Source organism: Peromyscus californicus, unplaced genomic scaffold (genome assembly GCF_007827085.1).
Source record: "Peromyscus californicus insignis strain IS unplaced genomic scaffold, ASM782708v3 Scaffold_20__1_contigs__length_68692818, whole genome shotgun sequence".
NCBI lineage: Eukaryota > Metazoa > Chordata > Mammalia > Rodentia > Cricetidae > Peromyscus > Peromyscus californicus.
The window spans coordinates 20,627,122-20,699,210 of record NW_026294503.1 but is presented as its reverse complement, the minus strand read 5'-3'; positions in this window follow the sequence as shown (position 1 = coordinate 20,699,210).

Sequence of the window (72,089 nt, the reverse complement as noted above, 5' to 3'; positions counted from 1 at the left end):
ATAAGGCTTGAGTCCCATATTTTTTTTTTTTTTTCGAGACAGGGTTTCTCTTTGTAGCTTTGCGCCTTTCCTGGATCTCACTCTGTAGACTAGGCTGGCCTCGAACTCACAGAGATCCGCCTGCCTCTGCCTCCCGAGTGCTGGGATTAAAGGCGTGCGCCACCACCGCCCGGCGAGTCCCATATTTTTATGTGGATGGTACAGACCTAAGCTCTGGTCTTTATGCTAATATGGAAAACATTTTTTCATCTGAGTTTATAAGATATCTGAGCCATTCCCTTAAGGTATCTTAAATTTAAGGAGTATTTTACATTATAATTGCTTAAATCAAACCATGACAATAGTATATTACAAGATTTATGGTAGATATTAGGAATACAGTGGACCTGTATGATATCACAAAAGTCTTGAGATGGAAATACCACTAATAGTGTCCAAAAGTCCTTCTGTTTCACTTAGACTGATTGACTAGTACATGCAGTTAGATTATGAAAAGTTAAAGGTATCATCTTTAACTGAACTTTGAAGGAATAACAGAAAAGAAAGAAATTATAGCTGATAAGCAAAGGAACCATACAGAATTCACAAAAGATGCTTGATTAGTCCAAAAGAAGTCACACAAAGACAAAAAGAAATCAACAAACTCACTGTCTACAAATATCTTATTTTAAACACAAAGATAAAAAGATATTAAAAAGCTGGGTAGTGGTGGTGCAGATCTTTAATCTCAGCACCCAGGCAGAAGCAGGTGGATCTCTGAGTTTGAAGCCAGTCTGGTCTACAGAGTGAGTTCCAGGACAGCAGGTCTACAAAGAAAAGCCTTATTTTGAAAAACCAAACCAATCTTATATATATTGTGTGTATGTGTATGTATATGTGTGTATATATATGTATATATATATATATACATATATATATATAGTGTGTACAACACACACACATGCACACGCATATATATATGGTATAAAGTAGTATGCCATGAGAAGATAGTGTTAAAAACTCAGGTGATGCCTTTATTGGACTAAATATTTTTCTTCTTTCTTTCAGTTTTTTCTTTTTTTATTATTAAGAAAATTTCTATTCATTTTACATACCAACCACAGATCCCCTCTCCTCCCTCCTCCTGTTCCCCCACCTTTCCCCCCAAACACACCCCTCATTCCCACCTCCTTCAAGGCAAGGATCCTGATCCCACTGCCAGGAGCCTCTTAAGCAGATCAAGCTAAACAACTGTCTCGCCTATCCGGAGGTCCTAGTCAAGTCCCATGGAGGCTCCACAACTATTGGTCCCCAGTTCATAAGTTTCCACTAATTTGATTTGGTTGTCTCTGTATGTTTCTTCATCATGATCCTGATGCCCCTTGCTCATAGAATCCATCTTCCCTCTCTTTGACTGGACTCCTGGAGCTCAGCCTGGTGCTTGGTTGTGGATCTTTGCATCTGCTTCCATCAGTTACTGGATGAAGGCTCTATGATGAGAATTAGGATGTTCATCAATCTAATTACCAGAGTAGGCTAGTTCAAGCACCTCTCCACTATTGCTAGTAGTCTAAGGTGGGATCATCCTTGTGGACTTCTGGGAACTTCCCTAGCACCCTGTTTCTCCCTATTCCCATGATGTCTCCCTCTATCATGGTATCTCTTTCCTTGTTCTTGCACTCTGTCCTTGTTCCAGCTCAACCATCCCATTCCCTTATGTTCTCATCTTCCATCCCCTACCCTCCATTACTCCCCTAACCCCGGTTTGCTCATGGAGATCTCACCTATTTCTCCTTCCTAGGATGATCTATGTGTCCCTCTTAGGGTTCTCCTTGTTAGCTAGCTTCTCTGGAGTTGTGGGTTGTAGTCTGGTTATCCTTTGCTTTACATCTAGTATCCACTTCTGAGTGAGTACATACCATGTTTGTCCTTCTGAGTCTGGGTTACCTCACTCAGAATCACATTTTCTAGTTCCATCCATTTGCCTGCAAATTACATGATATCATTTTTTTTTTTACTGCTCAGTAGTACTCCATTGTGTATATGTGCCACATATTCTTTTTCCATATATATATTAAAAGAATATAAAGTAGTATACCATGAGAAGATAATTTTAAAAAGCTCAGGTGATGCATTTATTGGACTAAATATTTTTCAATGCCATTGAAAGCTATCAATATTAAAATGGGTCAGTGAATAACGATAAAAGTTAAATTTATCCAGGACTTAAATTTTCCAAATTCTTATTTGCTTTATAATAATTTATAAAATACATGATGTAGAAATAGTATTTATGAATGTAGACAGAAGTACAGAAATCCACAACTGGAGTGAAGGTCCTCATTGCCCTCTTAATAATTGGTAAAACTGAAAGATCAACAAACAGTATGGAAGACTTATTACCACCACCCAACAACATGTCTGGCTCTGCAGAAGTATATTTTTGTGCAAATAATTCACACATGACTGGCACTGGGGAAGCCTGGAATAGAAGTGAGTAAAGGGCAGTCAGGGAAACTGAGGAGGCCAAGAAAGGGTGTGTGACCTTAAGCCAAAGTCAGGCAGATGCTGCTGAAAAGCTGGAGTGGAATTCTAAAGAGACCCCTGTGGCTCTCTATCTGAGTATCAGACTGTGGAAACAATGGACCCCAAAGAAATGGGAATTTCCCTAGGAATCCCATCCTAGGAGAAGGAAAAGGCACCAGCCAGAGGGGTAGTTTGTCTTCCAGGGAGGGATTTCACACAGCTCCAACACTTTCCAGGATAAGACTGAAGTCCAGACAAGAATAGGCTGATGGTTGTCCAAACCACACCTTGACGGGGCTGCTTAGAAGTACCTATCCCCGACCCCCCATTTAAACTCTAATTTCACTTCAGGACCCAAACAAAAGACTTGAGGGGTTCAGTGGGTCTTTCCCTCACTTTGCAATATGGTCAAATTGGATAAATCTCCTTTTTCTACCTTTCATATCAATTTGACTTTTTTTTTAATTGAACTTTTGAGAAAAGGTGGCTAGACTTGACTTGGAGCATAGGTTATGCTCCCCGAATTGGTTAACACCTCTTTACCTGACAGCCATTGAAAAGGTGAACTTCCCTGTTTGACGGCCCCTTGGCAGTGGGATCAGGATCTATCCTTGGTGCATGAGCTGGCTTTTAGGAGCCCGTTACCTATGGGGGGACACCTTGCATAGCCTTGATGCAGGGGAGGAGGGGCTTGGTCTGGCCTCAACTGAATGTACCAGGCTTTACTGACTCCCCATGGGAGGACTTACCCTTTTGGAGGAGGGGATGGGGATTGAGTCAAGGGGTAGCTGTGGGGGAGCGGGAAGAGGGATGAGAGAGGGATCTGTGGTTGGTATATAAAAGGAATAAAATTTTTTTTTTTTTTTTGGTTTTTCGAGACAGGGTTTCTCTGTGTAGCTTTGCGCCTTTCCTGGATCTCGCGCCGTAGACCAGGCTGGCCTCGAACTCACAGAGATCCGCCTGCCTCTGCCTCCCGAGTGCTGGGATTAAAGGCGTGCGCCACCACGGCCCGGCGGAATAATTTTTTTTTTTTTAAATCCAAAAAAAGAAAAAAGAAAGAAAGAAAAGGTGAACTGCCACTTCTCACAGCCCTCTGCACATGAAACCGTTTGCTGTCTACCTGGTACTTAGCCTAGGGTACTGCTGAGAAAGTGACAGAAAAGTGGTGTATGAAGGGATTGACCTGGGGTGCAACGACATCAGTTCCTTCATTCCCTCATTATGCCTCAAACTCCGCCGTCTCTCTCAAATGTAGGCTTCTGTCTTTGGAATGACCTTGTGCCCGAAGCCCAGCATGTTCTGTAGTAAACTTCCTTCTAACTCTTCACCTTTCCTTTGGTTTCTTCTGCCGCTCTTGCTATTACTATATTCCAGTTATTCGGTTTCAAATTTCTCTTAAAAAAAAAAAAAAAAAAAACACTTCGTTCTATTGAACTTCCTACTTCTAGGCAGTTTTCAAGTTCCTGCAACCCTTCCCCTTTGGGATTTCATATAGAACCCATTCATTCATTTCCATTATTTAGAACAAAGCTCTATTGCCTCTCCTCTGAACTATGTATACTAAAAGTTGTAGATATCAATGTTCGTCATCTACTCTTTCTATTCTCTGGTAAATTTTAGATAGTTCTGTGACTCTGGCTTCATCATAACTGGCCTTGACACCTCATTCTTCTCTTACTAGCTTCTGATGCCTGCCTATTACATTCTACGCAAACAGTGAATAGAAGACGTTGCACTGTCTCATCCCTCCTCCACATCCCAACGTCTGTATTAATCTCTCCATTTGTTCTCTCCCTTGAGTAGTTCCTCCTTCTGCTTTTGCATATACAAATTTGATCTCTTCTTTAGCTTCTGGCTTGACAACCACAATGCCTCCATTTAAACTTTTCCATCTTTCCAACACTTTCCACATTCTGTCTTATATAGCAGCCATCCAATGATCATTACTGCCCTTTGTGTGCTAGTGTTTTGCATGTTATTGGTTTCTTTTGGGTATTTATTTATTAATTGATTGGTAGTGTTTGGGTATTGAGCATAAGGCAGCATGTACACTAGGAAGCATTTTACAACTGAGCTAATTACCAGTGATTACAACAATGACGCCTTCTTCTTCTTCTTCTTCTTCTTCTTCTTCTTCTTCTTCTTCTTCTTCTTCTTCTTCTCCTCCTCCTCCTCCTCCTCCTCCTCCTCCTCCTCCTCCTCCTCCTCCTCCTCCTTCTCTTACATTTTGTTTTAAGACAGGATCTCATTAGCTTTCAAGATTGTGCTTGAACTCACTCTGTTGCTCACATTTGAAACTGAAATTCTCCTGACATGACCTCTCTAGTAGCTGAGATTATATGCCTGGACCATCATGTTTGGCTTAAGTTGTTCTTTTATTTCACAGATTCATTTTGTTTTGTGACCGATCTGCTCTAGGCACTGGGGATACTGGCACATACGATTGACAGAAGCCTACTCTTCATCAACCTTCTAGTTTAGCAGGAGAGCAGACATCAGTGAAACAAATATTTACTTTAAATTATGGAAGTGTTATAAAGGGCATTGGTCAGGGTTCTAAATTGGCAAGCAACAGAAGCTGAATGTAGGTGGTTTAACTAGAAATACATTTTATTAAGAAGGCTTGTAGGGATTCACAGGCTTGGCAGGCAAAGTGGAAAACCAAACTCAGAAAATTACAGAAAAAAGATCAGATACATAGCTAGCTGCGGTCACAAAGTCACACACAAAATGCAACTCCAGGGGTAGTCTAGTGCTGATGACATTTCCTTTCTTTTTTATTAGTCAGTCTGTGTAGCTCAAGTTGGCTTAGAACTCAGTGGATAGACCAGGCTGGCCTAGAACTTACTAGATAGACAAGGCTGGCCTAGAACTCAATGGATAGATCAGACTGGCCTAGAACTCACTAGATAGACCAGACTGGCCTCAAACTCAAGCTTATCCTCCTGCCTCAGCCTCTGCAGAGCTGGAATTGTGAGTGTGAACCAGCACACTAGCTAGGACACTATCTTCTACACTAATCACCCAAATCCGTGCCTTCCACTCTTGTCATACCTACGTTCTTGATCTACCATCCACACAGTCCCTTTGCCTCTCATGTCTCCTTAACTGGATGTTTGTGGAGCCCTTGCCCCCACCTGGCAATGTATCCTCTCACATCTGTGCTTCATTGAATTATGGGTTCTTATTCAAAGCCAGAAGTCAGTTTACCCAACTTGCTAAAGCTGGTTTATGCACCTCTTGTCCAGGTGTAAGCAAAATGAGGAACATGGTCTCTGCTTTCAGACTTACATAACGAGAAATGACTTCATGGCTCAGTGTAGCTTAAATGTTGGAAAACTGGCCAGATAAACAGTTTGTGTGCTGAGCTGCCAGGAAGACAAAGGCAGATGTTCTTTATATGGAGAGCAAACAAATGTTTAGCTGAGGATCTTCATTCAATGTGGGAAGTTGGGAAAAACTTTAATCAGTAAATGACTTAGACCCAAAGACAAATATAAGCTAATTTGAAGGATAGTGGGGGAGGGTTGCTACCAACACAGGAAAGGGTGAGTTCTAAAACCTGGTGGTGGAAGCTGAGGGAAATTCTCTGTCTCTGTGATGAAACCAAGGAGTTAAGTGGAGATCTGGTTGCCTAGAACCTTCCATTACACAATACGGATGATCATGAATTATATCTTAAGATATACAAGCATGAGTTTTAATCAGAGAGTGGACGTACAATGCATATGTAAAGAACAAATTGTCACTTGAATGCTGAAGTCATTATACTGAAAGCACCATAGAGAGTGGAAATTTGCAAAATTTGGAGGGAGCAGACTTACTCAGTCTAAATAAATCATTGAATTTCATGAGGCTCGTTTCTTATCCATGAAATAGGCCTCCCTCCCCATTTTATCCTGCTTTGAGGTGAAAGTAAGGCAAAAAGAAACAGAAGACAAGATTTTAATTATAGAAAGCTCACAAATAGGATGTAATAAGTATTTAGTGATTGCTCATCTTCTTGTTAATCATGACGGAAGATGAAAATAGTAAACTTAGGGGGAGGGTCTAGTCTCATATTTCAAAGAGCCCATGTCTTGACACGTGCTTCTGGTCTTTATATTCTGTGCCACATCTCTGTAGGGAGGCAGCACTGTTTTGCATGGGGTCTGATAGAGGTGTGCAGAAGGCTCAGTACACATGATGAGCATCTGTTGTGTGCTAAACATCATTAATATAACACATGCATCATAGAAATCATTCCTGAAAACATGTCACATTAGTCTTGTATCTTGGCACTTCCCCAATTTTATCCAATAGACAACAGTTTGTATTATGCATGAAATGAAGAAATGGATTGATGTTTATACAAAATATTTATACAAGAAGGAATGGGAGTTGCCAGGACTCTTACTGGAGAAAAACCATTTTAAATGGCCAGGTTTATACTGAGCACTCTGCCTCACCAAAAAAACAGAAAGAAATATTTCCCTAGGCATTTATACTATCAGTGTTCCTTAAGACTTAGGAACAACCAGATTCTACCTTGCTAGAAAATTATTCCATGATAGATATGGCCTATTAAGGCTAATTCTCTTCTAATTATATTGCATTTGTAAGCATAGCCTCTGGGCCATCTTAGCAGAGATCAGCAGCTTCTGAGGATGTAAGATTGTGATTTCATTAGAACAGTTTCAGGTTCACAGCAGAGCTGAGTGGAAGGTACAAAGATTTCTCACATATCCTGTGGCTCCCACACATCATTATCACTCCTAGCCCATGGTTCACTTCAGAACTCAACCCCACAGATATACATCCTGTGGATTTGGACAAGTTGTGTGATGATTAATACTCTCCACTATAGTATCCTACAGTGGAGTTTTGCTGCCTTGGAAACTGTCTGGGTGCCACCTGGGCATCCTTCCTTCTTCCAAGTCTTTAGCAACCATTCATCTTCTGTTGTTAAAATTTTGCCTTTGCTAGAATATCATGCAGTATACAAACTTTCCAGACTGACTTCCTTCTAAAAGGAATGTACATTTAGGTTTTCTTTACACCCTTTCATAGTTTAATAACATTTATTTCTAGTGCTAAATAATATTTTGTTGTCTAGCTTACAGCTTATGAAAAGAACATGTACTTAAAACCCTGTTTGCAAAGTAAGAAGAGTAATTTACTGAAAAGTTTGGCAAAATGATAAATACATAGCGTATGTCATACTACTTTAAAAATTTGGCTTAATAATTATGTGTATATGCATGTTTTGCTGCATAAATGCACAAATACCTTGTGCATGTGTGATTCCAGAAGAGTCAGAGAGGGTGTTAGAGCCCCTGGAACTGGAGTCACAAATGGTTATGAGCCATCTCTTTTGGAAGAACAGCCAGTACTCTTAGTGGTTGAACATTTTTCTAGCCCATCATACAATTAATTTTTAACCCCATCTTTCTTGAAGAACATGATACTTGGGGGGGCGAAATCAAATGTTTCTATAATGTTCCTATCTCACATGTGTAAGTGAACATCAGATTTTATATTATCAAAAACTGTTATCTTGGTAGTGACAGAAAAAAGGGTATCAAAAGACCTACTTGATAAAAAAAATTCTAGACTGGAGAAGGATTAACCTGGGTGGATTAATTCTTCTATTTCATTAGTCTCTTGGAAACTCTGGATATGTGTAATAGAGAAATAAGTATAAACTTGGCTAACAATGATCTTACACAAACTGGCTAATATTGTTAGGATGCTAACTTTAAATGCTTATAATAAGCAAATACGTTTCTTCTCCTCAAACTTCCCTGCAGCCTTTTGTGTTCATTGTCTTTAACAATCTTTGGGATGTTAGAAATTGGTTTACAGTGTGCATAGTCATTAGGAAGCAGACTTCTTTTTAATTAAACATTTTCTATTACAGTAATTAGTCTGCTTTGTACTCACTTTCCCCTAAACATCGCACTTGTTTCACAGCGTTGAACTGTCTCCGGGCTCCGCCCATGCTGAGTTTTCATTAACCTCTCTTTAAATTCATCCTCACTTGGACATTAACGAGCTGTCTCCTCTTTTCTGTTTTTCACAATGGAGCCAGTATTATCCAGAGATGCACTGCTACCTACTCTTTGTGTTCATGTGACAGTTGAGCTCCGGTATTTTATAGGAACTGGTTTTTCAACTGTTCTCACTAGTGGCTATTAAAATACCACTATTTTATGATTGAGATGCAAGTGTGTTCATACTCTCAATTTCACACAATTGTTATTTTACATCTACTAGCAAAAACTGTTGAAAAATGAGTTTCAGTGAAATTGTGCTGCTAAATTTCCATATAGAGTGAGCATTTAGATCAATATAACTAACCAGCTATATAGTTTATATATAATATATTTTACTAATAAAATATAAGGCACATATTATGTATGTATAAATACAAATACAGATCTATAATTGCTGCACATACATGACCATATATATGTGTGTGTGTATGTGTACACACATATGTGTGTATATATGGAGTGAGAACAAGAGAAGGGGTAGTTGTTGGGCAAAAATTGTGACAATTAAGTCATCTATTAAATTAGAATTCCCAAGTTCCGTCAGATGTGTGGCTTTAGGCAAATATATTTACCCTATATTGCCACAATGCCTCCTTCCTGTAAAATCCATAATTAACAAGTGTTAGCATTTAATCAGGAAGGCAGAAACCTCATGACTGTTGGGGAGGAAACAATAAAAGTGGGCGTAGGGTGAGATAAGAGAGGATAATAGGTATGGACATAATCACTGTAAATGTCTGGGTGAAACTGTGGAAAAATAAGCAAAAATTAAGAGGAAAACAAACAAACAAACTACAACTGACAACTAATTCTGCTTTTAGTAATGTGTTTAGGCATTCAAATTTGTATGACCATGGGAGGAACATGCAGAAGTAGAGTTTTGAAAGAAGGTTATTAAGAGTTGTTATGCAACCCTGCCTGGGGAAGCAAGTGGGCAAGGTCCAGCTCCTGTAGCAATGTATGGGAGGTGATGGGCTGCTGTGCCTGCTGCCCCTGTGAGATCTCAGTGGGGGCACTTTGAGGTATGTGTGAGGTAGTTGTATTACTAGATAAACTATGGATGAATCTGAATTTGAGTCAATTTCAGATAAAACATATATATGACTATATGAACCTATTGTAACATAGTTAATCAGGTAGATGCCTGAGAAATCAAAAATAAATAAATAAATAAATAAATAAATAAATAAATCAGAAATAAAACAAGTATACGCCAAATATTGCATTTGTACCTTGTCTTTTTAGGGTTTCTATTGCTGTGAAGAGACATCATGATCACGGCAACTCTTATAAAAGAAAAACATTTAATTGGGTGGCTTACAGTTCAGAGGTTCAGTAGTTCAGAGGTTTAGTTCATTAGAATCAAGGTGGGACATTGTGGCATGCAGGCAGACATGGTGCTGTAGAAGGAGCTGAGAGTTTTACATCTTGATATGCAAGCAACAGGAAGTGATCTGTCATACTTGGCATAGCTTGAGCAAAGGACAAAGCCCACCTCAACAGTGACACACTTCTTCCAACAAGGCCACATCTACTCCAACAAAGCCACACCTTCTAATAGTGTCACTCCTTTCAGAGGGCCATTTTCTTTCACACCACCACATCCTTTGAAGGTGATTTCTGTGTAACTGAAGTTCAAATTCAGTTCCACATTATTATATTTGTATTTGTTGAATCTAGCAACCCTACTCTGTGATCAGTTTTGGTCACCATGGCCAGTAGCTAGAACAAAGAACTAGGCATGGGTCATGGGAATTCTTAGGAGATAATGTATTCCTCACTAATATTTGCCTGGAGGAAATGTTTTATTTCTGATTTCTCAGGCATCAACCTGATTAACAATGTTACAAGAGGTTCATATACTCATATATATCACAGAATACCTTAACTTGTTCTGCCAGCAAAGTCAGTTCCAGCAGATACTGGGTATTTCCACAAAGATGGTGTCTTCTATCTCTCCAGCCTCCCCTCTCTTTCCTCTGTCTACCCTCACCTCATCTCTTACCACATGTTTCATCCCTGTAATGTTCACTAAATCTCCCTTGTAACTGCACCTGAACATGATGTGATCTGCTAACAACTTCAGGGTTATCCTGAGGTGCATAGCAGTGGTTTGCCTGTTTACAAACCATTTCATCCTTTTGGAAACAGGACTTTACATCATCTAATGAGTCATAACTCCCTCATCTCAGTCTTTGCAGCTTACCTTTCTGCCTTCACTGTAAGAACACAGAGGAACCCAGCCAGTCTTCATATCCATTCATAAATCAGATTGATTCTGTGAGATGAAATCGCAAGGCTCCATTGGTCCTACCAATCTTCTACACTAGGGCATTATTTCTTTTTCATTCTTTCTTTTGTCCCTGCCTCCTATCTTGCCCTAAGAGAATAGCGATTACTGATGTGTACCACTGCAGCTAGCTTTCTGCATGGGTTACAGGGATTGAACTCAGGCCACCTGGCTTGTGTGGTAAGCACCTTTACCTGCTGATCTGTCTTCCCAGCACAAGACATTTCTTGCATCTGGATATTCCCAGGATCAGCTTATGGAATGAGCTAGCTATTCCAGAAAGAAAAATCAACACAGAGACAGACAGTATAGAAGGAAATGATATCATAAATGTATTTGAACTCTTAGATCTACTTTTCCATTCACAGCTTATTACATTTCCTTTGTTTGAATGGGTTTTGCTAGACTCACATGTGAACCCAGACAAGATGGGAACCAAGACAAGAACATGGCAGTGCTATACGGAGCTGGTAGGGACACAATGCCTGACAGATCCATGGAACCACATTAGAGTTTAGACAGTAAATTCCTCATAAAGAAAGAAAAAGGGGAGTCAAAGGTGTTGGTTTTCTGGCACACAACAGATGTTTTTGGAGGTATATATTTACTTACAAACTCATCAGGTTTGTATATTAGACATGTAATCTGCTGTACAGCAAAAAGTTTAATAACAAAAGAAGCATACCATGATTAAAGGTTTAAGAGATAATCCCCCAAGGAAAAGAAAAACAAGTAAGGGGCATATTCCCTTCCAAGAGAGAGATGAGCGAAAGCAGGTACCTCGTCGCTGAGAAACTAATCCTACATGTCAGCTAAGATGTGTTATATTTTGTATCTCTGTTGTGAAGCAGGTGGGATAAAATACCCGACTCCATAAGAAATGAAAAGAGGCAAGAAGGGACAATGGATGGGCAAGGAGAAGATGGCCTCAGAGCTGATTCACACAGACTTTCCATCTCATGTTACTGGAGAATTGTATGTTCTGTCAAAACTCTGAAAGGCTGAATTCCAAGGCTTTCTTCATATGGATTCATGCCTGGCATCCAGAATACCATGCTGTGTCTCCATAAGACCTTAGTGATGTATCTCTTGCAGTGGACATTTGTCTGCTCTTACTATTAGTGCAAGAATATCCTTCTCAAAATTAGAAAATTGCCCCACCTTGAGATACAGCCTACTACCCAGTTACGAAGCCACATAATCTAGCCACTTATTTTCTGTTCACTTTGTAGTCTTCTTCGCAACTGTGGTTAAATGTGCCGCACAGGATCCACTTATTAGATGTGTCTGCTTGAGAATTTGGCACAGACTTTTGTAAATGAACCTGAGAATACACAGGATCATTCTGATTGGGTGGTCATTTGTGGCTGGCTGTGCACATATCCAACCTGACTGGCTTCAGTGGTCCCTGTTCCAGAGGCAGCTTCATTATCTGTAAAGCCAAATGCCTGGGCAGAGCCCAGCGGAGGCTTCAGTGTCTCCACTAGAGGTTCAGAATGACTCACAGATTTCTTGGTACGTGACGTTACATTAGATTCACTGAGCTATAGCGTGTGCTTTAATAAAACGGTTTTATATTTATAGTAGAGAGTGCTTCTCTCAGAGGAAAAGTAGCATCCTATTGATACATGTCCCAAGACAAAATTTCCTTGACTGTCCTCCCATCTACCTCTCACCTCTTAACATCTGTGTTTACCCCAGGTAACCATGTTTATATGGTTCTTGATGATCAAATCCTCTAAGAACTGAAGAAACTCATTTCTAAAATATGGCAGCATGGCCAGGAATGATGGTGCACGCCTTTAATCCCACCACTTGGGAGGCAAAGGCAGGAGGATTTCTGTGAGTTCGAGGCTATCCTAGTTTACAAAGTGAGTTCTGGGACAGCCAAGGCATATTACACAGAAAAACCCTGTCTTGAACCCACCTCCCCCCAAAAAGGCAGCTTCGGTAATATGTATAAAAGGACATGCATTCATCCAAATGTATTAGTTACTTTTCTATTGCTGTGACAAAACACCATGGCAAAGACAACTTGTAGAAAGAAAGGGTTTATTTGGCTTATCATTGGTGGTGGTGGGGAATAGTCCATGATGGTGGAATAGAAGTAGCAGGCAGCATGAAGTTAGAGCAGCAACTTCAACTGCAAATCAGAGCCGTTGGGAGTTTGGAATGGAGAGTTAGTGAGGTAGGTGGTGGGGAGGATCACTGAAAACAACTTGTCTTTCAATGGCATGCATCCTTAACCTATCCAAATTACCAACTGGGAACCAAGCATTCAGTTGCCAGAGACTATGGGGGCCATCTCATCAAACGGAGCAAATACAGAGAACATACAAGTAAACCGTGGTTATCTCACATGGTCACAACAGCTGGCAGGTATTTTCAGCCCTGTTGTAAGCTTTCTTGTCATACTATCTTTTGATTGCCAACCTGTAAATAATGACCCAGAGACTTATTATTGACTATGAAAGCTTGGCCTTAGCTTAGGCTTTTCCCCAACTAGCTCTTACAACTTAATTAACCTGTATATTTTAATCTACATTCTGCCATGTGGCTCAGTTACCTCTTCTTAGTACAGCACATCTGACTCTCTCCAAGTCTGCTGGCGAAATCACATGCCTAGATTCCTCCTCCCAGTTTCTCTCTCTCTGCCAGGAAATCCCGTCTATTCTCACATGCCTAGCCATTGACCATTTAGCTCTTTATTAAACCAACCAGAAGGCACCTTAGGCAGAGACACATCTTTACAGTGTGAACAAATATTCCGCAACACAACCCACTCATTTTTATCCATATATTTATTTCTCTAAAAACACCCCAAGAAACTCTATGCTGTCTAGTTTTATGTCAACTTGACACAGAGTAGAGTCATCTGAGAGGAGGGGACCTCAATTGAGAAAATGCTTCCATAAGATTGGGCTGCAGGGAAGCTTGTAAAGTATTTTCTTAATTAGTGATGGATGGGGTGGAGCTGGGGCAGCCAACTGTGGGCGGGGCCATCCTTGGGCTGATGGTTCTGGGTTCTACATGAGAGCAGGCTGAGCAAGCCAGGGAGGAGCAAGCCAGTAAACAGCACCCCTCCATGGACTCTGCATTAGCTTCTGCATTAGCTCCAGCCTCCCGGTTCTGTCTGAGTTCTTCCCTTACCCTTCCTGAGTTCCTGTCATGATTTCCTTTGATGATGAACTATGATGTGGAAGCATAAGCCTAACAAACCCTTTCCTCCCCAAATTGCTTTGGTCATGGTGTTTCATCACAGCAATAGGAACCCTGACTAAGACAACCTCTTTCCTTCTCCGTTGTGAGATATTATAAACATTTCTCATGTTGTTTTAACAAATTCAGATCATTTTGTTTTCCGATTGTGACTTTTAGGCTGTTTTAAGTCTTGCACTGTTATAAAATCTCTGAAGTTAAATATCTTTGTTGATAAGGTCTTTTTCAAAAGTCATGTTGTCAAGTAAAAGACATGGAACTGCCTTGACACACACATGGACTTGCTTCCCAAAGGGCCTTTCATGGGCTGTGTTTTGTCATATGAAGGGTCATTTCTGTTAGTTTTTGTTGCTGGGATGAATTACTTGAGAAATTCTGCTCATGGTTTCAGAGATGAGTCCATGGTTGTCTGGCTCCTTTGCTCTTCAGCCTGTGCTGGGGCAAAAATATCAGGGCAGAAGGTTGTGGCAGAGGGAAGTTGCTCATCTCAGGCAGCCAGGAAGCAGTAAAAAGAACTTCCAGATCCAATACATATCATTAATACGCATAGCTCCAGTGAGTCCCTGCTGTATTTTAAATGTGGTGTGAAGGAGTCACACCATACAACAGGGCCCATGTAGAAGGTTTATTGAGGGGAGGGGAGAGAAGGGGCAGAGAAGGGGACAGAGACCAGTTCCTGGGGATGAGAGTGAAGGAAGGCAAAGAGAAAGAGACAGGAGGTGTACAAGGCCCTCTTTTTATAAGGAAACAGCGAATGCACACAGGGGGTGCTCTTAGTAGCTGCAGCTGAGGTATATCCTGTCAGGACCCTAAGGGCAGGCCAGTACAGATGCCTGAATGCTAACATTTCTCCTTTTGTTGATTATAAAAAGATGAGGAGTTAGAAAGGGGTAGCGGGTGAGGTGGGGATGAGGGTGCTGTGTTCTTGAGACTGCTTCCTGCTGGCCTGGGGGGCGTTGATCATCTTTGGGGGAACCTGAGAAAACTAGAGTGCTGGCTGTGTCCTGGGGTAGCTGGCTGTTTCACTTCACTGTCCAGGCTCTGTGGAACCATCCAGCACCGCTTAGACCTGGCAAGATGTTGTTATTCAAGGTGGATCCAAGTCAACTCCCTGGAAATCAACTCACAAGAAATCACGATGAGGTCAGCAGCCAAGACGGAGGAGAGCCGCGTGGTTGCTGTTTAAAACATGTTTTTCTAAACAATATTTACGTGCACATACACACAAAATTAAACAGGAGTTGAGTACATAGAAAGGGAGAACCAGTGTGTGCTGAGCAAGACGAAGCTGGCGTCTCCATCTCTGATTCGCACACTGCAGCAAACAGACAGTACATTTAGAGAGGGAGAACAGACAGACACAAGCAGGTCTTGAAGCAAAGAAAAAGAAAGAAAGTGGAGAATTCTTTCTCGGGTCCCTGACTGCCTGGTCCAAGGAATACTGGCGCCAGTCTCACATCCAGCGGAATGGTCAGAGGCCGGTAGCCCCACCAGAGACCCAATTGTTGGTACTGAACGGAAGGCAAATCTATTGGTGAATGAGAAACCAGATTTGTTACAGGTGGAAGAGAGGAATCTGGTGCGGGTGGAGCAGGCAGGTAGGGTCCCAGGGTGAAGTGGGTGCCCTTGTCAGGCTCTGCCAAAGCATGCCACTAAACAAACACGCCTCAGACAACAAAGTTACTACAATAGGTTTGAGGGGGGAGGGAGAGCCAAAGACTGAAAGAGTGAAAGGCTCCATCGGAGTCGGGTCTTGATAAGAGAAAGCTTGAAAGTAGGGTGCCCCCTTCCATCTATCAGATCACTGGCAGAAATTGCAAAGGTCCCGTGAAATACCCGGATATGAGGTGCTGGTAAGCAGCCATTTTGACTGGTATCTAAGGAGTATGGGACCAAGTCTGACAGCACAGGCAGATAAGTTAAGCCCTTAAGTCAGATGCTGACTATGGAGGTAGGCGAAATTTCCATGAGTGAGGTAGGTCCAAGGGCTGGAATCTCTGGCGTCCCAGAAATTCAGCGAGGACCAATGAGGAGGCACAGGCTGCTCAGTGGACTGTCATCCAAAAACGCAGGGGCCGATGGGCTGAGAGCCTGAGTGAGATACAGTCGCCTGGTTCCAGGACTTTGAGAAAAGCCAGAAGGCCAGGACTGTGCTCAAGAAACAAAGCCTCATTTGTGGGAAATGGCCAGAAACGGGGGGGCTTACCAGTCATTGGTGTTGGATGAAGACTCCCAGCTATCCGTTAAGTGGGAAAGTAGGGTTGTTGCAGGAGGACCAGGTTTCAGGGTCCCAGCATGTCTCACACTGTCGGGAGAGCCTATCCAAGTCAGGACACCAAATGCTGTATTTTAAAAGTGGCTCAAAGGAGTCAAATCATACAACAGGGCCCACGTGGGTGGTTTATTGAGGGGAAGGGAGTGAAGGAGCAGAGAAAGGGGCAGAGACTGGTCTCTGGGGATGAGAGCTAAGGAAGAGAGAGAGAGAGAAAGAGATGGTAGGCATACAAGGCTCACCTTTTTTTTTTTTTTTTTTTTTTTTTTTTTTTTTTTTTTTTTTGGTTTTTTCGAGACAGGGTTTCTCTGTGTAGCTTTGCGCCTCTCCTGGAACTCACTTGGTAGCCCAGGCTGGCCTCGAACTCACAGAGATCCGCCTGGCTCTGCCTCCCGAGTGCTGGGATTAAAGGCGTGCGCCACCACCGCCCGGCTCCAAGGCTCACCTTTTATAAGGAAAGGTAGCGAATGCACAAAGGGAGGGGTGCTCTTAGTGGCTGCAGCTGAGGTATATCCTGTCAGGACCCTAACAGCAGGCCAGTACAGATGCCTAAATGTTAACAGTCCCTCCAATTAAGAATATGCCAACATATTAATTTACTGATTAGGTCACGACTCTCGTGATCAAATCACTTCTCAGAAGCTGAACATTACATTAAGAACCAAACCTTTAATACATGAAAAAAATGATAATACTTCAAAAATTACTAGCTCTATAATTAAAATGATATTTTAAGCATATAAAGAGGTATGAGATTAAAAAAGGACAAAAATGTCTAACAAACAGATAAGAAATATTAATTGAATATTACTATTAATAAAAACTGGCTGAGGTCAGGTGGTGGTGGCACAGACCTTTCATCCCAGCACTCAGGAAGCAGAGGCAGGCAGATTTCTGAGTTCAAGTCCAGACTGGTCTACAGATCAAGTTCCAGGGTACTCAGGGCTACACAGAGAAACCCTGTCTCGAAAAACAAAACAAAACAAAACCAAAACAACAACAGCAACAAAAAATTGGCTGGGCGTGGTTGTGTATGCCTTTAATCCCCAAACTCATAACGCAGACAGGTGAATCTCTAGAAGTTGAAGATCAGTCTGTATAGTAAGTTCTGGGCTAGCAAGGGTTCATGGCAAAACCCTGTCTCAAAAAATAAGCAAACCAAATAAAAGGACTAGTAATACAAATAAAATTATACTAATATTTAAGATTCCTTGAAATAAGGAATTCTAGAACCACTTGCTTTTCCTGCCTGTGCCTGTCTGGAAGAGAAATGCACATGACTTTAATTAATTTAATTTAATTAATCAAAGGAGGGCATGTGCTTAGGTCATACCCCACTGCATCAGGAACATCAGCATCCCCCAACTCTGTACTCTTTTCTACTCATGAAGCAACCTCGTGGGGTGTGGATTTGCTTCTTATTTTGAATGTCTCACTGAACACAACATGCTCATTGTTAACGAGACATGAATTTCAAGACAGCAGCTTTAGTTTTCCATATTATGTTTGCCTTTGCTGAAGAACAACACCTCCCTCCAACTTGTCCATTCTATGACAGTAGGTCAGAATTTTCTTTGCTGTTCTCAAAGCCCTTCTACAGTCTCCTCTTTACATTGGTGGTTTCTAATTATTTTTTCTTCTTGGTGCAAATTTGTTGGATTGTTTTCTGACTAGGCATTCTTTATCTTTTTTTAAAAAATGTAATTTTTCAAGTTTCCTCTTCTCCCCTCCTTGCTTGCTTGCTTTTACTCTCATTTTTATTGGTATTCTTTTATTATCACTATCGTTCCTATTCTTATTTCATTTCTAGGAATTGAATCCAGGCTGTCACATCCATTAGACAAGCATCCAACTTTTAGACTTTTGAATGTTTAACCTTTTCTTTAACATATATTAGCGGCCTATAGTTCCTTTTAAAAACAGATTTTCCAGGTAATATTTAGGTTCTTCTTTTTTCCTCTTTGATATAGGACCTCATGTATTTCAGACTGGCTTCAAATGTCCTATGTAGTGAAGGATAACCTTGAACTTCTGATCCTCTGGCATCCCTCTCCTGGGTGCTAGTGTAAGGGTTTGTAGTACCACACACAAGTTTATTTAGTGTTTGGGACTGAACTCAGGACATTGTGTAAACATTCTGTCAACAGAACTATATCCCAAATGCAATGTTTAAATTATTAAAATAAATAGCCAATGCTTAAAAAATGGTAAAAGGGGGCTGAAAAGGTGCCTCAGTGGTTAAGCACACTTGTTAATCTTCCAGAGTACCTGGGTTCCATTCCCAGCACCCACATGGTGTTTCATAACTATAATTCCAGTTCCAGGGCTTCCAATTCCCTCTTCTGGTCTCTTTGGGCATCAGGCATGCCTGTGGTATACAAACATACATGGAAGCAAAACACCCATAGACACAAAATAAAACAAATAAAATGATTTATAGTTTCGCTTCTCCTTTCAAGAAAAGTTGAAAATCCTGGAACAAGAGGCTCATATTCTCCCAAGTCAGGAAAGGCTGGACATTCTTCACAAGGATTGTCTGCTTTCCTCCAGGGTAGTCTTGTGTTTTTGCATTGATTGTCTGCTTTCCTCCAGGGTAGTCTTGTGTTTTTGCATTGATATTGGGCCCTGAACAGTCCATTTCCTTGTTTATATACATTTGCAGAAAGGATATATGGACTCACCCCCGCCCAGTCATGCTGTCTGGCTGTAAATCTTGACCCTACTTCCTTGCTTCCTGTGACTTCAGGTGCCTTAATATTCTTTACACAAAGCAGAGTTAAGAATGTTAAGAATGCCTATCTTCTAAGGCTGTTGTGAGAGTTAGATATATGTGTATGAAGCTGTTTAGACTCGTGCCTGCATATATATGTTCAATAAACTTTGGCTCACTATTGTTAACCACCTGGACTTTGTAACATTTGAGTTTACAGCCATTGCTATAAACTCTGAAACATGACTTGAGGATGCTCTTTTTTTTTTCTCCCTCAAGGCAGGGTTTCTCTGTGTAACAGCTCTGGCTGGCCTTGAACTCAGAGATTCACCCGCTTCTGCCCCCAGAGTGTTGGAATTAAAGTCATGGGCTACCAACGACGAATGCTCTGCTTTCAAGACTATCCATTTTTATTTATTTATTATTCATTTATTTATTTTGAGAACTGTCACTTTTTTTTCATAGTGAGAAACTGATTGTGGTTGCTCTCTCCTGACCCAATATACATATGCACACACACACACACACACACACACACACACACACACACACACACATACACACACAAGCACACATACACACACACCACACGCACAAGCACACATGTACACACACACCACACACACACACAAAAACACACATACACACACCACACACACACACAAACACACAACCACACATGTACACACACACACACACACACACACACACACACACACACACGGAGACAGAAAGAGAGACAATCTCCCAGTGTCAGGATGAATGGTTCTAAACTGCTAGACAGAGATCTCTGAGAAATGTATCCTCCACCAGCCCACAACAGCTGCTCCTAGATTGTGAACTAAATTCAGAGACAGAATATTTGTTCTTTATTTCTTCTTTCCTTATCATTTTAAAGGCAGTGCTATTGAGATGGAAGATAAACCAGGTACAGTGGCTCCTGCCTTTAATCTCAGCAATGTACATGCAGGTGGATGTCTGTGAGTTTGAATCCACCCTGATCTATATAGAAAGTTCCTTCATCTGTTTCATTGCTTTTTCATGATTTTCTTTCAGGGATTTATTGTTTTCTTCTGCTTTATTTGTCCTTTCCTCTAGTTTTTTATAGCGTTCTTCCCATTTTTTTGTTTGTCTATTCCTCAATTTCATTTGTGATTTCTTCTATATAAGCCTCTACCCTCTTCATGATGTTATTCATAAGGTTGCTTTCTTCTGCTTCTTCCATTTTGTGATGTTTAGGTCTAGCTGTTGGAGGAGGGCTAGGTTCTGGTGATGCCGTACTGCTCTTCATTTTGTTGTATATACTTCTGCCTTGACGTCTGCCCATCTCCTTGTGGATTCGTTCTTGGTCTTATCAGTGTTCTTGGTCCAGACAGAATTGACAGATTCAGGAAGCCTCTCTTTCTTGTCCAGGTGGGAGCTCTGGGGTGGGATGGGAGCTCTTGTCCAGATGGGAGGTCCGGGGCAGGATGGGAGCTGGGGGCTGGTCTCTAAGTCTTAGGAAGTGGCTGGGGTCTCGGGTGGATGGGCGTGGGGGCAAGGCGTGGATATCGCAGGGTCTTCCGGGGGTCTTGGAGAAGGGGAGCCTTCCCGGTGGGGGTGGAGGAGATCCTGCCCGATGGCCAGCACCTGGGGCCAAGTTGGGCGGTTCTTCCCCGGAATGGCTGGTGCCCAGGGTTGGGATCTAGGGGCAGGCCTCTCTGGGTCTGAGCCCAGACAATCACCTCTTGTCCAGATGGGAGGTCCAGGGCAGGAAGGGAGCTGGGGGCTGGTCTCTAAGTCTCAGGAAGTGGCTGGGGTCTCGGGCAGATGGGTGTGGGGGCAGGGCATGGAGATTGCAGGGTCTGCTGGGGGTCTTGGAGAAGGGGAACCTTCCTGGTGGGGGTGGAGGAGATCCTGCCCGATGGCCAGCACCTGGGGCCAAGTTGGGCAGGTCTTCCCTGGAATGGCTGGTGCCCAGGGTTGGGATCTAGGGGCAGACCTCTCTGGGTCTGAGTCCAGGCATTCACCTCTTGTCCAGATGGGAGGTTTGGGGCCAAATCAAAACGACTCTGAGATACCACCTTACACCTGTCAGAATGGCTAAGATCAAAAACACTGAAGACAGCTTATGCTGGAGAGGATGTGGAGCTAGGGGAACTTTCCTCCACTGCTGGTAGAAATGCAAGTTTGTACAATCACTTTGGAAATCAATATGGCGCTTTCTTAGAAAATTGGGAATCCATCTCCCCCAAGATCCAGCTATACCACTCTTGGAAATATACCCAAGGAATGCTCAATCATACCACAAGGGCACTTGCTCAGCTATGTTCATATCAGCATTGTTTGTAATAGCCAGAACCTGGAAACAACCTAGATGCCCTTCAACTGAAGAATGGATAAATAAAATGTGGTACATATACACAATGAAATACTACTCAGCAGAGAAAAACAATGACATCATGAGGTTTGCAGGCAAATGGATGGATCTAGAAAAAATCATCCTGAGTGAGATAACCCAGACTCATAAAGACAAACATGGTATGTACTCATAGGAGGATACTAGATGTAAAGCAGGGATGACTAGACTGCTACTCACAACTCCGGGGAGGCTACCTAGAGAGCAGGACCCTGGGAAAGACACAGGGATCACCCAATGACAGAGAAATGGATGAGATCTACATGGACAACCTGGACGTGAGTGGGGGTAATGAAGGGCAAGGGTCGAGGGAAAGAGAGCTTGGGGGAGCGGGAGACCCCAGCTGGATCAACAACAGAGAGGGAGAACAAGGAATAGGAGACCATGGTAAATGAAGACCACATGAGAATAGGAAGAAGCAAAGTGCCAGAGAGGCCCACAGAAATCCACAAAGATACCTCCACATTAGACTATTGGCAATGGTCGAGAGACAGCCTGAACTGACCTACTCTGGTGATAGGATGGCCAAATACCCTAATTGTCATGCTAGAAACCTCATCCAATGACTGAGGGAACCAGATGCAGAAATCTATGGCCAGGCCCCAGGTGGAGCTCTGGGAGTTCAATTGGCAAGAAAGAGGAGGGTTTGTATGAGCGAGAATTGTTGAGACCAAGGTTGGAAAAAGCACAGGGACAAATATCCAAATGAATGGAAACACATGCACTATGAACCAATGGCTGAGGAGCCCCCAACTGGATCAGGCCCTCTGGATAAGTGAGACAGTTGATTAGCTTGAACTGTTTGGGAGGCACCCGGGCAGTGGGACCCAGACCTGTCCTTAGTGCATGAGTTGGCTGTTTGGAACCTGGGGCTTATACAGGGACACTTGACTCAGCCTGGGAGGAGGAGACTGGACCTGCCTGGACTGAATCTACCAAGTTGAACTCAATCCTCAGGGGAGTCTTTGCCCTGGAGGAGATGGGAATGGGGGGTGGGCTGTTTGGAACCTGGGGCTTATACAGGGACACTTGGCTCAGCCTGGGAGCAGGGGACTGGACCTGCCTGGACTGAATCTACCAAGTTGAACTCAATCCTCAGGGGAGTCTTTGCCCTGGAGGAGATGGGAATGGGGAGTGGGCTGGGGGGAAGGCGGGGGGGGGGGGGAGAACAAGGGAATCCGTGGCTGATATGTAAAATTAAATTATAAAATAAAATTAAAAAAAAGAAAGTTCCAGAACAGCCAGGGTTACATAGAAAAATCCTGCTCAAAAAACAGAACAAACAACCTGCCTTCCACACACAAGCCTGAAGATTAATCCCCCTTACTTCTCCAGATTCTGTTTTTCATGTCTTTCACTGTGAGCTCTCTTTCATCCTCTTCCTCCTTCTCTCCCTTCCTCCCTCCCTCCCTCCCAACAGGCAATGGAACTCCATTCTCTGCAGTAATTACTTTGTAGCTTGAAATGTGAGATTTGATCATTCACATCTTATCTTGAACCAGGAAATACATTATGATTAGTTAGTAAGTTATCCATATTAAAAAAAAATTACCAAACTCAACTTTGCTATGCAGGTGGGGCACTACATGTAAGTTTTTCAAATTAAGCACCTGCTTCAGGAGAGACTCCCTCTCTTTGTAAAACCTATTCAGGGATGTTGAGATGCTTTCTTACATATGATAATCTCTATATGAGCAGCCCTGGGTGAAAGATGGTTTAAATAGATTGTCTCCTGAAGTTTAAAAGAATATCATGTATCATGAAATCTCTTTCTCTGTCTCTGCCTCTCTTTCTCTCTCTGTTTCTCCCTCCCTCCCTCTCCTCCTCCTTGTCTGTCAATGTTAATTATGTTTGTGCTTGAAGAGAAAAGGTAAGGTAAATGGCCTTTCAGATAACACAGACCTGTAATTCTCTATTTTCTGACCTAAATTTACCCATGAACTTGATTTTACTGTGTCTATTCAATTTTCAAGAAATGATTGGACTTAATTGGATCTTGCAACTTTAATAAAAACAGAAAGCATTAATACTCCATTATGGGGCTCTTTGCGATTCGATTTGAAATTTGTTTTAAAATGCTCAGTGATAGAGGAGGAAAAAACAGAGCATGCTTTAAAGATCTCTCTTATTGGAGGACATGAGAGTGATTGACAGGTCTTTGACTTTGGGTGAGAGACATACAGGGATTTGGAGACTGGAAAGAGTCAGGGTCCCTACCTGGGTGGTATTTGGCAGAGAGAGATTTTTTGGGAAGGGACAAAATGCAACTAAAATATTGAATCCAGGTGAGCTGCTTGGAGCTGGCTGGAAACCAAAGAGGAAGTGTACCCAGGTGGGCAGTCAGGGATCAGGAGGTTGCAGACACCCAAGGGCAAAGTAATACGAGGACTCACTCCAAAGTCTGACTGGGCAGGCAGCCATCAACTCAGGGTGCCATAGAGACAGAAAGGCAGGGACAGCTGGGGAACCAGAAACTGGGCAAGCTGCATGAGCACTGGCCCCGGTAACAAAGGACCTCGGAAACAGACAGCGAAGCCTCATAGTGATGTAGTTGGAAAGGTATGAGCAAAGAATCTGTCCTCAGTTCCCTCCCGAACCATGCACTGTGACTCAAGACAGCTTTCTGCGGCTCAGCCCTGGGCGGCAGAGAGGAAGTAGAAATGCAGCACTCAGAGGCTCAATGTCTCTGTGTAAAATGGGCGGTTTACCTATCTTAGTTTGTAAGTCTCAAGGGAATATAGTAACAGTGGCAGTCCATGCCTAGCATGCTTTGGAGCAGGTGCTCTGTGCAGAATTGTTCCATCTTCTCCCTTTCAACATTGTCTTCTATATTTTCTCGTAGCTAGAGCAGGAGTCAGAAATGAAAACAGTGGAAGGGCTGTGATGTGAGAAGGACTCGTACTGACAGAGGTGCCAGGCACTGCTCTGAAGGTGCTATGTTTAACTTCTAGGTGCTTTTAGAGGCAGCTTCCACACGGGAATTCCCTTCCAGATTGTTTATATTCGATTCCGACATAACATAACTTACTGTTTTGCAAATGTCTTCCAACTTTCCCTTGACTTTATTTCATTGTCGTTGGGTGGCTTACGGGAAAAGACACAGTCCAACCAGAAGTGTATACATAGGCGTGATAACAAGGATAGAGGACAAAGAGCCAGCCTGAAGCTGTTTGCGAAGTACTTCTACTTAGATAATGTTATTTGGAGTGTCATGATAACTTTTCCCTACAGTGGTTGATCAAAAGTTAATGTGTAACCCTTGGTTATTTCTCATTCATCTGACACCTCTGTCTTCACAGACCCAGTGCCCTGAGGATGAAATCCACCCGCCTTAACATGGTGGGTGAACTTTTAGAAGCTAATCTGAGTCTACCGTGTGACCTCACCTCTCTGTAAGGAACGCCATAATTTAGAGGCAAGAAAGGAAATGGGTCTTTCAATGTAAGCCCGGTCTAGAAAGTGATACAAAACAACAACAACAACAACAATAACAACAACAATGAATAGCAGAATGGTGCCGCTAAACAAAGTTAGCTACAACTCCATGTTCCAGAGTTGCTCTCATGTGCATGTCTGGAACTGAATAACTAAATGCATACACATTTGTTTATCCTAACCATAAAGGACGAAACACCAACCAATCAGAACCCACCTATTTTACATGGCAGGAATTGCATGCTGGGAAATTACACAGCCGAATAGCTCATCCTATCCCATGGTAGATCCATCTAAATGGAAGCACTGTCCTCTCAGACTCTAGCCAGATGCCGGCCATCCTTTTGTTATTGCCCTGCGGCTTCTCTCTTCACAATGTGCTAACTAAATTGCCCTTCGTCCTACAGTGATCTAAAGAATGAATTCTTTCACTGAACTGTATTAACACTGGCCTGAAGCCAAATAAAGAGGGACGTTTCCAGCAGCAAACCGTGTTCTCTCCGGATCCTTGTAAGTGATATGTACTCTCTGCAATATTCTTCTCTTTCTACTTTACTTTACACCCCAGTTTGTAAGTTGCCCCCCTTTTTAGGAAGTCTCCTCTGAGTCTCCTGTGACTGACCCAAGTATCTTCTTCATCAGGTGTTTTGAAGCACCTGGAGCTAATATCTAGATATGCATTGAAAAAGGTTATATAATTACCTATTATATTTCCTCCCCACAATACCGGATGTCTAAGAGATAAGAATGGTGCAACTCACCCTACACACAAAGCATTTCATGAATATTAGATGCAGTAATTATGTGTTCAGTGTGTAGAACAATTATCTGACCTTAAATGGAACAAAAATTTCTCCAAACAATAAAATTATCCCAGAGTGATTTTGATAATCATGAAGAAACAAGGAAGGTCCTAGAGTATTGGTAACTTCGGAACAAAAATAGCTTAAGGATTTGAAAGACGTCAGATAAGACTGTGTAAGGCTCTAATGTCTGTGCATATACCCATGTGTGTGGGAAGGCATTTGCACAGAGGCCTTTTGGAATTGGGAGAACATTTGGTGCTATCACTGAGAATGAGGGGGACCTTCCTGAAGCAGAAACGAGATAATGTAAGGAAACAGCTCTGATAATCACACGTGACAAAGACAGTAAGCGGCAGCTAATCATAGTGTTACAATCTGTGCTGGTGAGATGCCCGGTTCCTCCAGTCCTAGGCTGTCCATTCCTTTGCATTCTGCTGTTGCCACACACCGAGTGACAGCAGTGCTGAAGAAAGCTCAGAGTGAGTCCCCCCCCCCATTTTTTAAATTTTATGATTGCTTTGGAACTAGGGTTGTACAGTTTTGCTGGATGGTTTAAAACCTGTTTCCTGGAGTTACTGGAAGAAGCCAGTCCTGACCCTGAATCTTAGAGGGCAGAAAAGCACAGATTGGCTTCATGGACCAAATGGCCCATCACGTTTCTCAAGGCCTCTACCTGCCACTTCCTGTTCTCTTTGTAAAGTGCCTTCTGTGTGTCCCTTCCCTCCCTCCCCACTGTTAGGACCCTCCCTCCTTCCATCCCTCCCTCCATCCCTCCCTTCCTATTGTTAGGATCCTCCCTCCCTCCCTCCCTCCCTCTCTCCCTCTCTCCCTCCTTCCTTCTCTCCCTCCCACCCTCCCTCCTTTATTCCTTCCACACATGGAAGCTCTGCATCCTGCTTCAGCTCAACTTCACAGACATCAAATGTCCCCTCTTTATTCTTTTCCCACTAGGATCTAAATCTTTTTAAGTCTTTTCTATCTTCGAACAACAACACAAACCCACCACCGACACCCTTGCCATGAGGCCTCCTTTTAGTTGAGTGTTTCTTTCCTTCCCATTGCTAGAAACCTCTAGACAGAGAAGCTTCTCTTTCCTATTGTGAGGCCTCAGCTTTATCCTTCTTCAACCATTTCAATCTACTTCTTTCACTTGCTGTTAACTGCACATATATATGTATGCATGTATGTATGTGTGTGTGTATGTATGAATGAATGTATGTATGTTCTTATTCTGAGATAAGATCTCACCATATAGCCATGGCTGGCATACAATTCACTACATAGACCAGGATGACCTTAAAATTGAGATCATCCTCTGTCTCTGCCCCCCTCCCCCACAAATACTCTTTAACCCGGCTTCCATTGCTTCTCTCAATGTCTACAGCCACTATATGAAAAAGTTCAGGTTGTCTTTTCAATTGTTTCCCCACCTCTGCTGCTTTCATTTCGGAAACTCCCTCCCCTCCCACCATGTGACCTTTCTTCGACCATCCTTGAGCTTTGGTCTTCAGCAATTTCATTACTGGCCTTTAGGGTTTTTGTTTGTTTTAGTTGGGACTTATAACTGAGAACATTCACTTGTGTAGTTCTGACTGCCTTAATCCAAATGCAAATAGTTTCCCAATTTATATCTCAAGCCCAGCATGTTTTCTGAACTCCTATATATCAGACCACCATAGCTGTCTATTTGGGATCCTCCAAGTGTTTCAAGATGAAGGTTTCTTCTCTGTTCTTATGTTCTAGAAAGAAGGTGGTTCAAGCAGAAATTCATTCAGCAAATCAAATCAAAGCAAGCAGTATATTCCAGAGAAAGACTGCGGCAGGTTAACTCAGAGGTAAGGAGTACCCACCCATTCAGGTTCTATGCCATAGATTATAAAGACATTTTTAATGAACATTTATAAAACAGGTGGCATATTCATTGGGGTAAGGTGACCCCTTTCCCTCCAAATCACAGTGGACCAAATTTGTCTTTTCAGATTTTTTTTCCCCCTCACAGTTGTCTTGAAAATTCTGAGCAGGGGTGTGGTGGGGGAGCTGCACTGGCTAGTTTTATGTCAACTTGATGCACACTAGATTCATCAGAGCGAAGGGAAACTTAATTGAGAAAATGCCTCCATAAACCCCAGCTGTAGGCAAGCCTGTAGGGCATTTTCTTTATTAGTAATTGATGGGGGTGGGTCCAGCCCATTATGGGTGGTGCCATTCCTGGGCTGGGGGTCCTGGGTTCTATACAAAAGCAAGCTGAGAGAGCCATGAGGAATAAGCCAATAATCAGCACTCCTCCATGGCCTCTGCATCAGCTGATGCCTCCAAGTTCCTTCTCTGCTAGAGTTCCTGTCTTGACTTCCTTTGACGATGAACTGTGATGTGGAAGCATAAGCCAAATAAACCATTTCTTCCCCAAGTTACTTTGGTCATGGTGTTTCGCCACAGCAATAGTAACCCTAACTAAGATGGGGGAGGGTAAAATCACAATGCAAATGATATTATAATAAAACCAGGGCCTTTCAAGGTTGCAAACCCTTCACTAGTGTGTTTGTGTGACAATGGAGGAAGTCCTGGAATCCTGTTTTCCCATTCAGTAGAAAGAACCTAAGGGCATCTTCAAGAATGTAGGTGTCCTGGCTTTCAGGAGACATAGCTATCCAGGTGCTGCTGGCATTCTCTTGGCTCCTTCATATTGAATTTCTTGCCCACCTGGTCTTGTATGGGCACCTCAAATTCAAAGTGTCTGAAACCAAGTTCAAGTTTTTCATAATTTTACATCTGTGTTACATAGGTTGGTAGATGACACTGCCTTTAATTCAGTAGAACAAATCGGAAACCCTGTTTTCGAAAATGCCTCCTGTATTTAAAATGTGAGGGGGTGCGGCTGTGAAAGGGGCCCATCTATATTTATTTCATTTACAGGAGAACCCAGAATCAAAAAAGAAAGAGTCATGGTTTCCCAGGGATTCGTGTTGTTTGTGCTGGATCTCACTTAATGAGTCTTACTGTTTTGCAGTCTGTCATTGTCCCCTTAAATCCATTTGTGGTCTTTGTTTTAGCTAAAACCATTGCCATCTCCACTTAGTAATTGGATTCCCCTCCTTCCAGGGCCCAGCCTTCCATTTGTTTCTGGCAGAGGAAGGCTTATTCCTCTCCTTCTGGATTCAGGGGAGGATGTCTTTCCTTACTGTCCTTTACCTTGGATCTGTCCCTTTACTCGTCCTCTCCAAACTCCAAAGCCCTGCTGAGGTCAAAGCCCCGACACACCTTCCTCACTTTTTGCCTACAGAATTTTGTCCAGAGAAAACTCTAAGCACGCTCTTCAGTGTATAGTTTTCCTGACATGGGGACATGAGCAGTGTTTTCCCCTAGTTACTCCACTTTGCTGGTCCCAGCTTGGACCTTTTCATTCATTTTTTTCCCTTACAAATGTGATACATCCTGTGTTTTAAACAATTAAACGTATTGCCACCGACTCTGTTCTCCAGAAACCACATTATCATTTGTTGACAGAACAATTTCCAGATCAGGGTTTGAGGGGAAAACAAGCCCACTGAGAGTTAACTCTAGTGACGCTGCAAAGATGGCAGTTTATGTACCAAAAAACTTCCTTAACAAAGTTCAGAGATGTTGTTAGTGTCTCCAGGGTGGGTCACTGACCAGCCTCACTGTAGCTGGTCTTTGGCACTCACATTACAGTGTGTTGTCTCTCCGAGAACAGCCACATGGGGAGAAGCTCGCGCTGGCTCAGGTTCTCTCACTAGGACTAATATTCTTTGGCATTTGTCCCAAGGTCTTCTCGTGAGGAGTATGGTCAGCTTATAGAAAATGTTCTCTAGAAATATGAGAGTCAATAGTCAATGAGCCTCCCCTTTGCCAGCTCAATCTTCATTCCAGTTGATAAATTCTTACAGATGGAATTTTCTTTGGGCCTCTGGCTCACAAATAACGACACGGGAGACTTCTTTTTAATTATGAAAGCTCAGCCTATAGCTTAGGCTTGTCCCACTAGCTTTTATAACTTAAATTAACCCATAATTTTCACTAATCTACATTCTACCACGTGGCTTTTACCTTTTTCCCATTCTGTGTGTCCGTCTCATTCCGAATCTTGATGGCATCTCCTCCTCACCTCAATTATCTCCTTTGCCTCTCTCTGCCCTGAAGTCCCGCCTAACTCTCCTGCCTAGCTATTGGCCACTCAGCTTTTTATTACAGCAACCACAGCAACGCATCTTCACACAGTGTACAAATATTTCGCGACAAATTCTCCTGCCTCCCATCTTGAAAGGTTTTTAAATATAAAAAAAAAGAAAGAGATTTTCTTTAACTATCATGCAAAATAATGGTCCTCACTGTGGCATTTTCTTTTCTTTCCTTCTATTTTTTTAGTTTTTTGTTGTTGTTGTTGCTGTTTGTTTGTTTTTGGCAAGGTCTCTCTATTATGTAGCTCTGGCTATGTAGTCCTGGAACTCACTACGTAGACCAGGCTGGCCTTGAACTGACAGAGACGTACCTGCCTCTGCCTAGATAAAAGGCATGCATCACTATGCCCAGTTCACTGTGGCATTTTTATAATGCCTCTCTTTCTGCTGACTCTCCTCCCCACTGCACTCTGATCTCCACTGTTCTCCCATTTGTACCCTTCTTCCCCCTACTCGCCCCATTCTACTTTCATGCCATGTGTAGTCTACAGGCACTTGGGTTTGGAAACCCCCACCACAGTCTTGAAAACACATTCATGCTCTTTTCCCTTCTCATTTTATTTTCCCCACTCTCTCCTTTTTGGCTTCTGGAGAACACCAGCAAATAAACCACCAAAAGTCCTGGTTCTCTCCCAGACTGTGTGGACATGCAAATGGAGACACTGAACTGAGACAGTGTCATGGATCTCCACAACTGATAGCTATGTACTTAAACAACACAATGCACAGTTACTGCCTCTCAGATGAAAGACTTCCTCGGGTCTGTCTGCCTTGTGACAATTATGATGAGGATACCAGGAGATTTATAAGGCTGTATCAGAAAGAGTAGAGCATTATGGATGCAACTCAAAAGCAGCTTTACTATTTTTGTTCCATGCACCTACAGAAGAAGGAATTTCTTAAATCTTGCTTACTGGTAGTTTTAGTGATGAAAACAAACAACCAACAAACATTTTCATGATTTTATTCTTTATTTTATTTTGTCAATTTCCTATATGTGAATGTATGGTGATACACTCACCTCTATTACCCTCTGATTACCCATCTTCATTTTCCACCAAACACCTTCTTTCCACCTAGTCCTCCCATGGCTACACCATTAGAGAAAAAGACACCTCCAATCCCAGTAACCATTAACAGTCATTTGATCTGCAGAAAGAGATGGGACCTCAAAGCCATATCCTTTATCCATGGTGTGAAGTTGGAGGAACCAATAGGGGATTATCCATAGTGGCTATGTGTCCATGGTTGCCATAGCAATGTCATCTCTGGGTGGCAGCACGTCATGACACTCATCTCCATGCTCTGGCTCTTAAATTCCTTCCACCCTCTATTCTTGGAGTCTTTGGGCCTTGTGGGAAGAGGATAAAAACATGTCCCGTTTAGGGCTGAGCACTCTCAGTCACTTCTCAGAACTTTGACCACATATGAGTCTCTGTGTGATTGTCATCCTCTGTAAAAAGAACCTCCTCCGCCCTAGACTAAGAGGAGCACTATTCTATGAGGATAAGCTTGAATAGTTAGAAGGCAGTTTGACAGCATATTCATTTAAGGATGAAATAGTAGTGTATTGTACTGGATAGTTTTATGTCAACTTGACATGAGCTGAAGTCATCCAAGAGGAAGGAACCTTAATTAGAAATGGCCTCAGTATGGTCAGGCTGTAGGCAGGCCTGTAAGGCAATTTCTTAATTAGTGATAGATGGTGGTGGTCCTGGGTTCTATAAGAAAGTAGCCTGAGCAAGCCATGAAAAGCAACCCAGTAAGCAGCCCTCCTTCAATGGCTTTTGCATCAGCTTCTGCCTCCAGGTCTCTGCCCTGCTTGAGTTCCTGTCCTGACTTTCTTTGCTAATGAACTGTGATGCGGAAGTGTAAGGCAAGTAAATGATTTTCTCCTCAACTTGGTTTTCTTTCATGGTGTTTCAGCGCAGCAATTAAAAACCCTAACATGTATTCTCTTGGGCTCAGGTTCTCCCCAGCCATAGACTTTTGACCAGGCCTGTAGTATTAAGTAGGTGTGTATTCCCTCCCAGGGAGCAGGCTTTAAATCCAACCATGAAGTGGTTGGTTATTCCCAAAATAGTTGTATCAATGTTGCACCAGTGGGCAAATCTCACCGGACAGGTCAGTACTATAGTACACATGGTATATGGTACTAACTTAAGATAGCTGCCTCGTTACCTAGTAGATAATTACAGCATGTAATGAAACACACTAACCCTCTATGTAAATAGGAATCATTTTGTTGAAAGAGATCACATTTAAATGTATTATATTAAGGGTTTATTTGTGTGTGTGTGTGTGTGTGTGTGTGTGTGTGTGTGTGTGTGTGTGTTAGAGGGGATGGAATTAATACATCAACAACCCCAAGAACTAGAGTGCACATGATAGGACCTCATTAATTCTGATGATCAATGCCTCCGAGCTGGTCTTCAAGCCTATCGTGCTTTCCTTCCGGTTCCTTTCTCACACATGACAAATAACATTTCCAGAGACAAATAACCTCGCTGCTTTGCTTCTTCCACCTGTTAGTTTCTCACTTCCAAAGAAGTAATTATGTGATGTAAATTATGACCCTTATGAATCACTCCCTGTATACCCATGCTTATCTTTTATCTCTTCTCTGCTTTTAATACACTCTATGCCTATCAGCGTGTGTGTGTGTGTGTGTGTGTGTGTGTGTGTGTGTGTGTGTGTGTGTGTGTGTACATACGTGGAAGCCAAAAGACAACACTGACTGTCTTTCTCAACTTTATCTCTACTTTTGAGGCAAGGTCTTTCACTGAACCTGGTACTCACCAACTGTTAGATTTGTGGGCTAGCAAGCCTTAGAGATTCTCCTGTCTCTGCCTCCCCAGTGCTGGAATTACAGGTGTATGCTATCTTGCCTAACTTTTGACATGAGAGGAAGGGATCTGAACCCAGGACCTCAGGTTTGTAAAACAGGCACTTCATTGAATGAACCATTTGCCCAGCCCCAGGAAACAATTTTGTAAAGTCTTTAAGTATGCCATTAATGCATTCTTTTCCCTCCGTGCCCATGTTATTCTTGCAATAGGCTTGCAACTAGAACCAAGTTTTATCAAATTATTTGTTGTTGTTTTGTTTGTTTGGTTTGGTTTTCGAGACAGGGTTTCTCTGTCTTGAAATTCACTTTGTAGATCAGGCTGGCTTCAAACTCACAGAGATCTGCCTGCTTCTACCTCCCCGAGTACTGAGATTATAGGTATGCACCACCACCACCTGGCAAGTTTTATAAAATTCTTAATTAAGGCATTCTTTAAAAGTCAAAATTTTCATGAAAGTGTAAGTTATATAGGCTAAGAGGTTTTGTGTTTTAGTGACCCCTAAAGATGTCCCATAGTAATCCCTGGAGCTACCACCTGGATCATGAGCTTTCTGAGGACAAGGTCCTCTTTGTCTTGTTCCCTTAGACATCCATATAACTCTTTGCCTGGAGTAAAATATTACATTCAATTATATGGAAATATACATATTAAACCATTGTGAAGTTCATATGACTTAACCTGACAGATTCTCAATAAATGGATGCTGAACACATATATTTAGGGAGAGTTATTTTAAATAGGGGTTTGTAAGAATTCTGTTCTTGTCTCTTGCTATTACCTAACCAGAGAAATAAGGCAGATAAAAAGTGGGAGGATTATCACAGCTAAAAGCCATTTTCTCTCTAACTTTTTGCCCTGTGAATGCAACAGAAACACCTGGAATATAAATAATGCCAGAGTTATGAAAACAGGAAAAGGAATGGGGATCTTATATCAGAAAGGGCTTTGCTAGAATTAGCCTATGTATCCTGTCATGATTGCCACAGGTAGATGCTATTTTTAATTTTTATTTTACTGACCAAGAAATCAAGAGAGAGAGTTTAAGTAGTTTCCTCAGGTCAGATTTCTTGCTAGCAGAGGTACTCAGATTCAAGCTCAGTGGGGCGACTCTGAACTCTACCCTCCATTGCCTTGGAGAAGCAGCAGTCCCAATAGAAAGCATGACAGTATAGGTTGAATTAGAAGCTACTTGTGTCTATCTGCCCTTCTTGGGATTGAATTTTCTGAGCCATGGAATGCTAGGCAGTTAATATATTGAAATCCATAACAGTTTTGTGGAAAAAGAATTCTGATGATAATAACTTTTGCTGAAAAGCAGTACGTTATGTTTTCTGCAAAGACTGGAGCTAAAACTTCTTGCCAGACAACAGGCATTTTACAAGACTGATAAATTTAAACAGTTTGTGAAGGTCACAGAAAACAAGAAACAGAGAGAATGGGCTTGGTTAAAATAAAATGACAAGATTGGTCACTGGTTACTAGCTCTCATTTCTCTCTCTGAGGACTCAGATTTTGTTTGCAGCACCCAAATGTCGGCTCACAACCATCCATAACTCCAGTTCCATCTGATACTGTCTTCTGACTTCCCCAGGGACTAGACACACACATGGTTCACATACTTACATGCAGGCCAAGCAGACATATAAATAAATTTAAAATTATAATACTTTTGAATAAATTAAGAATGCCTATAGAACCAGAGAGGTAGGAAGTAACTGTGGCTACTCTCCTGCTTCTGTGATCTTTCAGTTTTTACCCAAAAAAGAAAAAAAAAAAAAGAAAGCAAGGGGACACCTCAAAGTAATGCAGCATCTAAGAAGTAAAAATCTGGGACTTTCTGCCTAGCAGGGAAGCCTTTGAGTGAACTGAGGAAGGTGGACATCAACATGAAGAATGTCTTTAGAAAACCCTCAAAAAATGGCCAGAAGTTAAAATTACTTCAAATTCCCAATTAAAAAAAAAAGAATACCTATAATCTATTTTTTAATTATAAAAATATTTTTTATTGAAAAAATTTTCTTTCCTTTTACATACCAACCCTTGTTCCTCCTTCTTCCTCTTCTCTCACTCCCCCCACCTGCCCCCCATCCCCTCTTCCATCTAGTGACTGATGGAAGCAGATGCAGAGACCCACAGCCAAGCACTTGGCCAAGATCCTGGAGTTCAGTTGAAGAAAGGGAGGAAGGATTATAAGAGCAAGGGGGGTCAGAATCATGATGGAAAATCAGAGAGAGCTGATCTAAGCTAGTGAGAGCTCATGGACTCTGGATTGACAGCTGGGGAGCCTGAATGGGACTGAACTAGGCCCTCTAAATGTGAGTGAAAGTTTTGTGGATTGATGTGTTTGTGGGTCTCCTGGCAATGGGACCAAGACTTATCCTGGGTACAGAAACTGTTTTTTTTTTTAGAGCCCATTCCCTATGGTGCAATGCCTTACTCAGCCTTGATACAAGGAGGAGGGGCTAGGTCCAGCCCCAACTTGGTATGCCAGCCTGTGCTGACTACCTAAGGGGACCTGTAATCAATTAAGTGCACTTAGCATATTAAAATATCTTGTTATTGTGCCTTTAAGAATTTAACATTATAGACAATTTTCTGAAACTATCATTTTAATAAATCAAATATTTGGGTCTAAACATGATAGACAACTTTTGAAAAATAAAGTTGGTGGATGTTTCAGGGTCTTACTTGTAACTATAGTCATAAAGAATTAAGGGTAATTTATAGTGGAAGCTGATGACAGTCTTCTGAGACAATATGTGTGATGCTGCTCCATTTCTCCCACAAAGTTCTAAAGTGATTATCCTTATGCATTTTGGAGAACTTCTAAATATCAAGAGACCAAACTTATGTGGTGACTGACAGATACCAAAGGTGAGATGTTTTATCTTATCTCACACCACAGAGTAATATCCTTTTTGTTATTGAAAGCACCAGCAATGTTCAGGCTCTCATTGCAATGCCCATTTGCAATTTCCGTACCTATCACTCCAGAAATGAGACAGATGGCAAAGAATCCTCTGGATCTCACCTCCACAATGAACACCACTCTACACGCTAAATGGGATTTTGACCCAACTCATCCAAAAGTGATTATTGTTGAAAAGCACCTATTTACAAGACATATTGGTAGTCACCACAAATAACTAAAGATGCTGATTACTCCTGCTTTTCAATGTACTCTTTTGGAGTGGATCAGAAGCAGAAAGGGCTTTGATTTGATTGTATCAGCAGTTGACAGTTGTCCATACCCATTGAGTTACTCAAATGAGTGAGTTTGGTAAATATTTATCGTGTAGCTATTCTGTCAACACAGGTCCAAAAAGTCATCTCGTGGCCATTCAACATGTAATAATGGAGTGCTTTCCACATGCTAGGTACTGTATTGAGGGCAGGAATCTCAATGTAGCACAGCAGAGATATAGTCTTGGCTTTATTTCCAGTGGAAAGATGATAATAAACAAAAGCAGCAGCTTAGGATCAAGTCCATTTCCAGGGCTGGATATTTTCTCATCCAAACACATTTTCCTCTTTTCTTAACTGGACTCTGCATACAGGAGGCTGATCTCTAAGTTCAGCATAAGGGACTCCTTCCCCCTTTCCCTGCCACACTGTGCTACTAGCTGAGCACTAGGAAAAGATGGAAGGTAGGGGAATTGAGTGAGATCAAGTCTTCCCCAGGGAGGTTGTTACAGACTAACAGAGCCTCATGTTAGCCTCATGTACGCATTTCCTTTTAGGTAGTTCTGCCCAAACTGTTTCCAAACTCCAATATCTCTTTCATCCTTTAGCTCCTTCAAACTTGCTACAGTTTGAATTTTTTTGTTCATTTATTTTTCATGACAGTCTCATTACGTGGCTCTGGCTGTCCTGGAACTCACTATGTAGATCAGTCTGGCCTCAAACTCACAGAGATCCTCCTGCCTGTGCCTCATGAGAGCAGGGTTTAAAGGTGTGCACCAACACATCAGACTCGGTTTGAATCTTGACTGTCTCCCAAAGGCTTATGTGCTGTGGGATGGTCTGTATGTCAAATGTGTTGCTAATTGGTCAATAAATAAAACACTGATTGGCCAGTGGCTAGGCAGGAAGTATAGGCGGGACTAACAGAGAGGAGAATTGAGAGAACAGGAAGGCGGAAGGGAGACACTGCCAGCCGCCGCCATGACAAGAAGCATGTGAAGATGCCGGTAAGCCACGAGCCATGTGGCAAGGTATAGATTTATAGAAAAGGATTAATTTAAGCTATAAGAACAGTTAGCAAGAAGCCTGAGCCATTAGGCCAAACAGTTTAAACAATATAAGTCTCTGTGTTTACTTGGTTGGGTCTGAGTGGCTGTGGGCCTGGCGGGTGACAGACATTTGTCCTGACTATGGGCCAGGCAGGAAAACTCTAGCTAATCTTGTGTTCAGAACCTTTAGCTCTACCCTCTGACACTATTTTGAAGACCATGAAAGCTTTTAGAGGTAGCATCTGGAATGCAGAAATGGGTGTCCAAGAGCAAGCTTTGTAGGTTTTACCTGCTTCCTGCCTGAAATGATTTGAAGAGACTATTGGCTGCCTTATATGCCTGTCACCATAGACAGCGCCAATTCACTATGCCTTCCTTCCTGTGATGAAATTCCTGGAACTGTCAGCCCAAATAAACCTTCCCTTATTTAAGCTGTTTACAGGTTTGTTTGTTTGTTTTTGTCACAGCAATAGGGATAACAACAAAGAGGAGACCCTAGGATTATTTTGCTGTTATTAACCATTGTAGACTGTAATATTACAGTTTTCAAAACCATTTCTATGCTTTGGAAATGAAGAGAAACCCATTCACAGACTAAAGTTGAAACTCCACAAGGCCAGACTTAGTTCTTGTTAATTTCTGACCACAATACTGACATAATACTTTTCTTAAGGTAAGTATTTTAATAGTAAATGCATGTCTAAGTGTGTGGTGATTTGAATGAGAACAACCCCCCCATAGACTTACATGTTTAAATACTCAATGGAACTGTTTGGGAAGGCTTAGGAAGTATGGCCTTGTTGAAGGAGGTGTGTCACTAGGGGTGAGCTTTAAGGTTTGAAAAGCCCACACCATTCTCCTCAGTTAGTGCTCTCTCTCTCTCTCTCTCTCTCTCTCTCTCTCTCTCTCTCTCTCTCTCCTTCATGCTTAGCCACTGATGCTGTTGCGCGTTCTACTTTTATAGACATGGACTCACCCTATAAAACTGTAAGGCTCTTAGAATTGTTTCTTCTATAAGTTTCCTTGGTCATAGTCATTGCTTTGTCACAGTGGTAGTAAAGTAACTAAGACAAGGTAATCCTGAACTGTTGAAAATATCACAGAGAATTAACACAGAGGGTGAAGAAACAGCCACACTAAGAATAAATAAAGGACACAAGTGACAGTAACATTACCAAGTCTTTGAAAAGCCAGAAAACATTGCCTTCTCAGTTCACATCTCTGCGGTCAACATTCAGACGTTGGAGCTCCTGGAATATTTGAATCAACCACTTTAATTCTCATTTGATCATCTGCATAATAATAACGATAAAGTAACTAGCCAAAATTGTTTCATTTGCACTAAGTAACTGATATCAAAGATTCCTGAAGAAGGTCTATATACCAAAGATAGGTTAGTTAGGACAAGTAATATTTTTTGTGAGTGTATGTATGTATGCTTTGGACTTCAATTAAAGGGATATTGGTTGTGGTTGTCATTTTGCATGACTAAATGATACTCAGAAATCAGAAATATGTAATAAAATGCTTGGAAAGTAAATGAAAAAATTGGTCATTATAATATTGATCAGAATAATTTGAGACCTTGGTTAAAATAGAATGTATCCATATTTAAAAATCACATCTGGATATTTTCTTATACAGAGCCATTTCGTTTGCCCACTGCTATTCAGAAAATTCTTTTAGTAATCAAATTTATAATTTTACATCTGGACACAATTCTGGGCTTGGTAAATATGAACAGGTAGGGAAAATGTTTCTAATTCCATCTTATTTTCTAGACCATATTCTCTTACTTACGCTTACTGTAAATTAAGCATAAGCTTAAATTAACATTGGTAGTGTCTAAATCAGATTAATTCTTCTGAGTGTCAGTACCTAAATCAGTGAGCACATCCCAGATTTATGATTCAGGTCCCAGAAAATTGTGTAAGGCAAGAAAAGGAAAAGACTTGTTTCCCCCATGTGGAGTTGAAGCATGGGAGTGTGGGGACACAAGAAAAATTGTGTGGGGTCCAAACTCTGCAGATGAACTTAAAGCCTGCCTTGATGATCTGCAAACATGGATGTGCTCTTAGCTACTTTGAAGGACTATTGTTCAGGGCTGACTTGAGATCTATGCCTAGTGTTCATCATGGTTGTCACTTACATAGCAAAATTATCTTGAGAATTAATAAAGTTTTGAACTGAGGAAAACATCAAAGTTAGTCCACCATACTTAGGTTGAAAGGAAGATATGAGCTTGTATGCTTGAAGCCAAGTGCAAGGTGATGATAGTGGATGGGTATTAAAGATAAGAATATATAAAGAAGGGTTTCAACAGTATCCTGTGGGTCCAAGTGGGTACTGTGTTAGATTTCTTCTTCTCTGTGTGGGACATCTCTGGGCAACTGTTATTAAAATGAAATGGCATTTGACAAGGAACCAGGATCCAGGAATCCTTCTCTCTCTGGATACATCACAGTGGATTTTTAAAAAAGGCATAGCAAAGGGATAATCTGGGAAAAAAATCATGCTGTTCATTTCTAAAAGGTTTTCTACTAAATCCCTACAGGGTCATCACACTACATGATGCTATCAGAATGCTTTCAGCATGTACTATGCTCAGTAGGATGGCTGGTCTCCTTGGCCTCATTTCTCTAGATCTATATCCTAATCTCAATTCTCCATCTTAACACAGGATAATGAATACAACTGCCCCACAGGAAAGAAAGGGGAACATTTGTTTATTTATCCATGTGCTAAACTTTCAGTAATATGGTCTGAGTTTCTTGGACTTGGTTCTTGTAAGGCAATACATCCCTTTTGTTCAGTAGAAGGGTAAAGAGGAGCCCTGGACACCACATGCTATTTCTTCACAGTCATTCTCACAAATCCTGTCTGTCTCTTCATCGTTCCCTTTCCAAGTGGATATAAAGGGGGTTTCAATTCTCATTCAGTCCTTACTAGTTGTATCATTTTGATGCTATTTTTCTATTATCCATGAGTAGTCATTTGTTTAACTGGAATCGGTGACCTCACTTCAGAGTAATTTAGGGGAGGAAATAAATGATTATAGAAGAAATACCTGAAAATTGGCTAGTCTTCACATAGTCTTGATTCTCTCACAAAACTCATTTCAGGTATACTTGTTTCTTTTTCTTTCCACTGGTCACCTTGATATTAAGTAAACTTTGATACAAACAAAAAAACAGGGGTCTAACAGATTAAAGAGAAAGGTTAAAATATCAATGGTAAGATGCCAGTATCTGTCCTGGTATATGAGTATTTCTTTGTCTGCCAGGAGTCCTGACTTCCTTCTTGTAGAAACAGGTTCTAGAACCCCACTCTCACTTTCTAGAAAATGGTTATTTTTCCATATGCAATACATTAAGAATGTGATCAAAGAAATCTAAAGTAACATTACTGCCTGACCTTAGGTGATTAGAAAGGAGTACTTCATTCAACCTGGCCATAGTAAGAATCATGTCATGGTGTCATGGGATTTCAGTTCAAAGAAAGAGACAACAGAGGTCAGTCATATTCTGATGATGATACAGAATGATTGAAGAGACCACTTTGTGGGAAAATCTTTTGTAAGAAAATGAATTCAACATATGGAGAAGACATGCAATGCATTTAGAATACAATATGGTTTTCTCCTCTGGTTGGATACTGGCTGGCATTTGCTCTTTCTGTTGTTATAAGTATTCCAATCAATTTATAGTTTTTTTTCCTTTGTCTCACTTAGTTTATATTCAGCTTTCTGTTACTTTCAACTAGAAAGAAGGTTGTTCAGGAAACACCTTTTTAAAAAGAAAAGATTCCACAAACATGGCAAAAAGGAGGTGTTTGAATCTGTCTAGAGAGGACTCTAAGTTGGAACTGACCCAGGTGTAGATATTGTCCTTGCATGGCTGTATTTAGAACTCAAATTAAGGGCAATAGAGAAGGTGGGAATGAGGAGAATGCCCAAATGAAACTGTTGACCATTGAATGACAGTCAGAGTCAGCATCGAAAATATCAAACACTGCCAGACATACTGGCACACACCTTTATTACCAGCACTCAGGAGGTAGAGGCGGGAGGATTTCCATGAGTTTGAAGCCAGCCTGGTCTATATAGTGAGTTCGGGACAGCCAGGGGCTAGCTACATAAAGAACCTGTCTTGAAAAAGTCAAACAAACAAACAAACCAAAACACAAACATGAACAAAACTAGTCAAGCCAGTACATCTTCAATGGGAAGTAGATTCAACTTAGTAACTGAATAGCTAAGACAGAAGGGGTAATTATGAGGCGGACTCCATTACACAGATGGAGATTTTCTGGTATTAATGCTCTATAGAGTCTAGAAGTAAATGAGTGGGTGATCATTACTCTATCTGCAGAAAGGAATGTTGATAAGCTGGGTAATACAAGAATGGATTTTGCTACTCAAGACAATGTCTATTCAAACAATAGTGTCTTAATTCTACATTTATGGCATCTCTTGGTCCAATGTAGATAATTCATGCTCATAGATGAAGCTCCTAGCTTAAAAAGAAGCCTGGCTAAGCTAAATTCCTATTTTAAGAACACTGGTCATGTGAAATTTCAAATTTATAGACTCTTTTAACACTGAAGGGTTTCTTCATTCTACAAACTATGGACTGCATTTATCACAGAATTTCTTTAATCAAAAGTGCCCTCCTTCCACTACAGCTAAACACGTCAATTTGTATGTAGCATTTCAGAAAATAACTTGTATGAAGAAAGACAAACCAAGAAGTGCAAATAAGTTTCCAAAGGCATCTATAATCTTGTGAAGTTCAGCATGCTGTTCATGATATATAAGAATTCAAGGGTTGGATACAAGCCTATCTCATCTCGGAGCTATAATATTTATTTTACTATTTTGTCAGTTGTCAGATGTTCTCTGTTTACTCATACTTACAATCAAAAGGTTGTGAGCTCTTTAGGTATGGCGTTAGCATGCACCACTTGAGGTCATGAATTCACTAACACTATAGCAAGGATAAGTACATGGAAAAGAATGATCATCATGTCTTGGATCAGAAAGATCCTTTAGAATAGAAATCACTTTCCCACTTCTTACTGTATACAAACCTTATTACAATCCTGTGAAACAGGTATCAGTAGAGTATTTTTTTAAGGTTTATCCAGTTTTGATAGGGACATTAAATAACTTGCCCAAGGTCCTATGGGAGGACTACATCAGGAACCCAGGGTCTGTACACCATTCTTGTGAATGTTTTCCTTCCCAATATGCTACAGGTGCTACACAGCAGAACATCTTGTCTGTCCTTGAGTGAATTGTCTGAGATATCTCATAAATGACAGTAACAAATCTTCTTCATGAAGGCACTTTCTGGCTTTCCAAGCATGATGTTGCATAAGTGGCCTTGGGCTGAACTTCTTGAGAATTGTTTAAAAATCAAAGCCCAGAATATAATTGCCAGTTTCTCAATTAATTGGCCTAAAACTTTTCTTGAACCTTCTCCTGCTGTCAGGTAAATGACAGACATCCCTTAATGACTACTTGGTAAATGAGCTACTCCTGTTTGCTCAACCTATCTAGCAAAATTTATTTATTTTACAGCCAGCTGAAATATATATATATATATATATATATATATATATATATATATATATATATATATATATATATGTAGTAGAAGCTTTGGGTTTCATTTTGCATGAATAAATCAGAAAGGACATTTAAAATATTTAGCCAATATTTAAGTGTTTGGTATTTTATTTCATTTTTAGAGATCATCATTATATAATATATGAAATATACACTTATTATTTTTATAATTGTATGTTTGCTTTGTTGAGAAAATCCTGAGCTGAAAATCTACTAGAGACAAAAGATAGTCATACAATACAATGAAATACTTTTTGTTCAATTTTGGATAATTTGGGAAAAAATAAAATGCATTCAACCTTGTCAGAAATACAATCTTCTGCATTACTCAACACTGGAGAAAGTTAGAATGGTCTCTGAATTTTGTAAAGGAACAAAATGGAAAACCAGTAAAATATATGATTAGCTATCTAGTTTGTTTAATAAATAACTAGACAAAAGCAGTTATTTTTAGCCATTCAATTTCAATATACTGACTCATCCTTCTCAACTGGGAAGTTTTAGTTATGCATGAGAACTGCTTGAATGAGGAAATGGTTGGTATTAACATTTTCTCTATATGGTTTTATATGCATATTTATAAACCCCAAATAATAATAAAATGAAGCATTCATACCAAAGAATGTTGAAGGGCAATATTCAGCAGCCACCAATATCTAAGATTTATGATAATATAACCATGATGATTTTAGTGGTGTTTAGAGAATTCTTTAATGGATGTGTTTCATCTTCAGCTAACTCAAATCTACGAGGAGATAAAGAAAGGCTTGTCTGAATAGTCCTGTTTTTTTTTTTTTTTTTTTTTTTTTTTTGGTTTTTGGTTTTTCGAGACAGGGTTTCTCTGTGTAGCTTTGCGCCTTTTCCTGGAACTCACTTGGTAGCCCAGGCTGGCCTTGAACTCACAGAGATCCACCTGGCTCTGCCTCCCGAGTGCTGGGATTAAAGGCATGCGCCACCACCTGTTTTAATAGCTGCTCCCAACATACACTCACTGTGTGCAGGGTTGTTTGCTTGGGCATATCAGTTCAGTCTATATGAGCACACCTTTGACTTATTCCTTCATTTTAGAGTTGTTTACATGAGTAATTGAACAGCAAGAATGTTGGACTTTGGAAAGTCCTCTCATAATAGCTGTTGGTTTTGCTTCATTTGCCGTGGTGAAATGGGCAATCAACTTTCCAAATACACTTCATATTTTCAGCATAATAACCTTTATACCTAACCTCATCTTAATGTATGAAAGCCTGTCACCTATCAAAGCAGACACTCTCTCTAGTCACAGAATGATATCAATAAAACAGTATAGCTATGCGTGTTCAGTGTACACAGGTTGTTAGAAAAAATTTTTTCCCTGCAGACATTGGACCCATCTTCATGGCCTTGAGGTAGCTGTTTCTCAATGGAAACCATTCAGTTTGGGCACTTTATCTTAGAATGAGATTTGTGTGGGTTGGACTCTAAATGTTAATGAAGTTGCCTAGCGACCACATTTCAGCAGAGGAGAAACTGAGAATTTTGACAACATTTAGCTGCATAGAAAGTTTACCAGGCATCTGTTGACAAGTAGGTGGTAGGGAATTTGCAATTTTCATCTGTGTGTCTTCTTAGAATGGGGCTGACTGGTGTGAATGCTTACAAGCATGGTCCTTTCCAACTACTCTCAATTCATACCAGTATTCAGTAGCCTTCTGTCTAAAATGTGGATCAGGAGTTCATCTGAAAAGTCAAAGAACAAATATTTTTGAAGTTTTATGATGTGCAAGGACAATGCAGGGGATTATGATATGAAAATATGTAAACCATGATTCCATAGAATAGGGACAGCAAGGGCAACTTCATCAGGGAGAGGCTCACTAACCTGAGGCACAGCAAAAGAAAGTCCCTTAAAGACAGGTACCTCAAGAAGTAGAGCAGAGTGTGCTGAAAGATCTCAAGGAAATCCAAGGTTGAGAGGACAATGGCATGGGAGGAGTGAACCGTAACACTGGGTCATTCCTTACAAGGTCTTAAATAGTGTTTGGACTTTGTCCTAAAGAAAAGAAATTGGAAATTATTAGAAGCCATGACTACAAAGAGAGAAAATCATTGGTGGCTCAAAGAGGCACCATTAGCTGCAGCAGCTTATTTAGAAGAATTTTGTATTTTTATTGTACTGCTACCCAAAGAAGATGATGAAGACACAGAGTAGGTCAGTGCCAACAGGATGGGAAGGAAGACTGAATCAAGAGACATTTCAGGGGCACAACCGAACAGACTGGGTGCCTTGTCTTTGGGAGACCATGAAAGGCAGACATGGAGGGAGAGGGAATAAAAGGCATATGAGAAAAACAAGAGGAGCAAGCATTCTGTTTCATTTATTTTTTGTCTATCTATCTATCTATCTATCTATCTATCTATCTATCTATCTATCTATCTATCTATCTATCATCTATGTGTGCCACGGCACACACGTGAGGGGCAGAGCACAACTTTGTGTTTTTTAAATTTTTTTTTCTCAAGACAGGGTTTCTCTGTGTAGCACTGGCTGTCCTGGAACTTGCTATGCAGACCAGGCTCATCTTGAACTCAGAAATTCTCCTGCCTTTACTGCCCGAGTGCTGGAATTAAAGGTATGCACCACCATGCCCAGCAATTTTGTACATTTTGGTTCTACCTTTCCACCACATGGGTCAGTCCAGCAACAGCCTGTGCTTGTTGAGCCATCTCTACAGAGAAAGCATTCTTTAGGAACACCAACTCCCAGGAGTTGTTGTTTGAGACGTTTAAACAGACACACCATTGTATCTACAGGATATAGACTCAGACTTAGGAGTGGTCTACAGATATATAAAAACAGAGACAATGAGAGTCATTGCTTGGAAGGGAAGTTGGTGTGAATACTGTCCTGAGCCCCCAAGGAATTCTGAGGATCAGTTGAAATTTGGATGCATCAGATTCCATAATGAAGACTTATTTGAGTAGAGAGAGTCAAGAGAAAAATCAAAAGCCAAGAATTCCAAATGAAATTCATATTTCAAGGAAAAAAAGAATCCCCCAGTTGAATGAGGCCAGGAGATAGAATGGGAGAGAGCTGACAATACACTGTAGTAGGGTTGGCTCTAGAAAGTAGCCTTTTTATCAGTAGTTACAGTTTAATGACTTGGCAATAGCAATGTCCATAAAGTGCCTGGAGCAGGCATGTGAGAAGTGAGAAATTGGGAGGGGGTAAATGAGATAACTACGAAATTTGGCTGTGGAGAGAGATACTATGTTTGTATTTATTTCATATTTGAATGTATGTGTGCATGTGTGTCTAAAGAAGTAAGAAAGAAAGATTATCAAAATGATGAAAAGTACAACATATTGAGTTAGAATCAAGTTTTTATAAAGTTTTCTTTCTTTTTTTTCCTTTTTTTTTGTTTTTTTGAGACAGTGATTTTCTGTGTAGCCTCACTCTGTAGACCAGGCTGGCCTTGAAGTCACAGAGATTTGCCTACCTCTGTCTTCCAAGTGCTGGGATTAAAGGCATGCACCACCACCACCCAGCTATTTATGCAGCTTTTGATACTGAGAATAATTCATCTGATGATTTCTCAGTTTGTCTTTTTCCCCTGAATTTGGGTGTGGAGGGTCCCTTCAAGTCTTCTGATGAGAAGAAGATAAGATGAGCCATCAGAGGTTTGAGATAAGGAATTTTTGTAAGGAGAGTGCCGGAGTCCATTTACATTGCTAGAACAAAGTATCCAAGACTTGATCATTTGTAAAGTATAGAAATTTATTATTTTTTTTCAGAGTTCTGGAGGCTGTGAACATAAGACGAAGTGTCCAGCATCCAGTGTTGGTGAGGGTCTTCTTGCTTTGTCTCCATCTAGTGGAAGGCACAAAGACTCACTCAATAAGTGCTTAGAAGCTTCTGTAATGAGGGCACTTCCCACTTAGGAGGGCATTGTCTTCATGGGCTAGTCACCTCCAAAAGGTCCCACTATCACACCAGAAATGAGATCTCAACCTGTGACTCTGAGAAACAAGTTCAGGCCATAGCAGAGGTGATGAGTATGACTAGGGACATAGAGCTGTACTTCGAATCTGTACTTATTAGGGATACTAAACACAGACTCTTAGCAATACTAATTTGCTCATTCAGGGGAATCTACCAACAGTAATCACTGACCTGAAGCCACCACAGAGATGGGCTGCTACAGTTTTTGATGTTGGTTGGCTATGTTGCTACAGGGGAAAAATGAGAAGAATGAAGAGCAAAGAGATTTTTGGCTATTAATCAAAATTATTGGTGGGACTAAAGGGCTGGAACCTAACCTTGGCAAAACTTCCTTGGGTTTTTTTTTTTGTAGCTGTAAAGGATCAAATCCATTCAGCGAGCCATGATGAGAAGACATCTCATTTAGAGAAATATCAACTGCCACTTACTGTTTTACTTTGAATATCTTATATAGCTCTTGTTTCATTTTGCAATAGCTTCTTCAAATAAACTGCTGGCATACACCACAGTTGTTGATTTTGGAGAAAAAAAGGTACCACACCTTTATATATTTTCCCATGTTCTCTTTTCTTTGTTTGCTAACTTTAAACTCTCCTGTGGCAGGATTCTGCTGTTTCTCATGATAAGGAGAGGATTGTTCCGTACACAGATTCTTGCTGAGAATATCTACCATTCGGTCCTCATGAAAAAAGTCTTGTAAACAAAATTTATGACCCTGTACATGTGTCTCCCTGTGTACTAATCGACTAGGACAATCAATGCTTTGCTCAAATGCTCAACTCTTCAAAAAAAAAAATATCTAAAGTCATACTATAATCAGACACCAGTTTCAAGCAAGTGTGAAGTTAGAAGCAGTGGTTCTATATTCTCTAAAGCTTGAGCCTGTTTCCTATCATGACATCCATGTTCTCTGTCATGGACAACCTCTGATTTATATTGGCTCTGTCTGCTTCACAGACAGTTTAAGACACAATGGTGTATCTATGTCTATAATGCTCCAACGTCTGTTCACTGCTATTATTTAATTTCATTTTCTGCATATGAAAATTAGATTAGGATGGAAAAGACCCCCTTTCCCTCCTCCATCTAATATTAGTCATTAATTTTCTCACTTTAAATTATCTATATACAGGAGCATAAGGGAGAAGAAGGTAGGTTGTATAGGGGAGATTATGACCAAGTATATCATATTTTGTATTTTAGGAAGTTTTAGCTTATGGTAATTCTACCAATAGTTGGTAAAATTATTTTAAGTCTGATACGCTCATGATATATACATCTATCTATCTATCTATCTATCTATCTATCTATCTATCTATCTATCTATCTATCTATCTGAGACAGGTATCTAGTAGCTCAGGTTGGCCTTAGCCTTGCTCTGTAGCTGAGGGTGACCTTGAACTTCTGATCCGCTTGCCTTCACTGCCCTGGCCTGCACCACCACATCCAGTTTATGTGATTCTGGGGATCGAACCCAGGGCCTTGTGTACACTAAGCAAGTAGTCTACCAATTGAGCTATATTCCTAGCCATGAAAATGCATTATATTTCAGTGCAATATCTGTATCAGAATATTTACTTATCTTGCTAATATAAATATAATATATTCTAATAGAAAATGCACAGATTTTCATTGCTGGCCAATGTAAGTGTAATTATAATATGACCTAGAGAAGAGGAAGTATCCTGATATACAAGGGGGAGGGACACAACTAGGATATAGTATTCATCCCCCCATTCTGTCCCCCTCACAATATTGTTTATTGAGTCTTCAAGATCCCTCTTATATAGTCCATATTATTGAGTACTTTCAAGTATAGGAAGTACATACATAAAAGCTGAAGTAGGAGATGCCCAGCGAAGTGATGCTGAAGAAACGGTAAAATTAGAAAATCCCAACTGTGTAATTCCCAGTCAGGCAGAAGAGTCCTTCGAGGGTGATATTTGGCTTATCTCCACTCCCCAGAGCATGTGCTACTGCACCCCCAGGGCTGACAGGAAGCTGGGTCCTAGAGCAGATAGATGACAGATGCGGTTCAGCTCTGAAACCATCACCTCTTAGAGGTGCGATCACAGGTAATCTCTCTGTCAGTTTTCTCCTCTGTGAAATGGTGCTGTTAATGGTTTCTGTCTCTAATGAAGAGCTATGTGGTGCAGGACATAGCCGGTTTATCTTTTCATTCCAATTTATAGATGCTTCTTATGCAACGTACTCATTTAACACCCACTTTGTTGTAGAAATGTCTCTCGGGACTGAAAACAGACATGCATGCAGGACACATATCCTCTGGCTTCATGGAGTTATGCTCCTAGGTAAGAACAAGCCAAAACAGTACAAAAGCAGAATATGGTAAGTTGCAATAAAGGTCAAAAAGAAACTGCACAATTCGGGTACCTTGCGGAGGCCCACAGAGGTTTCTTAGAGAGATCTGAGCGTGCTTTACCCAGCAGGGCTGCATTAGAGGTTAGCTTGACCACGTGTGTGGTTGCCAGGTGATTGAAAGGGTCTATACTTGGCAGTGCTAGGGTGAGGTCTTTTGTTCCATCCCTTGGCATTCCTATAAAAAGGCCCTTTAGAAGAGACAGAAGGGGCCAGTGGATAAAGATCCAGGCCCCCCCGAGGCTATCCTGTGTTTCTGTTTCTCTCCCCTCTATCCGTCTATCTAATATCTCTTATCCCTCACCTTCAAGAGTACACTGTCATAAAATGTGGGAGCCAGTCTCTCAGCTGGGCTCCCACAGTACAGTAATCAGGTGAGAAGTTCATGAAAAGATGGTATGTAAATGATGTAAAAAATGTAAAAGGTACTGGGCGCAGTGGCACACGCCTTTAATTCCAGAACTCGGGAGGCAGATTCAGGTGCATCTCTGTGCGTTTCGGGGCAGCCTAGTCTACAGAGTGAGTTCCAGGATAGCCAAGGCTACACAAAGAAACTCTGTCTTGAAAAACCAAAAAAAAAAAAAAAAAAAAAAAAAAAAAAAAAGAAAAGAAAAGAAAAGAAAAAAAGGAAAAGGAAAAGGAGCTTACAGTTCAATAGCTCAGTTGGTAGAGTATTTACCAGAACCATATGTGTTAAGAGTGATGGTGTATGTTCATAATTTCAGCTCTCAGGAGATAGAGACAGAAGAGTCAGAAGTTCAAGGTCATCCTCAGATGCATAGTGATTTCGACACCCTGTATCAAAAAAACTTTAAAAGGGTGAAACTTTTTTAAAGTTGCACATTTACTTTAATTTTTAATACATGGTAAAATTATGTATATAGCAAATACTTGTTTTAAAGGATTTATTTACGCCTTGTTATTAGTAAATGTTGGATTTATAAACCTATGTTATATTCCTATATACCGGGGGTCACATAAAACTTTTTAAGGTAAAGTGGAAAATAAATAATTAATTATAAAGTGGATCTTAAAATTTTTTTAAAAATCTTTTGAGGTTATAATATAATTACATCATTTTCCCCCTTCCCTTACCTCCCTGGCAAGGGAGAAACTTTGATGGGAGAGGAACATTTGTGTAAAGCCCTGGGAAAAGCGTTGTCTTGTCCTTGTTGTCTATGAAATTCAAGCCAGCACTATGAAGGCAGGAAGTGACCCTGCACGGATGATCAGATCAAGAAAGCACTTCAGACCCGGCTTAGAGATGGCTGGGTTTGTTCCACGTGTAATGGGAAATCAGCATCGGGCTCGGAAACAGAATAAAAATAGGTAACTGATCCCAATGTGCCTTTTTAGAATACTTTATTATATATAGTGTGTGAATTCAGACTGGACAAGAGCTGAGGGTAACAAGTCAGCAAACTGTGATTCCAGGAAAAAGGACAGTGATAATTGGTTTTGGGGACAGAGAGAGAGGAGAGGGGAGGGAAGAAGGGAGGGAGGGAGGGAAGGAGGGAGGAAGAGAACATGAATATAACATGACATGGAGGTGAAGCATAACCATGACAAATGAAGAGGAATTGATGGCAATATGTGTGAAAGAATAGAAAAAGGAATATAGGAACCATGACTGAGTCAGACATCTGGACTGCTAGTAACGTAAATGAGGAGAGAGGGCAGATGTGTGAAAAAGTGAAATGGATGCACTTTTTCTTAGAACATGTCAAATTTGAAATGCCTGTGAGAAAAATCAAGATACTGTACTCTAAAAAGAGGCCAAGTTGATGTTCTTACTTACAGTCATCTTAATAAAATTAGCAGATGGAATTGTTTTGGTTGGAGTATCTTTGATAATTCTTCATGGGTCATCATCAGTTACTATTCAAATACTCGAAGATTCTCTTTTAGCTATGTATTTCATCACAAATTCAGTGCTGTGCTTGGATTGAGCTAATGCATTTGTATCAGGTTCCAAATTGCCTCCACAGCAGCCAAATTGATCAAGTCAATGGTATTTAATGCTTTTGTTTGGCATCCTTAACATCTAATCTAAATCCTTATAAAATAGATATGAGCTCACAGTGTGGCTTAAAAATGGAGATGCAAGACCTAATGTGAAATCATTCAAAGTTGTAATTCCCTCAGTGACTATAAGTTGCTTGTGTTCAGCTGATACTCTTAGGGTGATTAGAATAAATCTAATGTGGTCACAGCAAGGCCATGGTGACTGTTGAGGGATTGTTCCTGAGAATACCATGATTTGAAGGTTGTCATTTGTATTTTATAAGGTATTAGCTTTTTTCTTGCTTTTTCAAATCAAGTGATAAATAAAAGGAAAATGTACTATTTAGCTATGTGGATTCACTTTGTGCATTGGCAAATTACCAGTAACTGTTCTGTCAAAAGACTCAGTTCTTGGTTTGAGAAAAGATTCCTTCACAGTTAATACTGATGATTCCTAACAGAGTGTCAACTACATGAGAAACCCACTAAGTATATTTAAAATTAAACTTACAGGGATTCTGGCCATGTGAAAGGAGGGTGAACATCTGTTCCAGATTGTATAGGACTGAGGGTGATTTGGGGAATGACAAATTTGAACTTAAACTAGCATGGCTTTGGCCAAAAGTGGATACAATTTTTCCTTCCCTAAAAGGAGTCTGATTTATCTACAGTCTTTAAGTGGGGGGAGTTATTGTTTTGAATGTGTTAAAGTTCATAAATCTCCCTAAAAGTCACTTAATTGAACTGGGTGAGGTGCCACATGCCTATAATTCCAAGACTAGTGAGGCCACGGCAGGGGGATGATGAGTCCAAAGTCAGCCTGTGTTACATAGTGAGTCTCTAGAAAAAAATCAGTTAAAATCGAATATGCAGCTGCAGAGATGGTTCAGCAGTTAAGAACCCGTATTAGTCAAGGTTCTCTAGAGGTACAGAATTTAGAGAATTAATATACATACACATACACATATACACACACATATGCATGTGTGTGTGTGTGTGTGTGTGTGTGTGTGTGTGTGTAACACGAATTGCTAAATGGTCTCATTAATAAAAAAAAAAAACACCTAGAGCCAGATATTGGGGTGAGCTGAAAGATCAGAGGAACAGAACAAGCCAGAACAAGTCAGTCAAAAGTTCTTTTTGTTTGTTTGTTTTTGTTTTTGTTATTTAATTTTTTTAATTTTTTCAATTTCATTTTTCTTTATCAAGAAATTTTCTACTCACTCTACATACCACCCACAGATCCCCTCTCCTCCCTCCTCCTACCCTCCAGGCCTCCCTCCCAAGCCACCCCACATCCCCACATCCCCAAAACCAAGGTCTTCTATGGGGAGTCAGGGGCACACTAAGCCTAGGCAGGTCCAAGCCCCTCCCCAATGCACCAACAGCCACAAATTCTTACTGCTAGGAAATCCTCAGCCAAAGAGAGCTACTTCCTGTATACTCATGTTTTATATACCTTTCTGTGCCCTGCCATCTTACTTCCTCTCTCTGCCCAGGTCTATCATTTCCTGTCTGTCTGTACAGACCTCCAGACCTCCATGGTTAACTAATGCTGGGATTAAAGGTGTGTGCCATCATGCCTGGCTCTGTTCCCAGTGTGACCTTGAACTCACAGAGATCTGGATGAATCTCTGCCTCCCGAATGCTAGGATTAAAGGTGTGTGCTACCACCGCCTGACCTCTATGTTTAATATGGTGGCTGGCTTTGTCCTCTGATCCCCAGACAAGCTTTATTTGTTAGAGCACAAATAAAATATCACCGTGTGTGTGTGTGTGTGTGTGTGTGTGTGTGTGTGTGTGTGTGTGATTTATTAGAATGGCTTATAGGCTGTGATCCATCAAGTCCAACAATAACTGTCTGCCTGTGGGAGGTCCAAGAATCCAGTAGTTGTTCAGTCCATGAGGCTGGATGTTTCAGTTGATCTTCAGTATACACGGAAATCCCAAAGGAGTGGGCTCTGGTGCCAGTGAAGGAATGGACTTGCTAGCAAGAGCTAGAGCAAGCAGGCAAAGAAAGAGCAAGCCTCCTTCTTCAATGTGCTTTATATAGGCTGCCAGCAGAAGGTCAGATTAAAGGTATATCTTCCCACCTCAAAGATCTGGATTAGAAGTGAGTCTTCCCACTTCAAATGGTTTAATTAAGAAAAAAATACCTCACAGGTGTGCCCGGCCATTTGGGTTTTAGTTAATTGCAGATGTAGTCACACTGACAACCAAGAATAGCCATCACAGAACTTATACTGCTCTTGCAGAGGACCCGAGTTCAGGTCCTCGGATTCACACTGTGAGGCTCATAGAGCCTGTCACTCCATCTCCAGGGCATCTGGTGTCCTCTTCTGACCTTTATACGCACTACACTCATGTGCACATATCCCTATCACCACCAAATAAAGAAAATTAAAAATAAATGAATATATAAATAAATTAATTAAAACCCTAATAATTGATTATGTCCATGCAGAAGTCAAAGGCAGGATGGTAGCACACTGGAGCCCAGCCAGCCTTGGTAACAGATCATGATCATGTCTCAATAATGAGAGGTAACTAAACAAATGTGCTAATTTTGAGATTTTAAAAAGTAAACATTCACTAATCTCTCACAGTTGTTTTTTTTATAAATTTCAAACTGGATAGTGATGATGACATACTTTTTATATGACTCTCAGGAAAGTGAACATAATAGGCCCTCTATATGTTTTGACTTCACAGGGTAGGGATTTATCAAGAAAATTAAGAGAGGCAGCAATAATCATGCCAAAGACTTTTCTTTCTTTGTATATCAGGCTCTCATATTAACATGAAAAATGGAAAATCATTGTAATATAACCTTATAAATATTCTTGGAATACAAATGTGTGAGAAAATTTAAGCTCCAAGACTAAGCTGATACAAAAAGCTATATGAGCCAAATGAAATAACTGGCTAATAAAAATATTTGCTTAGTTAGAGTAGGGTTTGTATTATCACAACAAAGCCCTGCCTTAAGCCCATCATTTTCCTTTTATTTTTCTAAATGAAAGAATTGTTATTCAATGTATTTTCAATTTTTAACTGAAGCACCTGACATGTAGACGTTAATAAAACCAAAATTAAAGAAAACATTTGCGTTTGGTTCCTTTCCATTAAATTTGATAAAGTACATAAAACTAATCAAACCAGTTAGTCAGCATTCTTGGTAAAGCATTACCTGTTCTTGATACAAGGAAGTAAAAATACCAAACATATATAAAGCAGTACTGGATCAAGTTCATGTGCTTTACCACCCCCACTGCCATTTGAAACCAAAGACTAGAAAACCCCCTTCTGCAGATTCATTTTTAGCCATGAGACAGAGTGAAAGAAGATGCCAATAGCGCCTGCAAACAAAAGGAAAGGGTTAGGGTAAGCTCCAAAGAGGAGCAATAGAAAAATGGCACTGGGCTGTTTTTCACATTTTTTTCAGAGCAGGGACAGTTTCAAGTGCACAAAAAAATTAGATGTTTAAATAGGGAGGAACTGGGACGGGTGTTTTATATAAGTGGGGAGAAAGCTGCTGATGTGGCTTAGACTTGTCTGAAGAGTGGTTGGATAACAAACAGCTGTCTCACAATGTCAATTATATCCTAATTCTAAAAAAATGAACAAGTTTCATAATGATAGGTATTGTCATCTTTTTTAATACAATTTTTTATTTAAAAATTTTATTTCCTTTTACATACAAACCCCTGTTCCCCCTCCCTCCTTTCCTCTCATTACCCCCCTACACACTCCCATCCTACCCCCATCCCACCCCCATTCCTTTCTCATAGAGGGTAATCCCTCCCTTGGGTAGTCAAAACAGGCTGGCCATACCCAGTTGGGGCTGGACCTAGCCCCTCCCCCCTGCATCAAGATTGAGTAAGGCATCGCACCATAGAGAATGGGCTCTAAAAAGCCAGTTCATGTACCCGGGATAAGTCTTGGCTTGATGTGTTTGTGGGTCCCCTGGCAATAGGTATTGTCATCTTAGTTAGGGTTTCTATTGCTGTGAAGAGAAAGAACCATGACCACAGCAACTCTTAAAAAAGAAAACATTTAATTGGGGCTGGCTTATAGTTCAGAGGTTTAGTCCATTATCATCATGGTGAGAAGCATGATGGCATGAAGGCAGACACCGAGCTGGAGAAGAAGCTGAAAGTTCTCCATCTTGATCAAAAGGAAGAGAACCTTGTCCTACACTGGGCATAACTTGAGCATATGAGACCTCAAAGCCAACCCCCACAGTGGTACACTTCCTCCTACAAGTCCATACTTACTCCAACAAGGCCATACCTCCTTATAGTGCCACTCCTATGGGCCAAGAATCTACACACATTAATCTCTGGAGGTCATACCTATTCAAACCACCACAGGTCTCTTCTGATTATTTGAAATTATATTCACTATAGATGCTCATTAACAAGCAAAATTATACTTGCTATCAATTGATCTTAGGACCTCCCAATGCATATGCAAACACATGTCTTTTCCCCTTCACCCTGCTTTTTTTTACGAATAATCATTTAAAAAATATTTTTGCCTCAAGGCACCTTGTAATTGGAAATTATAATTAATTAGGTCAATAAAAATTACCATGCCCATTTGGAGTGAGTTTGGAAAGGTTGCATTATATTATGTGTGCCAAGATACTGTGAGAACGAGACAATGCTGAGGATGGTAGAGAAAACATATCAGTGTCTAGCTGCTCTTGTAACACATCACAACAAATTGAATGATGTAACTCAACATCAACTTATTAGCTTCCAGTATAAAATTCAAAGGTCTGAAATGAGCTTCCCTAGGCTAACTCCCAGGTGATGGCTATGCTCTTTTTGTAAAGGAAATGAAAACCCTCAGCTCTGTCTTTTCAGTTTTATGGTGCTCATGTATTCCTAGGATCAGGGCACCTTTCTCTGTGTTTAAGGTCAGCACTGTAGAACCATCTCGGACTCATTTCTACCCTCTGAACCCTTCCATATCTATTAGACCCACCAGGAATAGTCTCTCCATCTCAAGATTTAAAAAGTCATACCTTAAAGCAGTCACATCTGCAAACACCATTGTGCCATAAGCTAAACAAATTCACACTCATAGATTCTGAGAAATAAGTCGTAAGTATATTTGGACAACTATTCTTTTGTCTACCAGTAAAAAAACCAAAATTAATTCAACAAATATCAAAAATTGGCAGTTGTAGAATAAAAAGGAAAGAGTAGATCATTTTACTTAAGACAGAAGGAATATCCTAAGTAACATGTCAATTTAAATAGAAGTATATTAAAAAGTAATTTCAGAAACTTCTAGTATTTACAATTAGGAAAATTACTGAAACAATTATTCTTGTTAATAAAACAGGGAGAAAATGTATATTGTCTCCTCATAGATATTTAGACCTCACAGAAAAACATTTGACAATATCTCTAAATGAGTTTTGATTTTAAGAACTCATAAAGTAAAAGTATGACATTATATAGAATATTTGTGCATGCATATACAATTATATGTCTCTGGCCATTAGCCAAAATAATTTTCCTGAGATTCTGAAGGCAGTCTCACTGAAATGGATAATAAATAACACCAGTTTTCCATGCTATTATTAAATACCTATAATAGACATTATGTTGAAGAACAAAGAACTCAATAGCTCTTTGCTGGATGAAGCACTAGTTCAGAATCATGGAATGCTGTGGTGATTTGAAAGAAAATGCCCCCCAAAGGCAGTGGCACTATTATTAGGTATGGCCTTGTTTGAGTAGGTGTGGCCTTGTTGGAGGAAGTGTGTCACTGTGGAGATGGCCTTTTCATAATCTTCTTCAGTAGTTGCTAAAAGCAACATGATATACTTCTTTAACAGTTTAAAGTTTACTTTAACAGAGGTCTCATATATGCTCAAGATACCCCCCAGGATCTCAGTCTACTTCCTGTTGCCTGCATATCAATATGTAATGGCTCCTTTTCTGGCACCATGTTTGCCTGTACACCACCATGCACATCATCATCATGATGATAATGGACTAAACCTCTGAAACTGTAAGCTACCACCTCAACTAAATGTTTTCCTTTATAAGAGTTGCTGTGGTCATGGTGTCTCTTCACAGCAATAGAAACCCTAACTAAGACAGATACCAACATGCTTCAGAGATCACCTGAGTTAAGAGATTTGCCTCCTTCCCAAATGATAAGTATCTTCCAAGATGATAGCCCATGTGCCATCACTTTGAGAAATTAAACATGCTTGCTTTCTCCCTAATTCTGTAAGAACAATAAACTGTTTTAAAACTAAAGCAATAACTGTTGAATATATGGCTTACATAGGAATAAAACTTATGACACAATAGCATGGATTATGTGAAGATAATGAATAAAATCATACTTCATGGTCTTTACAATAAATTTAGAGGGTAAACTATTAATTAAAAGGGAAATAGAGAGCTGAGGAGATCAGTGGGTAAAGTACTTGATATGACAACATGAGGATCTGAAATTGGAACCCCAGTATCCACATACAAGTTGGTCATGGCATTGGGTACCTGTAAACCCAGCACTAGGGGAGCAGGTAGGCAGATTCCCCTTTCTGGCCAGGCTGCCTTATTGAAACTGTGAGCTCCAGGTTCAGTGAGAGACTTTATCTCAAGTAATAAGGCAGAGTGACAGAAGATATACATGTGCACACATGTATGTAGCACACACACACACACACACACACACACACACACAATTAAAAGTTACAAAAGGAGAAACTGTTAAAGAAGTATATCATGTTGCTTTTAGCAACTACTGAAGAAGATTATAAAAATGTAGAGATAAGAGGCTAACAGGAAAGAGAGGATAGCATATGCCTTACAACTTTTCAATTGATATGACAAATTATCACGATCAAGACAACTTAAAAAAGAATTTAATTTAGAGCTCATGGTTCTAGAGGGTTAGAGCCTGTGTTGGTTTGAAATAGAATAGCCTGTAGCTAAGTTTTCCTGCCTGGCCCACAGTCAGGATAAATCTCTGCCACCCGCCAGTCCCACAACCGCTCAGACCCGACCAAGTAAACACAGAGACTTATATTGGTTTCAAACTGTATGGCCGTGGCAGGCTTCTTGCTAACTGTTCTTACAGCTTAAATTAATCCATTTCTATTAATCTATACCTTGCCACGTGGCTTGTGGCTTACCGGTACTTTACATCTTCCTTGTCCTGATGGCGGCTGGCAGTGTCTCCCTTACCCAGCTTCCTGTTCTCTCAATTCTCCTCTCTGTTAGTCCCGCCTATACTTCCTGCCTGGCCACTGACCAATCAGTGATTTATTCATTGACCAATCAGCAACACATTTGACATACAGACCATCCCACAGCAATAGCCCCTAAAGGTAGTGGCACTATTAGTTGGTGTGGCCTTGTTGGAGGAAGTGTGTCACTGTGGGAGTGGGCTTTGAGGTCTCCTTTGCTCAAGCTATACTCAGTGTGGTAGATAGTTCACTTCCTGTTGTCTAAGGATCAAGACGTAGAAATCTCAGCTCCTTCTCCAGCACCATGTCTGCCTGCATGCCACCATATCCCACTATGATGATAATGGACTAAAGTGTTGCTGAAAGATTTCCTGTGTCCTGCCTGGCCCACAGTCAGGACAAATCTTGCTCACCTGCCAGTCCTGTAGCTGCTTGAACCCAAGTAAACATGCAGAGACTTATATTATTTATTATTTATGAACTGTATGGCCATTAGCTCAAGCTTATTACCGACTAGCTCTTATACTTAAATTAACTCATAATTTTTATTTATGTTTAGCCATGTGGCTTGGTACCTTTTTTCAGTTCTGCCTTCACATCTTGTTTCCTGTGTCTGACTGGTGACTTCTGACTCAGCTTTCCTCTTCCTAGAATGCTCCTTGTCTGCTCACCCCAATGTAGCATGAATCTTAAAATGTCTTATTAATAAAAACAAACCTGGGAGCCAGATATTGGGGTGAATGCTGGAAGATCAGAGAAATAGAAAAGACCACAGCTAACCTCACCTGGCCAACTTCTCAGCCAATCCTGTTTCATCAAACTGGAAGCCTCTGTGTCCTCATCTGAATGGATCTCAGCTGAACTGCTGCTAAAAGCCTAAAAGTTTAACAGACTCTAGTTCCTGATCCTCACACCTTATATACCTTTCTGCTTCCTGCCATCACTTCCTGGGATTAAAGGCGTGTGTCACCATGCCTGGCTGTTTCCAATGTGGCTTTGATCCAGACAGATCTCTGCCCTCAGAATGCTAGGATTAAAGGCGTGAGTGCCACCATTTTCTGGCCTCTATATCTAATGGCTGTTCTGTTCTTTGACCCCAGATAAGTTTATTAGGGTGCACAATATATTGGGGAACACAGTATCACTCCACTCCACCTATACTTCCTGCCTGGCTACTAGCCAATTTTATTAAACTAGTGTACAAGGGCATTATCCCACAGCATTTCCCCTTTTGTATCTAATCAAAAAGGAAGATTTTAACTTTAACATAGTAAAATTACATATAACAAAACAGTTATCAAGCAAGAATTACAGTTACAATATCTAGTCTATTTATATTTGGCAAAATTAAAGAAAATATTTCATCTATCCTATATTTGTGAGCCTAAAGTTTCATATCTAATTTATCTTTTATCATAAGCCACTCCAATTGAATGTTTACACTTGTAAGGGCTGCGGTGGTTATGGTGTCTCTTCACAGCAATAGAAACCCTAACTCAGACAGAGCCTATGATCATTGTGGCAGGGAGCATTGTATCAGGCAGACAGTCATGCCAGTGGATTGGTAGCTGAGACATTACATCTCCATCCACAAGCAGGAAGGGGAGAGAGAGAGAGAGAGAGAGAGAGAGAGAGAGAGAGAGAGAGAGAGAGAGAGAGAATGAGTTAACTTGGAATAATGTAGCCTTTTGAAACCTCAAAGGACACCTCCAGTGACACACCTCCTTCAACAAGCTATATCCCCTAACTTTCCTAAACACTCTACCAACTGGGGACCGCATATTTAAATGTATGAACCAATGGCTCCTATTCTCATGCAAACTACCATAGCTAACTAAATACCCATGGTTATCAAAGAATTGAGCAAAGGAGGGAAAATGTGTTAACAGGTAGATTTCAGGCTTCTATCTAAGCTTTCCAAGAATGACATTTGAACCCAAAGCAGGATTTGTCATAGGAGGACAAACTGTATTGCAAATGATGGAAAAGCTACATGAGGTAAACCTTAGATTTAGAAAGCAAATAGATCTATAATAATATGAGACTTGAGTGAAACAAGGAGGTTATCAATTCACTGTAAAGGATAAAAGATTAATTCATGAAGGAGATAAAAGAATTTCAGATATACTCAAACACAGTAACAGAGTTTCAAAGTATACGAAGCACAAATGGACAAAAATAAAAGGAGAAATACACAAATCCACACCTAGAGAATTTGAACACTCCTCTCTCTGGACCAATGAAGCCAATAGATGATAGTTTGTAAAAGTATAGAAGATTTAATAGAGATTTTAAAAATTCCCACTTCATAATTGCTGTAGCATACAGAAGTCAATGGATATATGAAGATTTGAAGCATCTGCAACACTTCTCATTCATAATTATTATAACAGGTAGATGAAAGCTATGATAGTTACTTGACTTGTTGAAGCAACTAAATATCTGATAAAACAACAGGATTTATTTTAGCTTACAGTTCCAGGAGAAACAATGTGTCATGGCGGGGGTGGGAGGTTGGGGGGTGATGGTGGGGGGTGGGATGGGGGTTGAGGGTGTGCTGGCCAGAGCAGAAGATACCCGGTTACATTCCATACACACTCAGGAAGCAGAGTGATGAACGCTTGTGCTCAACAGGCCTTCTCTTTGACATTTAGTTCAGGACCCAGCCCAGGGTTTGGTTGAAGGTGGGTCTTTCCACTTCAGTTAGCATAATCTAGAACATCCCTGATGTACGTGTCAAGAGATTTGTCTCCATGGTGACTGTAAATCTTAACAAAGTGAGTATCAAAGTTAACCAGCACCAAAGTCCTGGTGACCTAAACAATTTCAAAAGCATTCTCAAATTCCTGACCTAATTGACATTTGTGGGGCACCACACCCAACAAAGCACAGGGTAGGTTGTCAAAGTAAATTGTATTTCAAGCCATGCAACAAATCTCACTGGATTCAAATAAATGAAATTTCACAGTTCATGTTCTGTGAACATAGCCATTGAATGTGCTTCATAAATGTTCAGTTGGAGCCTCCAGCTTGCCCCTGCATGGTCCCGAAGCCCCATTCCTGTCTCTCTCCCCAAACCCCACCTTCTCAGAGACTATCTAAACAAAGGAAAGGCCCAAAAAGCACAGTTCCACATTCTTTGTGGCTACTGCAGCTTTCTTTCCTGAAGCTGTCAGCCGCCCAAATCTCAGCCTAAGTGCTCAGCTTTTTGAGCATACTTGGGTATAAACCCAGATTGTGGACATGTCATCACCCCTTGCCTACAATAAATAAAACCTTCCTGTGTTAGCTTGGGTGCATGACTTCTCTGGCTTCATTCTCTAAGACTATTGAAGCTGCCCAGGAGTTACTTTGCTCTCCTTAAACCTATTGTTATGCTTTTTCAGCAGGCTTGATCTGGCTCACTCTATCAGCAGAGAAACTTATTATTTGGGGTAGAAAACCTACCAATAAACTCGACAAAATTAAATTAGAATTTAGGGAAAATAAGATATGTATAAAAGTTCCACATCTTAGAAACTGAGAAAGCAACATTCCAAGTAGCATGTAAATAAAGGAAGAAAATAAAAGGAACTAGAAATAAATTTTGAATGGAACAATAAAATTATGACATAAAAGTAATGTGCTGTGGTTAAAGCAGGATTCATTTATCACTTCAAATGCTTATTATTACAAAAGAAGTGACCAAATGACGTAAATTTCAATCGCTCACATCTAGATAAAATTAAACCAAGGAAAGGAATAAGGAAACAATTAGTATGAAAAATGAAAGCAACAGAAAAAAATCAAAAAGTCAGAAGTCAGATCTTTAAGGGTCTGGGGCACAGGTTAGAGGTTAAGTAGTTACTTGCCATATAATGGCTTTCGAGTTGTGAGGAAAAAGCATACAAACAAAAAAGACCAGATAATAGTAACAAGTCGCTTAAGAGGAAGGAGAGAAGGAAGGAAGACATATAGACACATGTACATGGTACCCACATAGCAGCTCACAACAGTGATAACGTCAGTTTCAGGGGATCTGGCACCGTCTTCTCACCCTGGTGGTGCACAGAGAATACATGCTGCAAAACACTCATAAACACATAAAATAACAACAAAGTTGTTTTTTTTTTTTTTTTAACAAGTTTAGGGATAGTTTCTATCTTGCTGTATGAAGCTAACATAAGCTCAACATACACACACACACACACACACACACACACACACACACACACACAAACACACACACACACAATGATTCATAAAATTGACACTCATCATTTAAAGATGAGATTGCTTGACTCTAATTAATATTCTTGGTCATGCAATGTGTTGCTTTCTCTTAACATGAAGACCAGGAAAACATGTCTATTTTCAGTACTTCTGCCAAGCACTGCATTGGAAACCCTAGCCAGAGCTCTGAGGATAGAAATCAAACCATAGAGATAGGAAAAGAAGTAATATAGCTTTATTCACAAAATCCGGGGGATTTAGAATGTAGAAGGAATGTGCAGCCCTATGGATGCTAACAAAAACATTCAGCAGGGCCTCAGGAGAGACAGAGACATAGGAGATACAAATCTTGAGCAACAGACAACTACAAAATATAATTTTATACAGTAATATGATTTAAAATGAGTTGAAAATCAAGTATCCCAAAAAATCAACAAATCTATTTGTTTACTTATTTATATTTTATACTTACTTATAGTTATTTAAATAACATTTTCTTTTAAAAAAAAAAAGACTTTTATTGGGCTGGATAGGTGGTTCAGTTGTTAAGAACACTTGTTACTTTTGCAGAAGACTGGAGTTCAGTTCGCAGAATCTACCTGGTAGTTCACATCCATCTGCAGCTCCGGTTTCTGAGGATTCAGTGCTCTCTTTTGCTTTCTGTGGGCATCAGCAGTACACATGGTACATAGATATACTGCAGGTAAACCATACATATATGTAAAAATAAAAAATCTTTGGAGAGCATGTATGTGTATAAAAGTTATGAAATAAGTCAGGAGAGGAAAGAATGCCTTGAATAAATCAAGCACTGGTCTTGGGAAGATTGACAGCTCTGAAGTGTCAGTGATTTCTAGGATTTCCTGTTCTGATTCTTCCACTTTCTGAAATACTCCCCTACCCTCTGTGTGTGCTCACTCACTTTGAATATTCCTCCTTCAGTTCCCCAGCTACAGATGCCAGTGTCTTTCTCTCTGAGCTTCACTCTTGCCTCTTTGCTCTTATGGGTATCTTCCCGAGTGCTAGGTACCTCAAACTCAACATTTTAGTACTAGAAATAATTACAGAGTGACCTCCCCAAATCTTAGGACATATGCTTGCTTATCACGCACTCCAGGGCACTAACAATTCTCCTTGCTTTTCCCTTTACCACCGTAGCCTTTAATCTAAGAAGTTGTGGTCTCCTAAGAGCTGTGGCCAAACAGCTGCCTTGGGGCCTCATACTAGCCCACACCCTGCAGTCAGTATCCTGCCTGCTTCTCTGCTCTCGTCTTGACCTTCATTGTGTTTGCGTTTAGGCTCGCAGCCAATGTTTTATTATCAAATGTGAGTTGGCTTTTGGGTCGGATAAAGAGCAGTGAAACTCTGTGGGTACGAGTCAGACCACACATCAGATGACGCTCTCCGCTTACAACGTGTAACCTTGGGCAAGTTATTCACTTCTATTTCCTCATGTGTACAATGAGGAAATGATAATACTTAACACCAAGGTGCTTTGGGGACTCCAATAATTCAGTAAATGGTGTCTGCCCTGTTTGAGGACTTCAACTAACTACATGGAATTATTTTACACAATATATTAAACATATATAATTATATACATATACATATATACTCATCTATGTGTTATATATAATGCTTACTCTCTCGTGTGTGTGTGTGTGTGTGTGTGTGTGTGTGTGTGTGTGTGTGTGTGTGTTATAATTATTACTCTCTCCCCAAGCTGGCATACAAAGCTGATGTCTTTTATTTTTGTTTTTAATTGATTATTATTACTATATGTGTGTCTACATGATGTGTATGTCAGGGTTTACATATCATGGCATGCATGTACATACCTGGCATGCTAGGCTCACTTTCAGGAGTCAGTTCTTTCCCTCTGCCATGGGTTATAGGCTCAAGCTCAGGTCCTCAGATTCATTCTCTAAGTGCTATAACCTGCCCATTCTCTTAGCTGCCGGCTGCTTGTATGTTAGTTATCTTTAGTTGGAGTTTGTATTGATAAACGTCTATGGACAATGCCATCACCTTGACCTTTTCCTGTGACAGGATCTTTTATTTACTGCCTACTTACCCTAAATTCTTAAACATATCTGAAATCTTTGTATAAGTTAGTGTAGTTTGCTGTGTTATGTTTATTGAGTTACATTATTTTACCCAGCACAACACATAAGGCAAATGTGGTGTTTGAAAGAGTCAGCCATGGGTGAAAAACGCTTCAGTTTGAATGCTACAGCACCACTCCCAATAAAGATCTTCCCTCCTGTGACAGGCTGTCACCTAATTTCTGAACAATTTGTCATGATGTGGATGCAACAAGTTCTGGCCAAGAACCATTTCTCTCCTCCTCCTCCTCCTCCTCCTCCTCCTCCTCCTCCTCCTCCTCCTCCTCATTCCCTCTCTTTCAGCCCTTTCTTTACCCTCCCTTCCTCCCTCCATCCCCTTCCTTCCTCCATTCCTCCCCCTCCTCCCTCCCTCCCTCCTCCATCTTTTATTTTTCTTCTCCTCCTCCTTCTGTCCTGAGAAGCTGTTCAAACTGCAAAGATAACATCACTTTCCATTGATTTCATCATATCTGCAGAATCAGAAAGATTTCCTAGTCTATAAATTGATGTGTAGTATAATAGGTGTGTGAGTCAATACATGCAAAGCGTATAACTCCTGGCTGCACTGGATCTTAAACAATCCCTCAAATTCATATGTTTATGATTCGGTCTTTAGCTTATGACAATATGTTCCACTACAACGATATGGAAGGTGATTAAATCCATAAATTCAGGTGGGATGGAGTTAGGTCCCTGGGGGGTATGCCTCCAAAGGGGATTTTAGGAACCTGGACCCCTTCTTCCTGCTTTTACTTTCTGCTGTTATGAGGTGAGCCACTTGCTCTACCACAAGCTTCCTGATGTATGTGCTGCTTTGCCAAAGCATCAACCCATAGGGTCAACCAACCATGGACCAAAGCCAACAAACTGTGAGTCAAAGCAAATCTTTCCTCTGATTAAATGGAGTTATTTCAGATATTTTATTACAGCCACAGGAAACAAGTGACTAACACATCAATACACCATAAAAACTCAGTCACTGCTTATATATACATACACACACACACACACACACACACACACACACACACACACACACACACACACATTATATTATTCCCTTTATTGCCTGACATAAAACTCTATGGTATTGCAAATACGGCATTGCAATGGACATGTGCACATAGAAAACAAGTCAAAGGGAAATGGGCATGTGTACATATTTTGATATGACTTTGGGCACACAATACAACATGTAGAAACATGCCAAAGGCTGCAGTTAATCTCCTTTGTTGTAGTTTTAATCTCCTTGGCATTCAGCAGTTTGTGTATTTTTAATGATTGGAGGGCTTGTGAACTGCTTCACTTGTTCGGTTTTGTTCTATTCTATACCACTGAGGTGCCAGACAGTTTCTGTTGGCATTATTATATAGGACAAATAGTTGCTAATACAGCTCTGTCATGTGAGGCTTAGAGTCTGACAAAATCAGGCCCTGGTAGTGCAGGCCTGGAATCATCCCAGGTGCTCACAAGCCTGAGGCAGAAGGACTGCAAGGTCAAGGTCTGACAGGGCTGCATAGGGAGTTCAAGGCTACCTTGGGCAACTTAGTTAAGTTTTGCCTCAAAATAATTGTTAAATGGACAAAATATCAAACTGTTTCTAAATACCTGGCTATATACCCATAGATGAGCACTGCTCTTAGCCTTACTCAGGGAAAGAAGCTGCTTTTTTTCTTTTTGCAATGGACATATGTTGATGTTGAGACGCACAACTGATCAAAATATAGAGAAGAAGAGACTGTGGAGGGCCCAGCCATAAATGGTACGTCTGTATCACACCCCCTACTCTCAAGGTTAGGGAACCACCTGAAAGAGGAGGCAGAAAGATTATAAGCCAGAGGTCTTATAAGAGGAGGGCCCAGCCATAAATGTTATGTCTGTATCACACCCCCTACTCCCAAGGTTAGGGAACCACCTGAAAGAGGAGGCAGAAAGATTATAAGCCAGAGGTCAGGGAAGGCTGCCTTGTAACTGTATCCTCTGGACATGGCAGGGTCATTGACCTCACAACAGCTCAGGTTGACTTCAGTTTTCTTTTTTCTCTAGATAACACTTCCAGTACTAAGTTGAATATGTGTGGAGGGAATGGACAACCTTGTCTTGTTCTTGGTTTCAGTAGAATTGCTTCGAGTTTCTCTCCATTTTTTGATGCTGGCAATATGCTTACTGTAAACTGCCTTTATTATGTTTAGGTGTATCCCTTGTATCCCTGGTCTCTCCAGGGCGTTTATTATGAAAAGATGTTGGATTTAGTCAAAGGCCATTTCTAAATCTAATGAGATGATCGTGCGTAGGTGGGCTTCCCTGTCTCACCAGCCCACTCCCAAATAACCACACAGAGACTTAGTATTAATTACAAATGCTTAGCTGGTAGCTTAAGCTTGTTTTTAGCTAGCCCTTATAACTTAATCCATTTCTTTTAATCTATGTGTTGCCCCAAGGCTTGTTTAACTTCATCTATGTATTTCCCATATTGCTTCTGCGTCTGGCTGGTGATTCCTCAGACTCCACCCATCTTCTTTTCAAAATTCTCTCTACTCCCAAAATCCTGCCTAGCTATCAGCCAATCGTTTTTTTATTAACAGTGAGAGCAGCACATCTTCACAGTGTACAGATTGTTATGATTATTGTAATGATTATTCTGAAACAATCATGTGTTTTTTTTTCTTTCAGTTTGTTTATATGGTGGATTACGTTGACAGATTTTCTTATACTGACCCATCCCTGTATCTCTGAAAAGACATTTACTTGATCATGGTGGATGATCTTTTTGATGTGTTCTTGGATTTGGTGTGCAAGTGTTTTATTGAGTATTTTTGTATATATGTTCATGAGGGATATTTGTATGAAATTCTCTTTCTTTGTTGGGTCTTTATACGGTTTGGGTATCAGGGTAACTGTGGCCTCCTGAAATGAATTGGATGATGTTCCTTCTGTTCCTATTTTGTGGAATAATTTGAGGAGTATTGACATGAACTTTTCTTTGAAGTCCAGTAGAATTATGTGCTAAAACTGTCTAGCCCTGGGCTTTTTTTGGGTGGGAGACTTTTAATGACTGCTTGTATCTCATTGGGATTATGGGTCTGTTTAAATTACTTTTAAACTTGAGAGGTTACATAGTTGTGCCACCAAATATTGTAGAAATAAACAAGGATCAGATATCATAATTATACTGCATTCTTCAAGGATATTATAATGCTCTTCTGGGCATAAATTCTCTTACTGACATATTTTACTCAAGACTCGGTAAATGGTTTGGGTTTTCATTCATTGAGTAACTCAGGAAGGGTTTTTTTCCTAATGCATTTGTGTGTGCATCCATACCTTTATTTATCTATTCAGCTAGGTATTCAGCTATGCATTTGAATTTCTGCAAGGTTGGCAGTCATCATTTCCAAAGCTTATTTTGGACCACCTGCTGTGTGCAATGCCAGACTTGTCAGGTTGGTCCCTGGACTCAGTGACTCATGGGCATGACCTCAAAGCAATTCTCTAAATATTATAAAATGTTTTAGTCATTCAATGACTCAAAGATGCTGAATTTGCATGATTGAACTTCTTAGTTCCAATGACTTGGAAGGACTGTAAATATAGTCTGGGAAAAATATCTCTTCAAGCAATTAAAACAATTTACACATTGATTTTTTTGTTTGCTTGTTTGTTTTCTCAAGACAGGGTTTCTCTGTGTAGCCCTGGCTGTTCTGGAACTGGCTCTAGTCCAGTTTAGTCTTGAACTCAGAGATCCACCTGCCTCTGCCTCCTGAGTGCTGGGATTAAAGGCATGTGCCACCATGCCTGGCTTTACATATTGATTCTCTTAAGGTTGGAATTTGAAACTCATTATTATCATTTTAGTTATAAAAGCTATAATTTCTGAATTGAAGTTTTTGTCTTGATTTATTCCGTTTTCATTTGATACATCTTCAAGAATGAAAACACACTTATACTTGTCTAGTGTTAAGTAATAAACTAAAATACTACCCTTTGCATGACAGCGTGTATGCTTTCTGTCTTGTATATGTCTACTGTGTACATGTACTATGGTCTGAATGTGTGCTGTGCATGGGCTCATGTGTTGAGGGTTTATTCTTAACCTGATGGTATTGTTTTGGGAGGTCCTGGGAAGGAAGTAGATCATTTGGTGAGTGTTTTCAGTCACTGTATCTTTTCCTGGGTGCCTCTTTCTTTTCCTTTGCGTCTCTGGCTCTCTGTCTCTTTCCCCTCTCTCTGGTTACCATGTAGCACATATTCTTACTTCTGGGATATTCTACTTCATCTTACATCTAATGCTGACCTTGGACTGAAATTTCTGCTGGAGTCATGAGAGCAAGTACATCTTTACTTTTTAAAAAATTTCCTTAGGTGTTTGTAAACAGTGGCAGGGAAGTCTTACAGCTACCTGCCTATACACATGTACATACATATGTACACCTATGGTATTCAGTGTATATTCTAACATTAAACACTACACTGTCTCTGTATTCAGGAAATAATAAGATACACTAGCAAACACTGCAGCTCAGAGAGCCAATGAACTGCATTGCAGGGTGACTTTAAGCTTTCACTCCTTAATTCCAATTGGTTTGCGATATCTCTTTCTTAGCAAATAAAGTCTCTAGAGTAACAGTGATCACTTATTAAGAACCTAAAATGCTCAGGCAATAATATGAGAAAATGTGATAACTCAGTAGACAGGGAAATTAAAAATTGAAATTCAGACATCAAAATTCTGAAAGTACAGATACCTATGATCCGTGAGAAACTCTACAAGTTCCCATCTCTTTCCTACTTTGTAATTCATAATAAGTACTTAAGCTGTCAAAAATATTTTTCCTTCTCACATATTCTCTAAAAAATTGCAACAATCAAGTACATAATGATTTCTTCCAAATATTTAACATTGTTTAAGAATTGAATCACTAGTGAGGCTAGATCAGGCTAGACACTTAAGAGTTTATTCTGTACAACTTTGATTAAATAAAATTATCACTCACTTTTACTGAGACCTAACTCTCTGTGTTTCTTTCTTTCTGGAGCTTCCATTTAAATTGTCACCTGTTAATAATAAGATTTCCTTAAATAAATACAACTTTAAAGGTCTCAAAAAAAAAAGAATTGCTTGTTAGATAGTGGGGTATCACTTTAAGCTTAATATACTTTGTCATCTACAGTCACAGATTCCTTGGAAGTTCTTATTACAATAAGCACAATTTCAAAGCCATTCTATGTTCAGAAGTATGAGTGTACTCTGGTTGACTTCTTCCAGTGTGCAATTTCTTTTATTAATTTGTAGCACATTTGTTAATGCGTCGTCTTCTCTGAATGACAATGGAGAGCATTTCTTGGTGTTGATGTACCACTTCTAGAAACCTGAAATCCAAAACACAGGACTTCATAATTTTTTTTTTTAAAAAAAACTACAGTCTCTTCTGATCTATTTTAATTTTTTTGGCAAACATGAACTTGGTTAAAAGAGGGTTTGCAATCTAGATTTGGTGGCTTTTCCCTTACAGTTTTCATTTTCTTCCAACTTAAAATTTGTTTTCTCTGCTGCCATTCATTCATGTTCATCACCCTCTTCCACTTACCTCAGCTTTCTTCCTCTACAGGATTCTCTGAAATTTCTCTACCAGGAGATATTGAAAGCCTCAAGGGCTGAAGTTAAATTAACATGCATAAATCTTAGGGACAGACAGACATCCAACATAGAAATGAGTGGCAATGAAGTCTTTTCCCATGTGTTAAACCTGACTATCTTTATGAGTTATTCTCATGAGCTCCTACTGTAAATAGCTCTTACCTTGTGAGGAGAGGTGACAGTGACTGCTCCTCCACCTTAGTTGTTGGTAATACCAGAGGAAGAAAGCTATGTGGCCTCTTCAATTTGGGGAATCTGCACGTTACCTCATGACAATAAGGAGATTAGTCTCGTATTTGAGTCATATAACTTTTTGGGAACCAATCTCAGTGGTTGGGGAAAGCAGGTGATCTGATTAGTCAGCCTGGAGCATTACCTGTCCATGGGCGAAGAATCAGGTAATTACCAGCCTCCTCATGACCACAGTGAAGCAGATATATTAAGTAACAGTGTCTATCATAAAGTGTGTACCATAGCTTATCTATCTATCTGTCTATCTATCTATCTATCTATCTATCATCTATCTATATCTATCATCTATCTACATCTATCTGTCTGTCTGTCTACGTATGTATGTATGTATGTATGTATGTATGTATGTATCTATCTATCTATCTATCTATCTATCTATCTATCTATCTATATCTATCATCTATTCACTAGCCAAATGCTTCACCTTGGCCTGACAACCTGAGCCCTCTAGTTTCATTGAAATACATAATTCTACTTTGAAAGTGCTTACTTGTATCTAAAGCCCATTGTGTAGGCATGAAACTTCATGCTGAGTGTCTGCTTTCTAAACTGAACATGATAAATTGCCACCCTAAGTATAGATTGACTTTTGAAAAAATGCACATATGTATTAGTCTATTGATAGTGCCTAACAATGACAAATAATGACACATAAACAAGGAACACACAAGTCAAGATTGCCTAAGAGTGGAACCATGTAAGAGTAGTAAAATCTATTTTAAATCCATTAGAAAGGCTTCAACAGGTAATGGTAATGAATTTTACAGCACCCAGGTCAGAAACACCAAACAAGCTGCTAGTTCACTACATAGGATCCATTAATCATTGTGCACTAATCCTTGTGCCTGCAGAACTGGTCTTTTAAAATGGACCACATCCGTGGTGGGGAAGATGCTGGTCTGTGGAATGTTCAGACAAAAGTCCACACAGATGCTAATCACCAGTGACAGCTTCAATAAAAAAAAATTGAAGGTTGTGATACGGCTAGGAAGAAAAGATTAGGAAAAATGACCAAAAATATTTTAGCCAGACGAACGATTCTTCATTTTTGGTACCCAGCAAAAATAGTCCCATGCTCAGCATAAAACTCAATGACATACTCGCTCTCTTCCCTGCCCTCCAGATCTGATTGGCTGGTTTCACTGATTAGCTTTGTCACCTGCTGAACCACAGCAACCCTTTCCAAGTGACCTCAGAATTCTCCCAGAGGTAGGCATCTGGGTTCCAGCTACATGCTTCAGCTAGTATCCACTGATGTGTGTGTTGACTCAAATGTGTTTTGTTCTAGAGATTGTTTAAGTCTGTTCCCTTGTCACTGTAACAAAATAACTAAATTTAATGAATGACAGTAACATTTACCTAAAAACATAGTTGTTTCTGAAAAATTTAAGCTGAAGCTAATTGTAAAATCTAATTTCAAAACTACATTGTAGCACTGAGGGAATGTCTTCAATATCTCCTCAGAGTTGGTTCACTCCATTTTAGCTCAAATGTTTTCTAATGATGTTTCCCCAAGTTAACTCTACTGGAATTCAGGAAACTGAACTAATTAACTCCTTAACAGGCTGCCTTGCCGTCTGTGGCTTCCACATGTTTTGGCCCAAGGAGAACCCTGAGAAGGGATCAGGGAGGTTTTGAGTGTTTATTTTCCTCGCAACTTTCTTCTTAGTCACACTAGGCTACACCCTGGACCAGAGTTCTCACTTGCTGACACAGAGCTGT